The sequence below is a fragment of the Macrotis lagotis genome, chromosome X, assembly GCF_037893015.1.
Source record: "Macrotis lagotis isolate mMagLag1 chromosome X, bilby.v1.9.chrom.fasta, whole genome shotgun sequence".
In the NCBI taxonomy this organism is placed as follows: domain Eukaryota; kingdom Metazoa; phylum Chordata; class Mammalia; order Peramelemorphia; family Peramelidae; genus Macrotis; species Macrotis lagotis.
In genome coordinates this window covers 14,357,105-14,429,193 of record NC_133666.1, presented here as the reverse complement: position 1 = coordinate 14,429,193, position 72,089 = coordinate 14,357,105, and the positions used below count along the sequence as shown (strand labels likewise).

The window sequence follows — 72,089 nt, the reverse complement described above, 5'->3', positions numbered from 1 at the left end:
GGGATTAGAGAAGAGAAATTGTTTCAATTTTCAAAAAAAGGAAAAGGGGATGGAATCTGCAAAGGATAGTATAGAGAACTTCAGGTTTGATTTCTGGGAACAATTTTTGGTTATAATTGTAGAGACTAGGATTTTCAGGAGCCAGTATAAACAAAGCAGATTTACTGCTGACAGTTGTGCATAATAATGACAGCTTTGTGAGTGAAGTGGAAGAGGAATACTGACCTTGACTGCTCCGACTACTTTGCCTTAAATTCATTGTCAGCTAATCCCAAATCATGTAAATATATAAGGCTGTTTGAGCTCTAAATTAGATAATTAACTGCAAAAATACTTCTGAAAGCCATACAGAGAGAGAAACCTAATCCTACCTGGGGACCCTCTGTTTATATTTCTTCTGGGAAGGGGAGATGAGTGTGACTAGACTGTGACTCAAGATCTCTCAACCTTCCTTTATCATGGAGAGATTGGAGCCATCAGATCCTAGTCTGCTGTAGCTGAGATGGCTTAGCAGGCTATGAAGAAATGAACAGAAACAAGGTAGGAGCAGCGAGTTACAGTAGAAAATTGTATTGTGAGTCCCAGTGGAACAATATGTCAAGTGCAGCCTAATGAGAGCAGTTGAACACCATCATTAGAAGCATCACTGGAGGTATGAATTGCCCTTCCACAACTGTCCCCCTATGAGTTCTTCTTGTGTGATTACTATGGATATTTATTTTTCATCCCATGCCCCTTGATGGGGGTCTATTTGTGGGAAAGTGTGTTCTGTGCATCTTATGGAGGAATGTTCTATTGCATCTTACTCTACAACTTCATTAAATGCCTTTGCCTTGAAAAATTTCTGTTCTTTGATTGACTACAACAAAATAGGGGCTGCTGAGTCTTCATTTGGGTGTCCTTGGACCCAAAGAGTATCTCAAAAGTGTGGTAGATATTCTGAGAACCTAATTGGAAGAAGTGGTGCCACAGACGTGACGTTTTCAAAGAGAACATCTAGAAAAGGAATGATGAACCAAAAAAGAAAAAATAGCATGACTTCATCAACAATAGGATAAGACAAACTAATTTTATTTCCAATTGACAGGGTTGCAAAAGTGATCTAGCAGGCAAATGTAGTAGTTATAGTTTACATAAACTTCTGCAAAATATTTATTAATTATTTCAATGCTCTTTTTTGTGAAAATGGTATGAAGTTGTGACTCAGATGATAGTGAAATTAGACTTGAATTGACCCAATTATTCGAATAAGGGTTCCATGTCAACTGAGAAGGAAATCTCTGGTGTAGTGCTCTAAAGATCTGCCCTTGACCTGTTGCTGCTTAACAGTTCTGTGGTGATCCTAACTAGGAGGATGATAATGTGTTCAGTTGCTGAATGAAACCAAATGGGGTGGCTAGGTGGTGCAGTGGATAGAGCACTGACACTGGAGTCAGGAGTACTGGAATTCAAATCTGGTCTCAGATACTTAATAATTACCTAGCTGTGTGGCCTTGGGAAAACCACTTAACCCCATTGGCCTTACAAAAAAAAAACTCAAAAAAAAAAAAAAAGAAACCATATGAAATGCCATGTGAAAAGCTCTTTCTACTGCTTTCATTACTGAACTGAGGTGAAAGCTCTTGAAGTAAGTATTATATGTAGAAAGACATGAACTGGGGACTAGAATTATCCATCAGAAGCTCAGTATCTTCCAAAAGTGAACAGATGATCAATGCTCATTTTACAAATGCTGACTTGATGATATCCTTAAGAATTCCAAAATAAATTGTACTGGAACTGGAACATTGGCATGGGAAAAATACTATTGCCTCCATCTACTAGTCATACTATAGATCCATTAAAATTCAAGAACAGTGTTTTTAATAGCATCAAGTGTTTCTAATTTTTGTTGTGCTGCATGGATGGAAAAGCTTAGGGGGAGAAATGAAAGCTATGTAGGAACAGCATTAAGAATATATATAATCCTCACAGTCCCGTCTCTTCCTAGTGATACAGGGAATAATGAATTTAAGAGATCTGTAATTTTAAACAAATGTTGTAATCTTTTATACTGTTAAATTTTGCAAAAATGTAAATAGTTATCTTCTCCTGGCATGTAAATGGACTCCTATCGTTTCATTTTTAAATGTAAAATTTATACCATTTCCTCATTCCTAACCCCCAAACTTCCTGGTTTCAGTCACGTGGGGAGGATTTCCCCTTTGCCCTCAGTATCCAGAGAATGGGAAAGACTATAAAAACCTGGCCTAAACTGCCCTTGTGGCAGTGGTCTTTGTCTCTGTCTCTGTCTCTGTCTCTGTCTCTGTCTCTGTCTCTGTCTCTCTCTCTCTCACACACACACACACACACACACACACACACACTTTGCCTAGCCTTTTGTTATAAAGTACAATATTAATATTTGTGTAATCCCTGTGTAAAAGGGGGTCTTTGACACTTTTCTGGGTCCCGAAAAACTCCTCAGTAATACAAATTTGGCTAGGCACCATTGGGTCTGGGAACATTCCGACAGGACCCAAATGGTTGACCCTGGGGGTCATGAGATTTACCATAAATTTATCTGAGATTCACAAAATGCTATGGTTAACCCAATATTTTTGTTGTATCTGAAAAATTCCTGCTTCCTCCCCCTTCCCTAGATGCAGCTGGAACTGTGAGATAGTAAACTTCACTTGACTCCCTATGTCACAGGAAACATTTTTTTAAGGTTTTCCTGATTCTCTCTTTAAGATACTTATTTTGAGTTTTACAATTTTTCCCCTAATCTTTTTTCCCTCCCCCCCCACCCAGAAGGCAGTCTGTTAGTCTTTACATTGTTTCCATGGTATACATTGGTCTAAGTTGAATGTGATGAAAGAAAAATCATATCCTTAAGGAAGAAAAATAAAGTATAAAAGATAGCAGAATTACATAGTAAGATAAGGTCCCCCCCCCTAAATTGAAGGTAATAGACTTTGGTCTTTGTTCAAACTCCACAATTCTTTCTCTGGATACAGATGGTATTCTCCATAACAGATACCCCAAAATTGTGCTTGGTTGTTGCACTAATGGTATGAGCAAGTCTATTAAGGTTAATCATTGCCCCTATGTTGCTGTTAGGATGTACAATGTTTTTCTGGTTCTGCTCATCTCACTCAGCATCAGTTCATGCAAATCCTCAGTGTGAGGAATGAAGGACGTTGTTGGTCTTCACAGGGTTTGGAGGGGTGTCCTTTTGAAATCCATTCCAAAGGGGGAATAGCCCCAGTCAATCAAAAAAAAAAACTGGGAGAGTTCTTCCTATTCCCATTCCAAAAATGATAAACTAGATTAGAATAACGTAGTCTTGACCTTCTCCTTTGCACATGCTCAAAGAGATCTATCTGTTCTTGCTCATTAGTATAATGAGCAGGGTGGGGAAACATAGGAACCAATGTATCAATTGGATTTGTGATCTCAGCCAATGATTGGCATGAATGGGGCAGGAACAAAGTCTTTCAAAGTGCATGAAAGAGCTCGTATGTTGGGATTTCCCTTCCCCTGTCTTCCCACCATGAGAGAGTTATGCCATTTTGTTGAGATATCTTAATAAAAACCATTTTAATCACTCTGGACTAAGTATTCTTGAGCCATTGATGACACTCAGGAAACAAGGAAATATGCGTAACTGCTATCTCTGCTTCTGTACCCTGCTTGCTCACAATACTTGACCCCCCCAAAATACTCTAAAAACCTTATCCTTTGAACACTTGGTGCTGTATGATTTGAGGCAAATGTAGCTCCACACAGTCAGGTAATAAACTCTACTCCCCAAATTCATATCTTGATCTCTGTCCTGCTTTTGGGGGTACAACAATTATTCACTGCTGTCCTCCAAAGTGCCTGTTGCTTCTCTGGGAGGAACAAAGTTTTAATCCATATACTTTGCAGTCATCTATAATAAATCCTGAGCAGTTTTAATATTCCAAGGATGGATATGAATTTATTCCCTTTCACTAACTCTCAATCTTTATTTGGCAACCCCAAACTCATCTGCAACACTTGAATTGTTCTAGAGATGTATTCGTGGAGCCTGCAGCAGAAGAGTTCACATCCCAATATTTTTCTTGAGTTACAAAAGACAGGAATTCTATGAATTGTTCTGAAGAACACAATGGAGTAAGGCAGAATTTCAGTCTCTGTCTTGTGACTCCAATTCCACTTGTCTCTCCACTATGCCAGCTTACTAGCCGCAGGACAGCTGGTGCTGGAGACAATAAAACTCCAAATCTGAAAGGGTGTTAGAAAAAAAAATTTAAGTCACTTGGTAGAGGAGACTGAACCAGAAAGGGGTGGTTCCCTTTTGTCCAGGCTCTGGAAGGTTTATATTCTATAGGACTGAGACCAGTGTACTCACAGGTAAACAAAGGAAATAGTCTTGCTTGGTTGCCTGAATGCTCCCTAGTCTCTCCCCAGCTGGTCTGATCTTTGTCTCCTAGTGCCTGGAGAAAAGAGAATGAGACCTGCCACTTCCCCAGACCGAGTTCTTTCTCTTCTGCCCTGGGGTGGGGGGTTGTGAGCAATCCAAATCCTATTCAAGGACTGATGCTTTTCCTAGGCTTCAACAGCTTTTGTTCTCTTCCCTTTTGAGGAGCCCAGGATACCCCTCCCTCTCCTTCCTCCTTCCTATTCATTGCTCTCCCCCTCCCAGGTTCCCTCTCAATAATTACAAACTGATTTCTGCTGCTGCCCTACGTCCACCCCCAGCCCCAGTGGGCTGACCTCAGGGACCTGGGGTTCTGGTCATCCCCAGACTGTCTTCCAGGCAGAAAATGCCCTTCGACCCCCTCCTCTCTCCCTTCTGGGTGATGGGGGCTGAGAGAAGTGAATGGGGAGCTTGCCCATTGTTCTGGGCCTGAAGTCACAGATCCCCCTCCTCTGCCTCCTCCCACCTCTCAGGGAGGGAACCTGCACAGCCCTGCAGTGATGTCATAGTACCCGCCCCCTCCCACCCTTTATTAGTTTAAGTCTCCTTTGTCTGTAAAAGAGGTTGTAGGAGGCTGGAGAACAAGTGGAGGTTTGTAAGCCCCTCACCCACTTCCCTTCTCCTCCCTCTGCACATCTCCCCTTGTTACCCCCATCTTCACCTCATCTTCCAGAAGGGCTGACTCTGAGGCTCCTGCTAGTACCTAAATGACTGTGAGGGAGGTAAGTGGCCCTTCCTTTCCTCTTGCCTTAGTCTTCCCCTTTCTTCCCCTTATCTTCTATTCCCTCCCTGCCTCCAACCTTTTATTGAAGCCCCCAGCCCTCCAGTAACCCCCCCCCCCCAATTGATTTTTCTTAGTTCTCAGGGCAATGTGTGTGCAAGGGTGGGTGGAAGGTATCAGTACCTTTGTTTATGTGTATATTTTGTTTGTAGGTATAGCTATCAGAGTGTGAGTGTGTCTATTCAGGGCTAAATCTGTGTGTCCCTGGTCCTGGAGCTTTCTGCCTGCCCAGGCCTTTGTCCAGAGGTCTGAGACTTGAGCTGGGGTGGGGTGCCTAGGATTCCAACTACAACAAGCCATTGTTAGGTACACGCCCTCCCTCCCCTTCTCATGTGGATATTTCCATCCTTTCTTCCTTCCATCTTTGGCTTGGTTTTAGGGCTGAGGAGAGAGGAGACAATTTAGAAATTTCTGCCCTCTTCTCTTGTTTGGTGTCCTTTAATTAATGGATGTATGTTTCTGTTGTGGTTTTAACACTGGGGAAAGGGACATTTTCATGTAATGTGGATCAGAAAGAGGGGAACTTCCTTGAACCTGCCAATCTCTATGATTTACAAATAGAAATAACAGGGTTATTTTAATGTGCAGCTCTCTCATTAGGAGGCATTTGGAACATTTTGTCATAGGACTATGATTGACAGCTTTCATTTCTTCTTTGGAAAGCTTTCTCTCCCTTTGATCATCTATTGGAGAATGACTTTTAATTTTAGGAAGTGGAATCACCTTTTTTATCTTGCAGATGCAATAGTCCTTTAGAGAAAATTAGTGTAAAAATGTTTTTCTCATTTGTTGCCCTTCTTATTTTAACTGCATTTGATCTCTTTATACAAAAATACTTCAACTGAATAGAAACAGAATTATCCATTTTATTTCCTGTGATTCTCACTTACATTTGTTCTGTCATAACCTCTTCCTCACCATAGATATGTATAGCGATTTACTCCTTGCTCTTTTATAGGCTATTGATTCCACTTTTTACACATAAATTGGCTGACAAATGTAAGGAACAATCTTTTTTTTTTTTTTGTTTTGATTTGAAGCTTTGAGCATTTTCCTCTCCCAGATTAATTTTTTCCTAAGTAAAAGAGGCCATTCTTTGTTTCATTTCTTTCTTGTCTCGCCTTAATCACTGAATGAACCAATGCTCAATCACACTGAGACCTATTAAAGACCTTAGTTTAAAAAGACCACGTTTTCTCACTACATCCAGGGTCAACTCCGGTTATCTTGATCCACATATGACCATTGGACACAGATGGCTTTGAGAAGAAGGTGAGACTGGGGACTTTGCCCTCCCTCTCGGAAGTCCAGTTTACTTGCCTGTCATGGTATCACCTCCCCGATCTCATGGTTCTCCTGGAGAAGGAAGGACAAAGAACTCTTTGTCTTTTGGTGGGTGGTGTGAGGTATTGATGTTCTGTCAAATGAATGGCAAAGGGCTTCTCTTTTTTGTTATCAAATTGTGTCATCCCATTGCACCACCCCAATTGTCTTTAGATTTGTTAAATGTGATTTTTGTTTTTTTGTTTCTGTATATTCTGATAAATAAATAAATAAATATATATATATATATATATGTATATATATATATATATATATATATGGAGAGAGAGAGAGAGAGAGAGAGAGAGAGAGAGAGAGAGAGAGCATACTTACTCTTTTACATTGATCACATTTTCAATTTTTAACACCTTTCAATTTTTTTGGAGCTGCTAGGTATCTCACTCTGCCTGAAGTCAGGAAGACACATCAAGATGTGTCTTCCCGACTTCAAAACTGGCCTCCATTACTCAATAGCTGTTTGACTTGGGCAAGTCACTTAATCCTGTTTGCCTCAGTTCCTCATTTATCAAATGAGCTGCAGAAGGAAATGGCAAACAGTTCCAATATCTTTGCCAAGAAAACTCCAAAAGGGGTCAGGAAAAGTAAGATGGGAATAAACAGCAATTATTTTCATAATCACTGATTTATTCTCTTTCTTTCCTCTTTTCTTTCCTCCATTACTATCCTCAAGATTCTTGACCTCTTTTTAAAAATGTTAATCGATGTTTTCTGTTTTTTACATCTCTAGGGTATCCCATGTGTCTTTCCCTCTCGCAAACTTCAAAAGGCATGTCATGCGACAAATAGTATTTTTGTTTTAGGGAGGAAACAAAAGGCAAGCACAAATGATGGCTGTATTTGGGAAAAGGTGTGCATGTGTAACGCCTGCAGACTTCTCATCTCCTGGAGAAGGTAGGGTGATGGTACCTTCTCATGTATCCTTTTTTGATGCCACTTGATCTTAACCATTTTGTTACAGATGCTTTCAATTTTTTGATGTGTTATTCCTCTTTTTAAATTACTGTGGTTACCATGGATATATGCCATTTTCTTGGCTGTGCATAATTCATTTATCGGTCCATAAAATCTTTTCTTACTTCTCTGAACTCATCACATCTATCTTTTTTTTTACTAGCATTTATTCATTGTTAAAATTTTAAATGAATTGTTCAAATCACACAGATTCCACGTTTTCTTTTTCCTTCAAATAAACATTTGTAGTTTCCTTTCAAGGGATAAGAGAAGATATTTAAATAACTATTTAAAATGTCTCAACTTTTCTTGATGATATTTAATTATGACATAACCCAGAAAGTCTAGGAACATATGCAGCTCCATCTACTGAGAAACAAATATTTATCTGATGAGAATTCCAAACAAAATCAGCAAAATTCATCTTATTTTCTCCCAAAACTTATTAATTTACAAATGTTCATTCTCTTATCTCAAAACAAAGTTGAAAGCATACAATTATTTCTCTCTCTTTTTTTAGGTTTTTGTAAGGCAAATGGGGTTAAGCGGCTTGCCCAAGGCCACAGCTAGGTAATTATTAAGTGTCTGAGACCCTATTGGAACCAGGTACTCCTGACTCCGCCCCTAGCATACAATTATTTCAACTAATTTTCACTTTGCTCATGACAATCATCCAACATATCATGTCCCCTGAAAGGATATTTACAACAATAAGTCAAAATAGCACTGAAATAAGTAGCTACAAAGAATGAATACTGGCATTTTTAACTTGCTTGCTTTTAAATAAAATAGGAATTCAAAAGAAAGTTAAGTACAATATCTCCATTAAGTAAATTCACATGATAGAAGATGTCTCTCTCAGGGAAGGACTTTTGGATTCACTAAGATATTAATTCAATACCCTTTGATCCATACATGGACAATAATGAGTATGTTTATAGTCTACCTGTTAATAAGTTTGGGCAATAGAAGTCATAAAGCAATCCACTATTACAAATAAAATCTCTTAGGAATGGTCTGTATTTTGAGATCAGTAGGTTTATTCATATTCCTTCTAAATGCCTTTGAGGAATAAGTTGTCTTCTATAAAAAATTTGTGTAAAATATCCCATAGTTTCAAAGAAGTTTTCTTTATTGTAATACCTGTAAATAAGCTTGCTTATTTTCTAAATCATCGTGTCACCATTTATTTTACATAGTCTATTGTATCGATTTTGACAAGAAATCAATCATTACACCCATAAAATATCATTTTTTCAGTGCTGACTTGTACAATGCATTTACCCATCATTGTAAGATAAAATTTCAATGTTAATTCTTACTACAATAATTACAAGTTATTAAACCTGATTTAAAGAACAAAATGAACCTAGTTCATTTTGAATTCTAGCATAGAATTTCATTTTTCTGGCATACTGGGTTTTTTTTCTTGCCATGATTACTTAAAAAAACTCATAACAACATTATAAAGTTAAGGGTAAATTTCAGAAAATCTGAAATGGGCACCAATGAATCTTTCATTAGTTTCTCAATTCTTTCATTTTAATGAAACTGATTAACTTAATGAAGCATCCACAGTTGGCTTAAGGATATATTTTATATCAGGAAACCCAAATTATTACATGAAAAAATTAATGAGAGCACTTCTGATTTCTGGCTTAAAAAAAGCTCAAATTTTCCATTGTTTTGGCTTGCAGCAACAGAGTGATTTTCCACTCCTTTTAATCCATTCACACACACATTCCCATTCCCCCAATTGCCAATATTAAAGTAAAATGTCATATGTGTTTATAAAACAGATATGTGTGCTGACCCTGGACAGTTTCTTAAGGAAATGATGACTGTCCTTTGTTCTCAAAGAAGACCATGACATCAGAGAGATGATGCCATGACAGTGAATTGGATTTTAGTGACAGGAGACTGTGCTAAGTCACCAACCTTACCTTCTCCTCTGGAGCCATCTCGGTCCAGTAGTCAGATATGGATCAGGGCTACTGGAAATGGCCCTAAATTCAAGGCAATCTGGGTTAAGTAACTTGCCCAGGGTCGCACAGCTAGTAAGTGCCAAATACTTGAGCCAGATTCGAATTCAGTTCTTCCTGACTCCAGTGCTGGTGCTCTATCCACTGCACCACCTAGCTGTGCCTTTTAAGGGAAAAATATGACTTCAGTTAAGGTGCAGATAACTGCTTCATGAGCTCCTAGGTTATGAACCCAATGACATGAGAAGGAATGCAGAGAATGTTGATAAGAGATAGGCCCTATGGTGTCCTCTGCAAATCCTGTGGTATCCATAGACATAGTGCATCTGTAAATGTCCTCAACATCATAACACTTTTTAGAATCTAGGAAAGCAGTCCCTAATTGCATTCAACAAGAGATTATATCAAATGGTAAAGTTATTGTCTGTACTATTGTTCCAGCAATACCACCTCAAAGCAAGTTTATATGTCTTTAGGAACTTAGACATTAGAGGTGTCTGATGAAGACCTTCCAAGCAAGTAGGAATATGGGAGAGACCAACACTCTTTAAAGTATCAAAAGGAAAAAAATGAAACTCCTGCATAGGAGCATTCCTACACTGGTAGTCATTGCTTCTCTGTAACATTCTTGAAAACAACTTTCCTTTTCATCAATTCTTTTGAATGCACCAATAGTTCCTGTGTTTGTGTGAATTCTAACCATGTCAAATGGGTAAGTACAGGTGATACTGCCATACCTGCCATGGAGCCACATTAGCTGGTGTCTGAGTCCAGAAATATCAAGTTTTGTGGTAATTAACTTCTTATAACGGTCAAAAGATATAAACTGAGTCGCACTATATGGAAATATTCTAATCATCAACCCAAGATTGTTTTTATTCCTTTCAGAGAAAAGCACACAAGGCAGAAAACTGTCCTAAATGTTTGTAATGATGAATAAGTGTTGATAATAATAATATCTTCTCTTGATCCAAAGGTACAATGGTGGCTTGGGTACAATATCTGCAATGCATCCTGCCACAAAGGAGTGCAGCCAGTTGGAGCCCCTTGGATTCTGACACTGCCTGTGCTGGGCTGCCGCCTTCTGATCCTTCAACCTCAGGGTTTGCCAATTCCACCATCTCTGCCATGAGGCTGCCTGGGCTAGGGTGTAGGATGCAATTAGAGACCTGGACCCTCCAGTGTTCAACTCATGAGACGATGAATTCAGGGTGGTCAATTTGCTACAAGATAGGCCCAGAACTCATCATCTGAGCTTCCATAATAATTGATGGGGCAGCAACACACATCATTTCTTACAGCACAGTAGTAGTAGTAGTATTCCTTGACAGTCATATACCATGCCCTTGTTTAGCCATTGACTGGTGGACAGGCAGATCCTTTGTTTCCAATTCATAGCTGTCATAAAAAAATGCCATTATAAATATTTAGGAAAATGGGACTTTTTTCCTAATGATGGCTTTCGTGGGATGTAATAGAGTCTTTGTTTTAAAAGCTTGGGAAACATTTGTTACTTTCTTTGCATTAAGTCCAAATTATTTTTTTCAGAATAGGTGTGTCATTTCATAACTCTTTCAACAATATATAAGTATTTAGATAGTATGGGGATGAAATGTCTTTAAATGTATGGTAGAATTCACTTTATTTTTTTAAAATTAATTTGTTTATTTTATTTTCCTTGGTTACATGTAAAAACATTTGAACATACTTTTAAAATTTTGAATTCCAAATTCTTTCAGTTTCTCATTGAAAAAACAAGCAATTTGATGTAGGTTATAAATGTGTAGTCATGCAAAACATTTTCAAACTAGTAATGTTATGAAAGAAAACATAAGACCTCCCTCCCACAAAAAAAAAGAAACCTCAAGAAAAGTAAAGTGAAAAAAGTAAACTGTATTCAGATAGCATCAGTTCTCCATCTGGGAATGGATAGTATTTTTCATTATAAGTTCTTCACAGTTGCTTGGGACACAGTACTGTTGCGAAAAGCTAAGTCATTCACAGTTGATCATCCTACAATATTGCTCTTACCTTTTTAAACAGTACATTCCACTTGGCATCGTCTCACGTAAGTTTTTCCAGGTTTTTCTGAAAGCATTCAGCTCTATATTTCTTATAGCAGAATAGCATTCCATCATAATCACATACCATCATTTGTTCAATCATCAACTGATGGGCTATCCACTCATTTTCCAATTTCTTGCCCCCAGAAAAGAACTGGTATAAATATTCTTTACATATAGTCCCTTTTCCTTTTTGTTTTTCATCTCTTTTGGAATCCAGACTTAGTAGTGAAATTTCTGGGTCAAAGGGTTTTATACTCCTGTGGGCATAGTTCCAAATTTCTCTACAGAATTATTGAATCAGTTGACTGCTCCACCAACAATACATTAATGCATTATTTTCCCTACATCTTCTCCAATATTTATCACTTTTCTTTTTTGTCCTGATACTCAACCTAATAATACTACAGAATTGTTTTAATTTGCATTTATCCAATTTATAATTAGGATATTTTTTAATATGGCTATAGATAGCATTGACAACCTCATCTGAAAACTGTTCATATATTTTGATCATTTATCATTTGGGAATGGCTCTTATTTTTATAAATTTCACTCATTTTTCTATGTTTAAAATATGAAACCTTTAGGATATGAGAAACTTCTTTCAAATTTTTTTTTCACAGTTGCAATTTCTTATTGTATTTCCCCTCTATCCTGTTCCTTCTGCCCCCATTTATTCTATTGTTCTCTCCTTTCACTCTGCCCCTCCTCAAAAGTGCTTTGCTTCTGACAAATCCCTCCCTCAATTTGCCTCCCTTCCATCATCCCCCCACCTTTGTGTTATCCCATTCCCCTCCTACTTTCTTATAGAGTAAGATAGATTTCTACACCAAATGAGTGGCTAGGTTACTCCCTCTCTGAGGCAATTCTGATGAGAGTCAGATTCGTTAACTGCCCCCACCACTTCCCTCTTTTACTTTTATGTGAGAATTTATCCCATTCTACCTCCCCCTTTACTTTCTCCCTGTACATTTCTCTTTCACCCTTTAATTTTGTGTCTTTTTAGATGTCATCACTTTATGTTCAACTCACACCTGTGTCTTCTTTCTAAGAGTCCTGATAATGGGACAGTTCATATGAGTTATCTGTATCATCTTTCCATGTAGGAATATAAGTAGTTCAATATCATTAAGTCTTTTATAATTTCCCTTTCCTATTTCCCTTTTTACGCTTCCCTTGAGTCTTATTTGAGGATCAAATTTTCAGTTCTGCTCTGGTGTTTTCATTAGGAAAGCTTGAAAGTCCCCCCTTTCATTGAATGTACATCTTTTCTCCTGAAGGAGTATGATCAATTTTGCTGGGTAATTAATTCTCAATGTAATTCAAGCCCTTTTGTCCTTTTGAATATCATATTCCAAGTCCCCTGGTTCTTTAATGTAGAGGCTGCTGAATCTTGTGTTATTCTGATTGTGACTCCATGATACTCGAATTATTTCTTTCTGACTGCTTGCAATATGGCAAAAGAACTTGGGTTGCAAGACTTTCAGTGACATAGAATTCACTTTCAAAACCATCTGGTCCTGGGGATTTATTCCTCAGGAACTCATTTATGCCTTGTTCAATTTCTTTTGTTAAGTTAAAATTATTTAAGTCTTCTGTTGTCTTCTGATAATATGTGCAGTTTATATATTTGTAAGTACTCATAAATTTCATATAGATTGCCAGTTTTCCTGGATTCTGAGAGAGCAAAATAACTTATTCATTCCTTTAATTTCATCTTCATTGGTTATGCCTTCACCCTTTCATTTCTGAGATAGATAATTTTGTTTTCTTTTTTTTTGTTAACCCAATTAACTAATGGTCTATCTATTTTGTTAGTATTTCCATAAAAGCAGCAATAACTTTTGTTACATTTTTGAAAAAATTTTACCAATCTCATCTTTGATTTCGAATTTCTATCACATTCGTACACGAATCCAATACTCTTAGCCAGCAACAAACAGTTTTGAAGACTGTCATTTTGTAATATAGTTTTAGATCTGGTACAGCTAGGCCACCCTCCTTTGCATTTTTTCCATTAAATCCCTCAATATTTTTGACCTTTTATTCCTCCAAATGCATTGTGTTACTATTTCTTCTAAGTCTGATAATTTTTGATAGTTTTAATTTGGTGGGGGGGGGTACAGCTAGGTGGTACAGTGAATAGAACACTGACCCTGGAGCCAGGAGGACCTGAGTTCAAATCTAGTCTCAGACACTTAATCATTACCTAGCTGTGTGGCCTTAGGAAAATCAGTTAACCCCATTGCCTTGCAAAAATTTAAAAAAAGATAGTTTGATTGGTATGGCATTGAATAAGTGATCTAATTTAGATATAATTGTCATTTTTCTTATATTAATTCAACATATCTATGAGCAATTGATGTTTTCCCAACTAATTATACTGGCTTTATTTGTGTGGGAAGTGTTTTGTACTTGTGTTCATACAGTTTCTGGGTTTGCCTTGGGAGGCAGATGCCCAAGTACATTATGCTGTCTATAGTTACTTTTTTATTTTAGGTTTTTGCAAGGCAATGGGGCTAAGTGTCTTGCCCGAGGCCACACAGCTAGTTAATGATTAAGTGTCTGAGGCCAGATTTGAACTCAGGTCCTCCTGACTCCAGGGCCTGTGCTCTATCCATTGCACTACCAAGCCACCCCTCTATAGTTACTTTCAGTGGAATTTCTTTTTCTATCTTTTTTCTGGTTATTGATATTTTATTTTATTTTTACAATTACATGTTATGAAAGGTTTTCAACATTCATCCACTTGCATATTTTTTAAGTTAGACAATTTTTTCTACCCTCCCTTCCCACCTCCTTCCTATTGGCGGTGAACAGTCTAGTGAACTATATAAATGTACATTTGTGTTTAACATGTTTATATATTAATCATTTCCTGTATGAGAAATTAGGACTAAGGGAAAAGAAAGAAAACCATGGAATAGGTAGAAAAATAAGAGAAATTATTAAAAAGGGAACATTGTTCATTTAGATTCTGTAGTTTGCTTTCTTTTTCTTTGTCTGGATGTGGATGGCTTTGTCCATAACGGGTCTCCCAGGGTTGTCCTTGCTCTCTGAACTGCTGAGAGGAGCTACATCTATCAAAGTTGATCAACTCACAATGTTATTTAATGTGTATAATGTTCTCTTGGTTCTGTTTCCTTCACTCAGCATTGGTTTGTGTAATTCTTTCCATGCTTCTCTAGAATGAAAATATTTATGGTTTCTTATAGAACAATAGTACCCCATAATATTCATATACCATAACTTTTTTAGCCATTCCTCAATCAATGTACATTGCCTCAACTTCCAATTCTTTGCCACTACAAAACAAGCTGCTGTGAATATTTTGTACTATGTGAACTGTTCCCATTTTTGTGATTTCTTCTAGATATAGACCTAGTATTGGTATTGTTGCATCAAATGATATGATCAGTTTTATTGCTCTTTAGGCAATAGGTTCAGATTACTCTCCAAAATGGTTGGATCGGTTCACAACTCCAATAGTGCATTAATGTCCCTATCCTCCCACAACCTCTCCAGTATCGATCCTTTTCCCTTTTTGTCTTCTTAGCCAATCTTATAGGTATGAGGTGGTACCTCAAAGTTGTTTCAATTTGCGTCTCTCTAATCAGTAATGATCTGAAGCATTTTTCATATGATCATATATAGCTTTAATTTATTCATTTGAAAACTTCATGTTCTTTCACCATTTATTAATTGGAGAATGACTTGTAACTTCATAAATTTGATTCAGTTCTCTCTATATTTTAGAAATGAGACCTTTATCAGAACTCCTTGTCATGAAAAATATTTCCCAACTTTCTGATTTCTTTCTACTCTTGGCAACATCGATTTTGTTAGTATAAAATCTTTTTTAATTTAATATAGTCAAAATCATCCATTTTGCCATTTTTAATATATTCAGTTTCTTGTTCGGTCATAAATTTCTCCCCTTTACATTGATACGACAGAATATTTCATCATCTTTTAATTAGTCTCTGTATCTCCCTTTATGTCTAAATCCTGTAGCCATTTTGACCTTATTTTGTGATAGGCTGTGAGAGGTGGGTCTAAATGTCCAATTTTTGCCATATTCTTTTCCAGCTTTCCCAATAGTTTTGATCAAATAGTGAGTTATCCCAGAACCTAAGGGTTTGTCAAACAATAGTTATATAGTCATTTGCAGCTGTTTCTTTTTTTTAAATAAAAATTTTGTTTTCCAATTGTGTACAATGGTAGTTTCTACCTATCATTTTTTTGGTAGTATTTTGAATTTTAAAAATTTCCCCCCACCCTCCCTTCCCTCCTTCCTCCCCCCTAGAACTAGTGTTTCTTTTATTCCTAATCCATTGGTCCATTACTCTATTTCTTAACCAATGCTGCTTTGATAACTGCTGCTTTATAGTACAGTTTTAGATCTGGTACAACTAGGCTGCCACCCCTTACATTTGTTTTCATCAGTTCTCTTGATCTTTTGTTGCTCCAGATGACTTTTGTTACTATTTTTTCTAGTATGTTAATATAGTTATTTGATAGTTTAGTTTGATTGATGTAGTGCTAAATAAATAATTTAATTTGGGCAGAATTGTCATTTTTGTTATATTAACTCTCTATTAACTCATCCTAGCCATGGGCAATTGATATTTTTTCCAGTTGTGTTCATATAGTTTCTGGATTTGTCTTGGGAGGGAGATTCCCAAGTATTGTGTTGTCTTCAGTTACTTTAAATGGAATTTCTGCTTCTATGTCTTGACCTTGGGGCTTGATGTTCATATAAAAGAATGCTGATGATTTATGTGGGTTTGTTTTAAACCTGTTACTTTATGGAAGATTTTTGATGATTTGCTATGGTTCTCTAAGTATGCCATCAAATCATCTACAAAGACTGAAAGTTTTGCTTCCTCATTGCCAAATCCAATTCCTTCAAATTCTTTTCTTCTCTTACTGCTAAAGCTAACATTTCTAATACAATATAGTCTAAGAATAATAATGATGATAAGGGAAATCTTGTTTCACTCCTGATCTTATTGCAAATGTTCCTGGTTTATCCCCATTACATAAGATGTTTATACATTGTTTTAGATAATTATTACTTATTATATTAAGGAAAACTCCATTTATTCCCATATCTCTAGTGTTTTAATAGCAATGGATGTTGCATCTATGGATTCTTTTAATCAGCCCCCTCCTTTCACATTTTCTTACTCTTTCCTCTACTTTTTCCTCTATAGGATAAGAAAGATTTCTATGCTCAACTGAATGTACATTATTTCCACTTTGAGTCAAATCTGATAAGAGCAAGTTAAAAGCAATGCTCAGTGCCCCCCCCCACTACTTTGGCACCTTTCAACATGATATAATTTACCTGATTCTCCCTCTCCTTTCCTTCTCCAAGTTCAGTCCTCTTTCTCATCCCAGAACTTTTTATATCATCCCATCAAAGTCAATTCAAACCCAAACCCTTTAGCTATGTATAGTCCTTCTACTTACCCTAATAGAGATACAGTTCTTAAAACTTACAAGTATCATCTTCCTATACAGGGATTTAGTAGGTTGAACTTTCTTTTTACTAATTTATTTAATGATTTCTTTCTTTTTTTTTGCTTCAGTTTCATCCATATGCTCATGTATACCTCTCAGAATGTCATATTCCAAGCCCTCTTATCCTTTACTGTAGCATCTGCCAAAACCTGTGTTATTCTGACTGAGACCTCTTGAACTCTGAATCATTTTGTTTTTGTTTTTCGGTTTTTGTTTTTTGACTGCTTGCGGTATTTTTTCTTGTTCTGAGGATTCTGGAATTTGACTATTATATTTCTAGGAGTTTTCATTTTGAGATCATTCAGGAGGTAATCAGTGGATTCTTTCAGTATCTATTTTTCACTTTGATTCCAGGATATCAGGGCAGATTTCCTTGATAGTTTTGTAAAAGAGGGTGTCCAGGCACTTTTTTTTTTATACATGACTTTAGTTACTCTAACAATTCTGAAATTATCTCTCTGGGGTTATTTTCCAGGTCAGCTGTCTATTTTTTTTTCCAGTTGAGTATTGTATTTGAATTTTCTTCTTTTCATTTCTCTGACTTTGACTTATGCTTGCTGTCTCCAAGTCAGCTTGCATTCCTTAAATTCTAGTTTTTTAAAGAATTATTTTCTTCAGTTAACATTCTTATTTCCTTTTCCATTTCCATTTCTTTTTTTCTAAGGTTTTTAAGGCTTTTTTTTTGCAAGGCAAATGGGGTTAAGTGGCTTGCCCAAGGCCACACAGCTAGGTAATTATTAACTTTCTGAGGTCGGATTTGAACCCAGGTACTCCTGACTCCAGGGCCAGTGCTTTATCCACTGCGCCACCTAGCCGCCCCTCCATTTCTTGTTAAAGATTTGTTTTCTTCAATTGGTTTGTATACCCCTTTTCACCTTTTTTGGCTTCCTTTACTAATCTGTTGACTCTTGTTTTTCATGATTCTCTTGTATAACTCTTATTTCTTCAAATTTTTATTCTGCCGCTCTTATATGATTTTTAAAAATCTCTTTTGAGCTCTTCTAGGAGATTTCTTTGGTACCTGAGAACAATTCATATTTCTCTTTGAGGCTTTACACGGTATTGCTGCCTTTCCTGAATCTGTATTTTCATCTTCATGTCACCACGGTAGTTTTCTAAGGTTGTGGGTTTTTCTTTTTCCTTGTTGATTTGCCAGGTTATGTTGTGATTTTCAAAGTTGAGCTCTTCTCTTAGAGTACAGAGTCACTCTCCCAAGTTTTTTGCATCAAGGATCAAGGGCCTGGCCTCTGACTTATTACTCTGGGGCCTCAGGGTCTAACCACTTGCCCTCTGTGCCCAACCCTCCAGGGTCTCCCATGGTTTGCTAATAAACTCTGTGTATGTCTGTGTGTTTGTGTGTGTGTGTGTGTTATGTTAGGAAAAGTGTGAGTTTAATTTTCATATGTCCTGAAGTCCTGTAAAGGGTATCTTAGCGTCTCATAGGCTGAGCTGTAGCTCTATCTCTAGTACATAGGATCAGGAAAACCTAGTTCAGATGCTGCCTCTAACACATACAAGTTTGCAAACCATGGACAATTCTCTTCACCTCTCGCCACCTTTTTGGTTCCAGTCTGGGCTAATTAAATGTGATGCTGAAAGTGTTTTGCTGAGGCTATCCTGTCTATTTCAGTAAAGACAAAGACCATGCGAGTCATGTCATTTGTTATGATATTATGAAAAGGCATTCAATTTCAAAGAAAGAAGCAGACTATAGCAGCATCAATAATATATTTCTGTATTAGCATTACCGAAGCTAGTTGTATTGAAGAAGGAAATTTAATTGTGAGACCAGCCTTATAGTGGCAACAGGAGCCCTGCATCCCCCTTGGGCTAGGTCAGATACTATATAGAAAGAGAACAATGAAGGCTAAAAGCCAGGGTGATGAAGTACAAGTTTCTCCATGGGGTAGCTGACGCTTCAATTTCCGTTCTCTGTAGGATTGCAGGTCCCACTCGCAGACCTTTGCACCCATTGTGCATATTTGGGGAGCTCTTAACTAGTGGGATACGTTTTTTTAATCAGGGTGGATGGTGAATTTAGAAGGGGCTTAGCCCTTGGAGAACTTCAGTGCACTGAGAACTAGCTTTTTTCTGATCCTTCCCTGGCCTCCAGACAGCCTCCTGAACAGCGGCTTGGTCACATCTTCTGGAATTTCTGAATCCTTTCACCTAAATGATTCAGTGCTTTGAGTATCTGGCTTGCAATTAGCAAGATCAGAATTCAAATAGAGCCTCAGGCACTGTATATACCCTTGGACAAGGACAGATCAGAGGGTTCCAAGTCAGGCACTCTTTCCTCTTTCTGCCTGACAGCCCATCAGGATGTGTCTGCAATCTTCTTGAGTTGTCCGGGGCATTAAAAGGCTAGGTGACTTGAGTGTGGCCAAGCTGGTCCAAAGAAAGACTTGAACTTAGCCTTCCTGACCCTGAAGCTAATTCTCTATCAGTATACCTCAGGGAATACTTCTTTTCCACCCAGACACAGATTTATCACCTATTCCGTAAGCCTTTCTTTATCCCACCTGCTAGTGACCCTCCCTCTAGTCTGAGAGTGATCTCAGACTTCCTTTATTTGTATTTATTTATAGTTATGCTCTATATACTTTTATTTATCTCCTCTAATTAGAATGTGCACTTCCAGTGGTTAGGAACTGTGTCACCAATAATGTTAGCATCTCCAGAATCTAGCACAATATGCATCATGCAGGAGTTACTTAAGAAAAGTCTATTAATTTTCTCATTTGGTCACTTACATTTCTGTGTGGCAGCACACAGGAGGAGCCTAATCTTTAACTACCAAATGAACAAATTGTTGTTGGTCTAAGTTAGAGATATTAATCATATAATTATATCTCTTACTTATATTTTTCATCTGGAATTTTCATCAGTTATCACTATTTTATTTATAATAGCTAATTCATGTATCCATTTATACTTTAATTTGAAACATGTTGTGAGGTGTTGCTCTTGTTCAAATTTCTGGCAAACTAATTTGCACTTATGCCATCTGTTTTTTATCAGCTGTTATCAATTCTCATGTAAGTAGACCATTGGTCAGACCTCTAAGTAAACTCATTTTGAATGTAATCTGAAACTGCCCACAAATTTAGAAGGGCAGAAGGAAGCCACAATTTGTGAACAGAGGCATTTAGGAGAAGGTTCAAGCTCTTCTAGGAGGTTTCTTTGGTGCCTCAGAACAATTCATATTTCTTTTTGAGGCTTTGCACCTAGAACAGGGAAGCATTGGGGTCAGCCACATCCAACCTGGGAAGAACCAAGAAGAGCATTCATTGGACACTTAATGTGAAGACAGAATACAGTCACAGAGATCAGAAGAGAGGCCACACATGGACCAAGGAAAGATACACATTATACAAGTATGGATGGACAGAAGACAGACACACAGATGCCAGACACATCACTAAGTGGGCAGAATTACCAAAAGTCCTGTCGATCAGCACTAGAGGTCTCAAACTAAGTCCTGAACCTGAGGTTGCAGAGGTGGGAGAACTCACTCTGCACATCCTGCTTTCTTTCTTCCTTCTCACCTCTCCATTTATATCTTTTAGATTCTTAACCATATTTAAAGATGTTGATTTTTTCTATTTTTTTGCATCACAGTATCTCATTTATCCCTCCCTCTCCCTCTTCTCCTCCCTGAGAGCCATACCATGTGACAAATGGTATTTTTTGTTTTAGGAAAGAAAAAAAGTCAACACACGTATATAGTACACAGAGGAAAAGTTACTTGGGGCAGGAGATACTCTCTGAGAACATTCCAGTTACTACAGGCTTACTCTCTGTGGAAGTACATCTACTGTCAGAAGATTCAGAAGAAAAGATAATTGTGGCAGGAGACACTATCTGGGAACACTCAGTTACTACAAATTTGCTTTCTGTGGAAGCACTTCTATCTTCAGAAAACTCAGTGGACAAGATACTTATGAATGGAGACACATGCTCTGAGAACATTGCAATTACTGCAGACTTCCTCTCTGTGAAACCACAATTACTCTCAGAATACTCAGCAAAGATACTTATGAGTGGAGACACATCCTCTGAGAACATTCCAGTTACTGCAGGCTTGCTTTCTGTGGAAGCACATCTAGCCTCAGAATTCTCAGAGGACAAAAGACATATGGGTGGAGATACTTTCTTGGAACATACTGGTTTAAGAAATAAACTGGGAAGTCATCTAGGCAAAGAAATCAACTTTTAAAAGAAAGAAAGATGGAGTCTATAGTCTGCTCAGTGCAGTCTGAGACCTCAGCTTTGTTTCTCTTAATAGAGGCTGGTTTATTTGCCAACAAAGGCTTTAGTTTATTTTCTTTTTTTTCCTGAAGTAGATTGAAGTTTATTGGAGAAACTTGAATGTATAGTAGAACAATCATTTTTTCCTTTCAAATTACATTTTGAAATTGGAGAGAAATTTAGTAGCTCTCCTACATCCCTGTCTTTTGACTTTTATTTTCAGCTGGTTGGTTGAAGATTGGATAAATCCTGCAGTATTATATCTTTAAGCCAGAAAAGGAGGCTTTATTTTAGGTTATTTTTTTTCCTAACAATTTTCCTTGTTTAGCTCATTTTTAGACTTTCAAGGTAGTTTAGTGGCTGAATATGTGACCTCTTCCTGTTTGTGGTTATAACATCTGTGATCATCTAAAAGCATGACAAGCATTAGAAAAGACCCAACAGATCACATGGCCTACAGACTGGAAGAGGAAGCAACACACTGAACTTGCACATGGATCTGTACTGTAGCATTATTTTTTTAAGAAATGATGGTCAGATGAACAAAAGGTTCATACATCTAATCAAGGAGCTCAAACAGTCCAGGCTCCTGTACCTAGTTCAACCTGATCCTCAAAACCCTTAGTATCTCACCATCACATCTTGGTTCTATTCCCCAAAAGCCCATTTAAAAAGAAAAAACAAAAACAAAAACAAAAGTGGCATTACTGCTCTCCTACTGGCATTGTGCAGGATTCTTAGACCATTGACTAAATTTGGTAAATTATAATGGCAGAAGTCTTAGAAGACCTGAGTTTTTGTTTGCAATTTTATTCCCGTCAACTACCAGCTCAAAGCACCATGTACTCTACTCAATTATCTCATCTTGTTTCTGATTTTCGGTCAATCAAATTTTAAGCATGTTTTGTTTAAAAAAAAATCTTGGACTATTTATTTTAGCACATGTATAGATTACCAAAAGAAGAGAAAAGTGAGTTATGTTTTTTTTTTTTAATTTGGAGCTTTTTCTTTGTTTTGTTTTTTAAGTGCTCTCTATGCCTGAGGTGGTTTTGTAGAATGCATATTCTTCTTTCCAGGCCCTGGCCAACACATTCAACATTTCCCTTAGTAAAAATGCAGTCTTTTGTAAGTGCTTCTGGCTTGGGGTACCTACATCTAATGTTTAACTTGTTGACAATTTACTGGATACAATTTTAGTCTACCAAATATACCACCGACTTATTTTCACGTGCACCGGATAAGGATCAATGTCTTTCTTTTTCTCTTTTCAAGTTGGTAAGGTGAGAACATAAAGCTTAATTTCCTGGTTTCTTTCTTATTCCAGTTACTACATGTTTGCTTTTTGTGGAAACACATTTAGCCTCAGAACATTCAGTGGACAAGATATTTGTGGCTGGAGACGCATATTCTAAAAACATTCCAGTTGCTACAGTCTTGCTCTCTACAGAATCTCATCAAGGGAAAAATGAATATTTAGTGGAATAGAATCCTTTGAAGCATTCCTGATGAAAAGATAAGAGTTGAAGAGAAAGAATGACTTTCAAATATGTGACTCAAAATAAGCATTACAAGGTAAATATGAAAAAGTAATTCTAAGCAACTCAATAAGGTTAAACTGTATTTTTCTATTAAAAAAGATATGAATATCTTCCAAGGATCTTATCATCCACAAAGGTGGAAGGATTTTACATTTAAAGAGGGTTTGGGAGTGAACCAATTAAGTAGGGATGAGGTTAATAACTGGTTAGGCGCAAGAAATATGAATGCCCTAGGAGAAGGTAGAAGGAAGAGAAAAATGGGGAAATGATATCACATAAAATTGGCATGCAAGAAAGAACTTTTACAGTGGAACAGAAAATGGGGGGGCAATTTTGGAACCTCATTCACATCTAAATTGGTTCAAAAATGGAAGATATTTATTTATTTATTCAGTTGGTCATAAAAATTATGTAATCCTCCAGGTAACTAGGAGAAAGGGATAGAGAAAGAAGTAGTGATAAAAGGGTGGGTCAATAAAAGAAGATAGTGGTCATATGCAAAAGAGACAGTAGAGGAGGGAGAGGATAAGAGAGAGAGAGAGAGAGAGAGAGAGAGAGAGAGAGAGAGAGAGAGAGAGAGAGAGAGAATGAGAAAGCTAAGAAAATAGGATGGAAGGAAAAGCATAGTTAATAATCATAAGTGTGTGGATGAGATGAATTCACTCATAAAATAGAAGCACACAGCAAAATGGATTAAAAACTGGAATCCAACATTAACTTTTTATTTTGTTCTCTGTTTTATAAGAAATATATTTGATACCAATAAAGAAAAGCAGAATTAAAATAAGGAGCTAGAGCAGATAGGGACAACAATGATGATTTCATCTTGTTCAAAGGAACCATAGACAATGAAGTAATATCAATAATAAAAAGATATGTGGGAAATGGCATAGCATTCAATTTCTTAAAGGAAATTTTAAATGAATTACAGAAATAGTTTAACTATTGTAGTGGGGATTCTTAACCCTTCCCCTCTTAAGAGCTCTAGAACTCTAACCATAAAATAAATAAGCAAGAATTCAGGAAGATGAATGAAATCTTAGAAACCTCTGGAGAAATCTGAATGGGAATAGAAAGGAATATAGACAGATCTATATTTAATATCTATGTATATAATGTTATGAAATTGAACTTTATGTAAGTAATTCTGAAAGAAATCTACATTTCAAAAAAAACCCACCTATGTCAACTTGGCCATATAGTACTTGGGATCTCTTTCTACTGCTGTCCTTTGTATTGATGCTTTGTGACTTCTGTGACCCCATTCCCCAGAACACCTTTTTAAAAATTCTCCAAGTGAAAGCAGAAGAGATCTGCAGAGAGACAGCCACCACCACTGCTTGATCAGGACCTGGCTTGAGACCTCCAGTGCTGAGAAAGAAGGGACCTTGGTTTCAATCTACTCACTTACCATATGTCTGTCCCTGGGTCCTATTGCTTCGCGTGTCCTCCCCTGAATGTTTCCTTGTAAACATTCCAGGTGTAAAAAGTTTTTAGCACATTCTTCCTTTCAGTTTCAGACAGCCCCCCATGTGGTTGGCCCACCCTGGCAAGCATGTGCTCCTCCTCCTGCTCTTGCTTCTCTGTACCCAGTCCCTTTGAATTATGTGCTGACTTTTCTTTCACCTGGGTGCAGCACCCTTCCTGCTTTCTCTTGTCCTTTGCCATCTCCATACATATATTCAAATTCTGTGATATTTTATTTGTGTAAGAGTCTGAAGAACAATACACGTATTTAAAATGACAACTGCCTATATACCTTTTTTCACCTGAACAAGTTGTGGTATATGATATGAGAGAGAAATAATCATTTCTCTCACCATCAGTTAAATTCCTATAAATTTGACTCAGTTTTGTATGTATTTGAGAAATAAGTTCTTTATCAAAGACGATTGATATATGATTTGTTTCCTAGCTTTCTCTTTTCCTTCTTATTTTGGTTGCATTGGTTTGTTTGTGCAAATTAAAAAAAAAAGTTCATGTAATCAAAATTATGATTTATTTCATAATGTACTTTGTCTCTTCTCGAGTACAATTTAATGACCTCAAAATTATCTATTTTGCATTTCATAATGTTCTCTATCTCTTATTTGGTCATAAATTCTTCTCTACATAGATCTGAAACATAAACTGTTCCTTGCTCTTCTGTGATGGGCTTATGGTTTCACCCTTCATGTCTAAATCACGTACCCATTTCAACCTTATCTTAGTTTAGGGTGTAAGATATTAGTCTGACTAGACTAGTTTCTGCCAATTTTCCCCCAGCACTTTTTGTCAATAGTGATTTCTTTCTCAGAAACTGGAATCCTTTGTTTTATGAAACAGTAGATTAGTATAGTTATTTACTATTGTATTTTGTGAATCTAAGCTCTTCCACTCATTCCCAACTCTATTTCTTAGCCAGTATAAAATAGTTTTGATAATTGCTGCTTTACAATATAGTTCTAGATATGGTATGGCTAGATCACCTTCTTTTACATCTTTTCCACTAATTCCCTTTGATAGTCTTGATCTTTTGTTCTTCCAGACAAACTTTTATTTTGTTCTAGCTCTATAAAATAGTTCTACAAAAGTTTGGTTGTTATAGTGCTGAACAAGTAATTTAAGTAGACTTGTCATTATTATATTACCTCAAACTATCTAAGGGCAACTGATATTTTTCCAGCTGTTTAGAACTAACTTTATTTGTGTTAAAATATTTTGTAATTGTGTACATATAGTTTCTGGGTTTGTCTTGGCAGGTAGACTCCCACATATTTGATTTTATCTGAAGTTATTTTGAATGCAATTTCTCTTTCTATTTCTTGCTTCTGGGCTTTGTTGGTAATATAATAGAAATGCTGTTGATTTGTATGGGCTTGTTTTATATCCTATAACTTTGATGAAGTTGAGGTTTCAATGAGATTTTTAATTAATTCTTTAGGATTCTCTGAGTATTCCATCATATCATCTGCAAAGAGAGATAGTTTTATTTCCTTATTGCCTATCTAATTTACTATTTATTTGGGAGATTTAATTTGTTCTTTTTTTAAGCGGTTTTACTTGCATTCCCAATTCATGGATATCCTCAGTTTCTGTTTTATTCATACATATATTTATAATATAATATTATATATATAAGAAAACATAATAACATTATAAAATTTTCTTTAAGAACTGTTTTCACTGCAACCCATAAGTTTTGGTTTGTCATTTCATTATTGTCATTCTCTTAGATGAAATTGATTGTTTCTTGTATTTGTTGTTTGACCCACTCATTTTTAGGATTAGGTTATTTTGTTTCTAATTAATTTCTGGTCTAAGCCCTTTAATACATGTGCTTTTTATTGCATCATGATCTAAAGATGCATTTAATATTTATGCCTTTTTACATTTGGTTTTCATGCCCTATACATGCTCAATTTTTGTGTAGGTGTCATGTACAACTTAGAAAATAGTATATTCTTTTCTATCTTCATTCACTTTCTTTCAGAGATCTATCATATCTAACCTTTCCAGGTTTCTGTTCGCCTCCTTCACTTCTGTCTTCTTAATTTTGTCATTAGATTTATCTAATTCAGAGAGAGGGAACTTGAGGTCCCCATAATAGCATAGTTTTACTGTTCATGACTTCCTATAGCTCAATTAGCTTATCCTCTAAGAATTTATATGCTTTTCCACTTGTACTTTTGATTTGACTGAAATCAGGATTGCTACTCCAGCTTTTCTTTTTCAACCAAGGCATAATATATTCTCCAGCCTTTTACCTTTATTCTCTACTTCAAATATATTTCTTTTAAGCTATATATTGCAATATTCTGGTTTTTAATCTTGTAGAGAGCCAGCCCCAGGGAGTGATATTCACATATCTTTGGTGATCTTCTTCAACAAAGGTATGTATGGATTATTGCTCATTGTATGGATCCATTGGCTCACCAGTGAACCCTGACCTAGGATCATCTGTGGCTCCAGGATGATGTAAAAGGTTTCATTGATAGAGAAGCATGCATTTTTCTAAGAACAAATATTGTAAATTTACCGAGGAACTTGTAAAACTGGGTCTCCTTTAACCAGTCATTCCTGAGATAAGTTTTTGCTATAAAAAGTCTGAGTTTCCAACAATAAAGTTTGTAGATTTTCACTTCCCAACCTTTCTTGATTGGATATGTTTGTCTACCCGACCTGATTCTTGGAAATTCATGTCCAGACCCACACCAGAGCTATTGCGGGTGATATAATCTACTCTCTGTCTGCTTTCATATTACAGGAGAGTTCTTCCCATTCAAATTCACACTTATGACTAACTGTGTAATTCCCTCTAAATTTTCCCATTTATACTTTTCTCTCTTCTTTAAACCCTATCCCTTATCACCAGTAGTTTTTTAACCTGATCACCACTTGCCTCAATTTGTCCTTCGCTTCTCTCATCCTATCCTTTTTGTTTCCCATTTCACCTCCTACTTTTATCTTCTCTTCTGGACTCACATCAATCACTATCTCCTTCCTTTTGTTTTTGTTTATCTTCTCCTTATTACCTATAGGGTAAGATTAATATCTATATCCAACTGAATATATATATGTTATTTCCTTCTTGAGCCAAATCCAATGAGAGTAAGATTCAATTCTCACTCTCTTCCTTCTGCCCTTCTCATATAGAAGGTTCTTCGCACCTCTTCACACAAAGTAAATTACTGTGTTATGCCTACTACCCGTTTCTTTTTATCCCAGTATAATTCTTTTTTTCAAGCCTTAATTTTTTTAATGTCATCGCATCATAATCAACTTATATCCACACCCTCTAAGTATACTCCTTCCAATTGTTTTATTAAAAGTACAGTTCTCTAGAATTACAAGTATTATCTTCCCATGAAGGGATATAAATGGTTTAGTATTCTTGACTAACATTTTTTCTTCCTTTTGTTTACCTTTTTCACATATCTCTTGAGTCTTGTATTTGAATATTTAATTTTCTGTTTAGTTCTGGTCTTTTTATTACGAAAATTTAAAAGTTTCCTATTTCCTTGAATGTCCATCTTTACCCATAAAAGAATACATTGAATTTTGCAGGGTAGTTGATTTTTGGTTGTAATTCAAGCTCTTTTGCTCTCCAGAATATCATATTCCAGATCCTCTGATTCTTTAATATTGAAACTGCTAAGTCCTGTGTAATCTTGATTGTGCCTCCTTGGTATTTAAATTGTTTCTTTTTTGTTTACCTGTGATATTTTCTCCTTGAGCTGATAATTCTGAAATGTGGCTACAATATTCCTTGGAGTTTGTATTTTAGGATCTCTTTCAGGAGGTGATTGATTTTCAATGACAATGAGAGGGTAAAATCTCATTCTAGGATAATAGGACAATTTTCCTTGATTATTTCCTGAAAGGTATTGTCCAGGCTCTTTTTATGATTATGTCTTTCAGTTACATCAATAATTTGCAAATTGTCTTTCCTGGATCTATTTTCTAGGTTGGTCATTTTACATTTTCTTGTTTGTTTTTATATTTTCTTCTATTTTTCTAGTCTTCTAATTTTTTTTTGATGGATTCTTGATGTAGCAGTTTCCACTTCTCCAATTCTTATTTTTAAGGTTTTATTTTCTTCAGTTAGCTTTTGTATCTCTTTTTCCCTTTGGTCAATTCTACCTTTAATGGAGTTACTTTTTTTCATTTCATCAATTTTAGTTTTGAAGATATTATTTTCTTCAGTCAGATTTTTGTTGTCTTTCCAACTTTTCATATTTCTCATGCATGACACTCATTTCTTTTCCCAATTTTTCTTCTTTGGTTTTTAAAATAATTTTTGAACTCTTCTAAGAAAAACGCTTTGGACTTGAGACCAACTCATAATCCTCTTTGAGACTTGCATGTAAGCATTTGAAACTGCTTTCCTTTTCTGAGATGGTGTTTTATCTTCCCTTTCATCTTAGTAGTTTCCTATGGTTAGAAATTTAAATTTTTTTTTGCTCATTTTAGTCCTAGAGAATGGGGGAGGGGAATCAGCACAGTCCTAAGCTTCTGATGTTAGGGTCAGGAGTCTGGTCTCTGGGTTTCCATACTCCTGTGTCAGGTGCTCGTAGCTTGCTCCCTATGTTATGGTAGCCCAACCCAGTACCACCTGTTACCTTCTGTGTTGGTCCTGGGGCCCTTACTTCTAGCCTACTGAAGTGTGACTCAGGGACCATAGTCTCCTTTGTGGGCAGAAGCCCTCCTGATTTTTCTGAGGGTTCCCTGCCAGGTTGGGAAGAATGATGCTGTGGAAATAGTAGACAGGGAGCAAATGATTAAATTTTGTTCATTTTTATGCTGACCTTGTGAATGCTGAGAAATTACATTATAGAAAAACTATCTTGTAACATGCCTGGAATGAAGTTTGCTACCATTTCTAAGAAAGTTCATCTACCTGCTGGACCTTGGATTGAAAACAATTTTCTTACCCTGTGTCTTGCCAACTAGTGAGGACACCTGCTCCTGCTGCTGGGAGTATTCTGCAAGAACAGGTAGGTAGAAACTAGAGCCCAACGAAGAATATCAAAATAACAGACTGTTCTCCAAAATGAACTAATTATCTTTGAGCATCCTGACATAATTGCTATCCCCATCCCTTTTACCATGTACATCTTTTTGCCTGGCTTTCATACTGCCTAGAAAGACAGTTCATGTGACCATCTTTCTTCTATTTTTCATGTGCTCCTCAATGTCTTGGAAGGTGCTCCCCCTACTTCTTTTCTCCCATGCTAGTGGTGCACCTTCTTTTCACTACCTTCTTTTTGTTTTTTCTCATCTAGAGAATGAGAGATTCAGACTTCCCTGGTAATAAGTGGCTAGGTACCATCAGGTTAAGATTACCTGGAAATTGCTTCCTTTAAAGGAGAAAGTCTTTTCTCTTATTCTTTGCTCTAATATGGACCAGGCTAAGCTCTGGTCCTTTATTGGGGATTCCCTCCTTTCCTTCTCACTGCAGAGGGAAAGTTGCTATCACAAAGTAGTTCAGCTTCTGTATGATCTAAGGCCCATCCCAACCTAAGAGCTTTGCCATTGAAAAGTTTTAGGGGTTTTACCTTTAGAATATAATTGTCCTTAACCCTTTCCTGGCTGGTAAAAATGGAAAAAAAGTAAATTAGAAAGGTCAGTGAAGTCATAATTAATGTAAATGTAATTTTTGAATTGGGATGTGTATTGGAAATCTTACTTTAATTGTGAGACTCCTATACATTTTATCATAGATTTCTGTATTTGAATCTTTTTTTAGGGTTTTACAAGGCAATGGGGTTAAGTGACTTGCCCAAAGCCACACAGCTAGGTAATTATTAAATGTCTGAGGCTGGATTTGAATTCAGGTACTACTGACTCCAGGGCTGGTGCTCTATCTACTGTGCAACCTAGCCACCCCTGAACCTTTTTTTAATATATTATTTTTAATTTTTATTTAAGGCAATGGGGTTAAGTGACTTGCCCAAGGCCACACAGCTAGGCAATTTTTAACTCTCTGAGACCGCATTTGAACTCAGGTTTCCTGACTCCAGGGCTGGTGCTCTATCCCCACTGTGCTACATAGCTGCCCCTCTGTATTTGAATCTTGATGTCTTGCTCCTCAACAATTAGAAATAACTTGAAAATACTTTGTTGCTAGTTTTGTAAGTTTTTTTGAGCTATTAAAGATTTTTGTAAGGGTTAAAATAATGAAAGGTATAAAAAATAGCTTTAAAGCATGTCAAGAAACATGAGAAGATTTGATTTTGTGTAAGTAGAAAGATTGGTTATGCAAGTTTTGTAATTTGATTTGAAAGTCAATGTCAAAAAACAGTAGGAAGCTATGAGTCAAATGATAAGTTATGAATTCCTTCTGGGACTGTGGAACCCAGATTTGGATTGAATTAAAATGTATTTATAAGAGGGATATTGGTAAAATCCAATATCACACTGCTGCTTTTGCAATCTCTGGCAGTTAACTGACTGGAAATAATGAACATAATAAAATTAAATATTTGAAATAAATGACATCTATGTAAAATATAATACTATAGCATTAAAAACATAAATTGTGATTTTTATGTAATGCCATTTGAAACATAGATCCAGGCAAAACTGAATTCGTTTTGATCACATTTTATGTGAAATGTTTCTCTCCTAATTTGATGGTTAAGATAAGTCAGAATTTATTGTACTATTTGGCAATAAGACAGATGAAAATTACATAGATTTATTTATTTACTGAGTGACTTGAAGCAAGTTTACTCCATACAATTGTAAAGTACCAAGCACATTGTCTGGCATAGGGAAAACACTACCAATACTAACTGTTATTATTTCCTTAATTAATACCTGATAATTTTATATGAAATCTTTAAAATGTGAACAGAGTATTATAAGGCAGTAATGACAAGAAGCCTAATTTTCTGTGCAAATCCTTTTGAACTTGCACATAACTGAGTCAACCTGTCAGTAATGAGTTTAAATTTCAAATAGAGAATAATGTTATATTATGGTAAACTTTTGATCAAATTATTTTGGATGATATCAGCTATTGGCTGAAAGAAAATAAAGGTGGTAGAAGAAGTTATTTTGACATCTGCTTATGTTATTTTATCAGCCCTACTAACCCTGTTATATTCTGTTTTGTTACTGCCATTTAGAGAACTGGATTTTTCCAACTTTGCCTAAAGTTAAGAGGGAACTGCATCTACAACTATCTGGTGTAAGTTATTTGAAGTTATTGTCACAAGGTTGAAACCTAAAATTCGTTATTGATTATGGTGTAGGGACAAAGAAGGGCACACCACAGTGGACAGGCAGGGACAGCAAACCCAGTTCCCTTCTCTGGGGTCCCTGTCAATACCCCTTATTTTGTAAACTTGCCAGGTTCCTGAACACCATCTATGTGGGCAAGGTTGATGGGTTTTAAGTCATAAAAATCCTAAAGAATGAATTTGGCTGGGTGTAGAGCTGCAAGTTCATGTGTAATATATAGAAATGATTTTTTAATGATTTGGTTTTTATATTAAGACAGATTTAAATTTGTAAGGAAAAACATGATGAATTTTAAATGAAGTCTATTCTTGTTGGAGTTAGTAAATTTTTATTGATTATTGTAATTCCATGAGAAGAAAAAAAACTGTATCGAGCCTTAAGCTGTGATTGATGAAATTTGTCATTTGGGGTAAAAGCTCTTTGAACTATAACTGATGTTGTTTTGAGGTTTGAATTCAAGGCTGATGGATCATTAAGTCAGCAATCAACCATTCAAGAGATATTCCACAAGCTACTCAGAGGAATGCGGTCCTGAACTGTTACTGGTGAAGTTCTGTTTCTGGGAAATGTCAAAAAAGGATGACTGACATCAAACCAAAGTAAGTCCTTTCTGACTCAGTTTCCCTGTTATACACTTTTGAAAAGAAATATTTCGTACCTGTTTATTCTTGAGTCTGACTATGAGGTGGAAGAGTTACATCATTGTTAGTTGTCAGCTGTGACTCTTACCTGTAGTCAAACAGAGCTAAGGATGTTTAATCCTGCTATATATACATTGAGTCATCGAGGACTAGTTTATTGTTGGTATAAAGATATTCTACTTTTTTTCTAGTTTTATTAAATCTCCACGATCAGAGCAAGTATGCCCTGGTAGTACTCAGTGTTCTGCTACATGCTGAAAAGACCAGTATTGCTTGCATTGGGGAAATGTGACAAGATATATGCTGGATTCGACAACCAAATGACTCCAGTCTTTGCCAGGGCCATGGAGTACTATTTCATTATCTGTATTCTCTGCATTATTGTTCTTCCTTTTTTGTTATTGATATGTATATTAACAACTTTTATCAAGTTGGACTCTATACTGAATGTATCAGTAAAAAAAAACCCAAAACTATAGGGATGCAGGAGATGCTTGAGAATCTTCTCTCCCCTGGATCCTCCCCTAGGTGGGCTCCTACCATTTCTCCTTGCTCTTGCCTTATCTTACCTACTCCTCTAATCATATTTCATTTGATCTTGTCTGATCCCTGTCTGTTTAACTTTCTTTTGAATTTATCTCCTCCAGGTTACATGCCTTACATCTCCAACTAGTAATTGGATTTCTCTACTGTCCTCTACATAGTCCTGAACATCAACAATCCCTGGACATTGTTTAGCCAACTAACATCTATCTTACCAAGTAAATCCATAAACCATAAGAATTAAAGGAGAGTCCCTTTTTGAGACAATATTTCTAATCACATGAATTATCAGCTTAAAGTTAGATGGTATCTTTATATATACTACAAATCATATAACTAGTATAACTTTGCTTAAAACCACATAGCTAATGCATTTCCTGATGTATATAGTTTAACAGATTCTAGAAAGAACATATTTCACTTAAAATGACACCAAAATAGTTTCACTTATACCTGGATCTGTTTTCCAAATGTTATCATTTTGAATCTCAATTTCGAATTTCAATTTTTTTGTATTGTATTTTATACAAGGACTATTTATTCTAAGCATTTCATATTATAGAATTCACTAGTTTTAGCTAATCTTGCCAAAAAATTTAAAAGTGAGCATAAACTACTCCAGTAATCACACTTAGAAACACCTGATTTAAAAACATTTAGGGAGAAGCTAGGTGGCACAGTGGATAAAGCACTGTCCCTGGAGTCAGGAGAACCTGAGTTCAAATCCAGCCTCAGACACTTGGCAAGTCACTTAACCCCACTGCCTTGTAAAAACAAAAATAAATAAATTGAAAAAATTGAAAATAGTAAGCTTTGGTCCGCATTCAAACTCTATAGTCTGCATGGTATTTTTCACCACAATTCCTTTAGAATTATCTTTTATTATTGTACTGCTGAGATGAACAAGTCGATCATAGTTGATCATCACACAGTGTTGTTGTTGGTGTGTACAATGTTCTTCTGATTCTGCTCCCTTTTCTCAGCATCAGTTCGTGCAACTTTTTCAAGGCTTTTCTGAAGTCTGTCCCTTATCCACAACATTCATATATCACAATTTGTTCAGCCACTCCCCGGTTGATGGGCATCCCCTCTATTTCCAATTCTTTGGCACTATGAAAATAGCTGCTATAAATATTTTTGTACATATTTTTGTACAAGTGGTTTGGGACACAAATCCTTTTAAAAAATCCATTTGAGGTTTCTTTTTTTTAGTAATTGTAAAACGTTTTAAGAGCCTGTTGAAGCCCAGGAATGAGTTTCTGGGTTCTCCCAAGATCTGTTATGTTATCTACAGAAATCAACTCAGAGCAGTTTTCAAATTAAATCATATTTAATCTCTTTTCTATTTATTCTTTACTTCAGAATCTGGAGGAAATTAATACTTAATCATTCATAACATGCATTTTAAACATAAATTGCTTAAATTTTTTAACATTATTGCTTTTTAAGGCCACTATAGAGAAACCTTGAACAAAGTGTTCATTACAGAACAAAATTTTTTTTAACAGTTTTAAACACATTGCTCTGATTGAAGTGAACAATTTCTAGGGAACAGAATACCATCGCAGAGCAGAGATTTTTAAAATATTGTGAAGAAATCTTTTCCCTAATAGTTCATAGGTGGTTTTTAGGGATAAGGAAAAGTTATCCACTACCTGGTGCTTCTCTGAGTTAAAACTTATTTCCACACTCAGCTTCAGTTAGTTAGTATTTGTTAAATTGATAATTTATCAATAAGAAAGATGAGTTATTCAACTTTTAAATTAGTGAAGTCTGGGACAAAATTTGTTTTTGAAATTCACAACCCTTAACCCATCTTTGTGCATTATTGCTCTTTAGGGAGAGCCCTTACCCCCATTTCCCTTTTGATTTTTAAGGTCCCTTTGTTTCCTTTCACAGAGGAAACACTTTTGAAATGCCCAAGGTTGTTTAGATGTAATCTGCAACATAGCCTGTATAATGACTTCTCTATTGACCTGCATAATGTTAACCAATATTCACGACTCCACAAGAAAGGGCAGTAATTGGATTTATTACATGAGAAAGGCACATGCATGTGTTAACTCCTTACACAAAGTATAAAGAAGATCACAATACAACCCCCAATTTGAATATCTATGAGTTACAAAAGGAGGAAATCTCTCAAATGAGAGGACAGTGCAGTAGGGGAGAGAAAAAGAACAAAGGGAGGAGAAAGGGATGTAAATAGGATGGCAAAGGTAGCATTCTTTTCCCTGGGGAACTGCTAGACTATAAGTTAGGATGATCTGATTATTTCCAAGGGTCTGCAGTGTTTAAAAAGTTCAAGAGACATAATTTCTGGGTCATTTTTTTGGTAATTAGTCATTTTATTATTATTGTTAGCATTTTAATAAAAGAGGTCATTGGCACTCTGGAATGCCAAAGACCTTCATAGATTACCAAAGACCCTCATGGTGGTAGGATCAGACCTTGGAAAAGTGAGTTTTCCAAAGGATGGCCATTAAATGATTGCAATATTGCAATAAGGGATTAAACCTATTTTTTGATTATGTCATTTACTTCTAACTTACTCTCAGTCTTGGGCAATCTAATCAAAACATTTACCCCCACCCACTTTATTTACCCCCACTTTTTTCTAAGCCTTTTAGATTTAGCAGTATCACTCTTTACCTTTCTGCGACCCATGATTAACACTTAAATGCACAAAAGTACAAAACAGTAAGAAAGAATATGTCACTATACTTGCAAGCATTTCAGGATATGTGGAGATTCTGCACTGTCCTGAGCTACCCAGAGACTGCTGTATCGACCTCTGTTTCATCCTGAGAGAGCAATGCCATGTCGTAAGCAAGCTATGAATGATGAAGCATTTTCTCCAGTAGGGCAGTGTTGTGACTCATACAAGTTCTAGCAAGCATGATGAGTCTAGAGCAAGTGTTGAACTTTTTTTCCATCAAAATATGCGTGAGTACCAGGTTTGACAAGTTATGAAACCGATGAGTACCTAATTACTTTCCTTTACTCAAGAAAATTCTTTTACATAAAACTTTATTTATTTTTTTATTTTTAAAGGCAATTGGGGTTGAGTGACTTACCCAAGGCCACACAGCTAGGCAATTATTAAATGTCTAAGGTTGGATTTGAACTCAGGTCCTCCTCACTCCAGGGCCAGTGCTCTGTCCACTATGCCACCTAGCTGCCCCCTTTTACCTAAACTTAATCTGACAGAGATCTACTATCTAATATGTCTCCCCATAGACCTGAAAATTAAGGATCCATAAATTTAGTTTATTCTCTCACAGCAATCCTTGGATTTCCTTTTTGAAACCCTAGTCTTGCAAACCACTTTGAAAGTACATTGAATACTATAACACAGTTTGGGGTTTGTAAGCAGATGCCACAAGATAACTGAGTTTTGCAGGTGACCCCCAATAATTTTAGTGTGCACAAATTATCAGTTTATCTCATAGCCTGATTTTTTCTTCTGAAAACTGTCTCTTCATATCCTTTGATTATTGATTGGGGATGATGCTTTTTTTTATATTCCCTATATATTTAAGAAATGAGGCCTTTATCAGAGAAACTTTCTATAAATTTTCTCCCACTTTCCTGTTCTAATTTTGGTTTGGGGTGAAAAATTTTAGTTTAATGTAATCAAAGTTAGGGACAGCTAGGTGACACAGTAGATAGAACACCAATCCTGGAAACAGGAGAACCTGAGTTCAAATGTAGCCTCAAATACTTAATAATTACCTAACTCTGTGACCTTGGGCAAGTCACTTAACCCCGTTGCCTTGCAAAATCCCCCCAAAATACCTAATCAAAGTTATCCATTTTACCTACTGTGATCCTCCCAAATGATCATTTGGTCATAAACTCTTACCTTATCCATAGGTCTGACAGGTAGGTTTTTTTAATTGCTCCTTTAATTTGCATATGACACTATCCTTTATGTTTAAATTATATACCGTGTTGATATTATCTAGGAAGATCTTTGCCTAGTTTCTGCCAGACTTCTACCAGCATTTTTGTCAAATAGTCAGTTCTTATCTCACAAGCTTGGATCTTTCTGTTTGTCAAACAATAGGTTATCATCGTCATTTCGTTCTCTAATATCACATACCTACTTTTCCACCAATCAGCCGCTCTATTTCTTATATGGTGCCAGACTGTTTTATTCATTCCCATGTTGTAGTATAGGTTGATATCTGGTACTGGTAGCCTACCTAGCTTACTTTTTTCCATCGATTCCCTTAATTAGATCTTTTGGCATTTTTGTTTTTCCAGATGACTTTTGTTATTATTTTGCTACCTCTATAAAATAATTCTTGGTTAGTTTGATTGGTAGGGCACTGAATAAGTAAATTAATTTCAGTAGAATTGTCATGTTTATTATACTGGTAGAGCCTAATCATCAACAATTTATTTTTCCTCCAGTTGTTTAGATCAATATTATTTGTGTGAGGTATTCTGTTTTGGGTTGTATCTTAGAGGGTAAACTTCCAAGCTTTCACACTGTCTTCAATTATTTTAAATGGAATTTCTCTTTCCATCCCTTTTATTGGTAGTAAAAGGAAATGATGATTAATGTGATTTGTTACTCGTTTATATGTGATTGGAAGCTGGGCATTGGGTGACTGACTGCCTTGGCATGTTTCCTTTCTTAGATTTTTCTCTCAGATCTCAGGTGTACTCAGGGAACCACACAAAAAGAGCCCATTTGGGGTAGGGCTAACCCCCAATGAGAGTCAATGGCCAGTGACATCAGTGTCCACCTTTGTGAAGCAGGAGTCCCCCTCCCAGCAACCAGGTCTTACACTCCAGTTGATGACGCCCCTTCCCTCCCATCCAACTATGGCTTGGGTCAGCTTCCCTGTCCTGTCCCTTCCCCATGCGGTACCTGGGGTTCACTTAGCCTGCTCTACCACACCTATAAGTAACCCCAGCTGCAAACCAGATTATGATTGTTTCCATTTCTAGAGTCACGCTCTGATGGAAGGAGGCCCACAGGAACCATGAGGGATGCGCAAAGCCCTCAATTTTCTCTGCCTTCAGAAATCCCTTTGTCAAACTTAGAAAAATCTATTGCCTTAGTATATTCTTATCTGTGAACGATCAGATATTTTCTCTTTATATTCACATAAATGAGTATTCTTATTTTCTATTAGTTCTCTTTATGAGTACTCATTCATTTCCTTTCTACTCATCTAGAAAGAACTAATTCATTTCCACATGTGATTGGGGAAGGTAGGTGGTAAGGCAGTGAACAGAGCACTGGACTTGGAATAAGGAAGACTTCTCTTCCTGAGTTTAAATCCATCCTCAGATATTTACTAGCCATATTACCCTGGACAAGTCACTTTACTCTGTTTGCCTCAGTTCCTCATCTGTAAAATGAGCTGGAGAAGGAAATGGCAAAACACATCAATATCTTTGTCAAGAAAACCCCAAATGGGACAAGACTGAACAACAAGAATAATATATGGCTCAAATAAGCTTAATGAGGGAATAAATGAATACTTATTAATATGTAGATAATCTATAACATACATAAATATAGAGTATACATACATTTATAAAAGTGACCCCATTCTTTCTACATTTATATAGAAAAGAGTCTTCTTGTAATCTCTCTATAGTTATTTGTATGATGGTTAAATTCCATCTCATAAATATTTATATTAATCTATATATTAATTATGTAACTCATAGGCAATTTACTGATGAGCAAAATGTTGAAAAGTTATATGATGTAGTTTTATCCGTATAATCTATTTTACTGTAATGATGTCAAAGCCTGGAGTTAATGATTGATTGCTCTATAGAGGGAATGAGGGAAAATATCTGAAGTTATAACACTCCAGGTTTCCTGAAATTTTTAAGCATTGTGATGGAACTTAGAGCAGAAATGCAATAAAAAATTATTTTTAATCAAAACAAAAGAATGAATTATATGCCCAATTAAGGGTATTAATAGAACAGCCACATACCCTTAACATTTTTACAGATAGTAAGTGTAGTTATCATGTGGTCAGATATATGGAAACAGCTTTTATTAAACATAGCATTTATGAAGAACTATATCAACTATTTAAAGTTTTACAAGAAGTTATAAGCAATAGGTATAATTTTTTTATTGAATACATACATTTCCACACTTGATCGCCTGGTCCTTTATATGAAGGCAATCATAGGGCTGATCAATTAACTCTTCCACTTCTTATAAACTTAGTAGAATAGCAAGATAGGCAGTGTCCCAAAAAATTTCACTAAAATGCCTCTTTATTAAGGAAAGAATTTAAAATCACCAGAGAGCAAGTAAGGAATATAGTAATATCCTGTCAACTATGCGCTCCATATTTACCTATGCCTCCAAATTATTCTAAGAATCCTAGAAGCCAGGTTGCTAATAAATTGTGGCAGATGTGACTCATTACACATCTTTTGGAAAAATGAAATTCATTCATGTTACTGTAGATACATTTGGTTCATGTGCAGTGGCAACAACACAGTTCAGAGGCCACACAAGGTGTGATTGCTCATTTATTCCAAAATCCACAAAAACAGATAATGGGCCTGGATATACTTCTATGGCATTTAAACAATTCTGCCGATATTACAATATAAAATATATTACAGCTATCACCTATAACCCCACTGGTCAAGCTTTAGTAGAAAGAAAACATAAAGATCTTCAGAGATTTCTGAAAGTGCAAAAGAAGGGGGGAAATATATATAGGGACAAAGGGGAAACAAGGAAGGAGAGTAATTCTAGCCTTATATACCATGAATTTCTTAACATTGAATGATAAACAATTAACACCTGCAAAAAATATTTTTTTAAGGATATGCAACATGAAGAGAAGGGCATGGTTATGTGGAAGGATCCTAAGGCATCAACAATGAAAATGACTGGATCCATTATTAACTTGGGGTCGAAGGTATGCTTCTGTTTTGTCCACAAATGGAGAAACTGTCTGGGTACCAGAAAGTAACATCAGACTGTGCAGACCAGATGAATCAAGTAATACGGAAAATGAATAATTTACACTTAAGAAATCGAGAAGGAAAAGATGAGAGGAGAACATGTAATGGACTTAAGGGACAATTTATGATGCCTACATTACTCATGAACAATTTGGGAACTGTAAAATTGAATATTGGACTTACATTCAAAATCCTCCATGGGTCACTACTCTACAGTGGGGAGAGAGTATGTTGAAATTGTTTTAATTGGGGAAGCTGCAGATTATTTGGGATGTAACAAAACTTCCTACTGGAGATATCAAAGAAGAGATGCTGAGAAGAAAATTTAGGCATAATTTTTCTGGTTTAAGTACTGTGATACCCATATGTTTTTGTAAAATGTGTATTGTGTTAAGTAAAACTGTGTTAAGTAACATTCAACTAATCCAAATATTTATAACAGGGGAGCTTTTAGGACTTTAGAAGAATTTATGGTCATTCTATTTTGCTACAAGTGTGGAATTCTCCTGATAGAGTTGTTCCATGGGGTATTCCAGGCTATAGTAAACCAATTATATACCCAGAAATAAGGTTAGCTAATTCAGATATATGGAAGGCTATGGCAGCTATAGATAAGATAAAGTATATACAGTGGAATAAGATATTGGACAAAATATTTTATGTAGAAAAGAAATTGTCTGTGACTGCATGGAAGGGACCAGATATTGCCTTCATGATAGGATCTTTCAATGATGTCAGTATTATCAGAGAAAGGGGGATATAATGTTAACTGTTACAATTGTACTATTTGAGCATGTATAATAAGGAAGTGGAAGAAGATGATGTTGTTTTCATGATAAGACAAGCAAAATTTGCTATAATACCCACCAAGGTAGAATCCTGGTATATGTCTACTGCTGATGAGTTCGTAGAAAAAAAATTAAAGAGAATTAGGCAGAAGAGATGTGTTAATTGCATTGTGTTAGGAATATTAAGTATCGTAGCAGTCACTTGGGTGACTATTTCTGTATAAGTATGGAATGAGGAAAAAATCGAAGCTAAATAAATTCTAGAATTATCAGAAAATGCTCAGGAAAGAAGTAATGAAGATCTTTATCATTTGATTAATGCATTACAAACGGCTAATGAACACAAGGGGCAATTGCAATGTGATTATAGATTTTCTGCTATTTGTGTTACTCCTTTAAAATATGATACTTCACTTATTCCATAGGATAATAAAAAAGGTTATTTCAATGGAATATGGTATAATGATTCTTTAACTATTCTTTAACTAATCAGTTGCATAAAATTGTTAATGATATTGTATTGGCACCTAGAATGGAAATGGCAGGTATTGATAATTTAGCTTTTTTAATAGGTTTCATCCTTTTCATTTTATAAACTTATTAGTGAGTATGCTTCCTGGTATCTTTGCATTATTACTGATATTGTACATTATGTCCATTTGTCTTAAACATCTTTTGTCACTGGAACAAAACATAGATGTCCTAACACTCCACCTTAAAGCTTCAGCATGCCTAAGAAGGGGAAATCTATAGAGGGCCAGCCCTGGGAATGATATTCACACATCGTTGGTGACGTTTTCCATCAAAGATATCGATGGATTTTTGCTCGTTGTATGGATCTGTTGGTTCACCAGTGAACCCTGACCTGGGATAATCGGTGGCTCCGGAGGTGGTTGAAAAAGGTTTTTCTGATAGAGAAATATGCAGATTTCTAAGAACAAATATTGTAAATTTACCCAGGAAATTGTAAAACTGGATATCCTTTAACCAGTCATTCCTGAGATAAGTTTTTGCTACAAAAAATCTGAGTTTCCCAAAATAAAGTTGGTAGATTTTCACTTCACAACATTTTGTGTTTGGGTATGTTTTTCTACCTGACCTGACTCTGGGAAATTCATGTCCAGACCCACACTAGAGCTATTTTAGGCTATAAATAGATACTTGTACCTCTTATTGAATTGAGATTTACCCCCATTCAGTCTCCTTCACCCTCCCATGTGTTTACTGTGTCCTTTTTAAAGGAAGTATTACTTTTTTATTAAAGATTTTATTTTTTATTTTATTATTTTAATTTAATTTAATTTATTTATTATTATTTTATTGATTATGATTATTTTATTTATTTATTATTATTTTGAGTTTTACATTTTCCCCCCTAATCTTACTTCCCTCCCTACCCCCCATAGAAAGCAATTTGTCAGTCTTTACATTGTTTCCATGTTATACAATGATCCAAAATGAGTGTGATGAGAAAGAAATCATATCCTTAAGGAAGAAACATAAAGTATAATAGATAGCAAGATTGGACAATAAGATACCATTTTTTTCCTAAATTAAGGGAAATAGTCCTTTGACTTTTTTTTCAAAGTCCACAGTTCTTTATCTGGATACAGATGGTATTCTCCATTGCAAGCAGCCCAAAATTGTCCCTGATCGTTGCACTGATAGAATGAGCAAGTCCATCAAGTTTGATCACTGCCCCCATGTTACTGTTAGGGTGAACAGTGTTTTTCTGGTTCTGCTCAGCTCAATGAGCATCAGTTCATACAAATCCCTCCAGGTTTCCCTCAATTCCCATCCTCCTGGAACATAATAGTGTTCCACGACATACATATACCATAGTTGCTAAGCCATTCCCCAACTGAAGTGCATTTACTTGATTTCCAATTCTTTGCCACTGCGAACAGGGCTTCTAAGAATGTTTTTGTACAAATGATGTTTTTACCCTTTTTTCATCATCTCTTCAGGCTATAGATTCTGTAGCGGTATTGCTGAATCAAAGGGTATGTACATTTTTGTTGCCCTTTGGGCATAGTTCCAAATTTCTCTCCAGAAAGGTTGGATGAGTTCACAGCTCCACCAACAATGTAATAGTGTCCCAGATTTCCCACAAAGCTTCCTACAATGATCAGTGTCTTGCTAGTCATATATAGAAAAGTTGAGGATTTGTGAGCATTTCTTTTATATCCTGCAACTTTGCTAAAATTGCTAATTGTTTCCAATAGTTTTTTTGGATGATTTCTTGGGATTCTCATCATGTCATCTGCAAGGAGTGAGAGTTTTCTCTCTTCCTTACCAATTCTAATTTCTTCAATTTCTTTTTCTTCTCCAATTGCTGAAGCTCACATTTCTAATATGATATTGAATAGTACTGGTGAAAATGGATATTCTTGTTTCATGCCTGATCTTATTGGGAATCCTTCTAGCCTATCCCCATTGCATATAATGCTTGCTGATGTTTCAGATAGATACTGCACTGCTTTTTATTCTGAGCAAGAGTCCATTTATTCCTACACTCTCTAGTGTTTTTAGTAAGAATGGGTGCTGTATTTTGTCAAAAGCTTTTTCAGCATCTATTGATATGATCATATAATTTCTGATAGGTTTGTTGTTGATATAATTGAGTATACTAACAGTTTTCCTAACATTGAACCAACCCTGCATCCCTGGGTTGAATCCAACTTGGTCAAAATGTATTATCCCAGTACTAACTTGTAATCATTTTGCTAAGATTTTATTTAAGATTTTTGCATCTATATTCATCAGGGAGATTGTTATATAATTTTATTTTTCTGTTTTAACTCTTCCTGGTTTAGGTAACAGCACCATATTGGTTTCATAGAAAAAGTTAGACAGAGTTACAGCTTCTATTTTTCCAAAGAGTTTATATAGAATTGGAAGTAATAGTTCCTTAAATGTTTGGTAGAATTCACTTGTGAATCCATCAGGCTCTGGAGATTTTTTCTTAAGGAGTTCTCTGATGGTTTGTTGAATTTCTTTTACTGAGATAGAGTTGTTGAGGTATTTAATCTCCTCTTCATTTAACCTGGGCAACTTATGTTTTTTTAAATATTCATCCATTTCACTTAGATTGTCAAATTTATTGGCATAGAGTTGGGCAAAATAATTTCAAATTATTACTTTAATTTCTTCCTCATTGTTGATGAGTTCACCTTTTTCATTTATGATACTAAAAATTTGGTTTTCTTCCTTACTTTAATGAAATTGACCAGAGGTTTATCAATTTTGTTGACTTTTTCACAAAACCAACTTTTGCTTTTATGTATTAATTCAATAGTTTTTTTTTGCTGTCAATTTTTTAATTTCTCCTTTAATATTTAGAATTTCTACTTTGGTATTTAATTGGGTATTTTTAATTTGTTTGTTCTCTAAATTTTTAGTTGCATATTTAGTTCATTGATTTCCTCTTTCTCTAATTTATTGATGTAAGCATTTAAAGATATAATATATCCCCTGACAGTCACTTGGAGTGAATCCTATATGTTGTTTCATTATTGTCATTATCTAGGATAAAATAATTAATTTTTCTATAATTTGTTTTTTGGTCCACTAATTGTTTAAAATGAGGTTATTCACCTTCCAATTGGTTCTGGGTCTATATCTCCCTGGCCCAATATTGCCTGTGCCTTTTGTTGCATTGTGATATGAGAATGATGTGTTCACTATTTCTGCCTTTCTTCAGTTGATCATTAGGTTTTTAAGTCCTAGTACATCGTCAATTTTTGTATAAGTGCCATGTACTGCAGAGAAAGAAGTATATTCTTTTCTATCCCCATTCAGTTTCCTCCATAAGTCTATCATAGCTAGTTTTTCTAACAATCTATTGAATTTTAATCTTAATCGATTTAATCTTAACTTCTTTCTTGTTTATTTTATGATTTTATTTATGTAGGTCTGAGAGCGGGAGGTTGAGGTCTCCCACTAGTAGAGTTTTACTGTCTATTTCTTCTTGTAGTTCTTTCAGATTCTCCTCTAGGAATTTGGATGCTGTACAATTGGGTACATATATATTCAGTGTTGAAATCACTTTATTGTCTATGGTACCTTTTTGGAGGATATCATTTCCTTCATTATCTCTTTTAAAGCTATCTATTTTTGCAGATGCTTTATCTGATATAAGGATTGTTACCTCTGCTTTTTTCACTTCAACTGAAGCAAAATATATTTTTCTCCAACCTTTTCCCTTTACTCTACATGGATCTCTGCTTCAAATGAGTTTCATGTAAGCATCATATTGTAGGATTCTAGTTTTTAATCCACTCTGCTATTTGCTTATGTTTTAAGGGAGAGTTCATCCCATTCACATTCAAAGTTATAATTAATTATTCTTTTTGCCCTACATACTATCTTCCCTCTGTTTGTATTTTTCCCCCTTTTCTCCCACTTTTATCTCTTTTACCCAGTATTTTGTTTCTGAATACCAACCCCTTCAGTGTGTTTGCCCTCCTATATCCACCCCTCCCCTTTCTTTTCCCTTTCCCTTTTCTCCTTTTCTCTTCCCTTCCTTTTGTTAGTTCCCTTTTTTCTCCCCTACCTTTCTCCATCCCCCCTACTGTTTTCCCCTTTTAATACTTGAGAGGTTAGATGTTTTTAAGTTAACTGATCATGTGTGTAAGTCGTCTTTAAGTCAAGTCTGTTGAGAAGAAGATTCAGGTGTTTCTCATCTCCTCCCTTCTTCCCCTGTATTACTGTAGGTATTTTGTACCTCTTAGTGTAATGAGAGTTACCCCATTCAATCCCCTCCCTCTTCCCATCTCCTTCCTGTCCTCCTTTTTAAGGAGGTAGTGTTTTTAAATCATTCTGAGTTACAGAAAATTCTGAGTATCCATCACTTCTAGCTAAGCACAGTCTATCTAATAGATTTACAATTCTTGAGAGTTATTAGAGTCTTTCTCCCAAGTGGGGTTATAGCTGGTTTCATCCCATTGGATAACATTCTCATGGATAAGTCATGAGTGTCCATCACTTTTGGCTAGGTATATTCTCTCTGTTAGAGCTACAATTCTCAAGAGTTATGAGAATCTTTTTTCCCATACTGCGATATAGCCAGTTTCAACTTATTGGATAGCAGTTTTTTTCTTTAGCCCCCCCTTTTTTAACCTTTTCATGTGTGTCTTGAAACTCCTATTTGATGTCCAAAGTTTCCTTTTAGCTCTCGTCTTTTCATCAAGAATTTTTGGAATTCTTCCATTTCATTAAATGACCATCTTTTTTTCCCCTGAAAAAGAAGGCTCAGATTTGTGGGATATTGGATTCTTGGCTGCATTCTAAACTCCCTTGCTTTTTGGAATATCTAATTCCAGGCCCTTTGATCCCTTAATGTTGATGCAGTCAGTTCCTGCCATAATCCTTATTGTGGCTCCTTGGCATATAAATTGTTTCTTTCTGGCTGCTTGCAGGATTTTCTGTTTTATCTGATAGTTCTGGAATTTGGCCACAACATTGCTTGGTGCTTTCATTTTAGGATCTCTTTCTGGAGGGGATCAATGTATTCTTTCACTAAATACCTTGCCCTCTGGTTCCATTATATTAGGGCAATTTTCCATCACTAGATCCTGTAATATTAAATCCAGGCTTTTTTTCTCTTCAATGTTTCAGCAAGTCCAGTAATTCTCAGGTTGTCCCTATTTGGTCTATTCTTGAGGTCAATGGTTTTGCTGATGTGGTATTTTACATTTTCTTCTATTATTTCTATTTTTTATTTTGTTTGACAGGTTCTTGCTGTCTCATGAAGTCATTAGTTTCCACAGACTCCATTTTTTTTTTTTAGAGAGGAGTTTTCTTCATTTACCCTTTGCAACTCCTTTTCCAACTGGTCAATTCTACTTTTGAAAGAGCTTTCCATTTGACCAATTGAGGTTTTGAGAGAATTATATTCTTTTTGCATTTGTCCAATTGAGGATCTGAGAGAATTATTCTCATTTTTTATTTGTCCAATTGTATTTTCCAATGATTTGTTTTCTTGTTGCAAGGTGTTAATTGACTTTCCTAAATTTTCCAATTGATTTTTAGGGTTTTTTTTGGTAAGGCAATGGGGTTAAGTGGCTTGCCCAAGGCCACATGACTAGGTAATTATTAAGTGTCTGAGGCGGGATTTGAACTCAGGTACTCCTGATTCCAGGGCTGGTGCTCTATTCACTACACCACCTATCTGCCCCCTCCAATTGATTTTTAAACTCCTTTCTTATTTCTTATTTCTTCAAGGATGTATTTCTGTGCTCGAGACCAGATCACATTCTCCTCAGAGGTTCTAGGTCTCTCTGAGTTAGGATCTTTTCTTCCATGAATTTTCCTATGGATCCACCTTTCTGCTGACGTTTCTTCATTTTGCTAAAACTTTGAGTTGGGGAGGGGCTGGTTCACAGAGGTTTGGTGTTGGGATCCCTACAGGCTTTACTCACTGTAGTGTCTCCATCTGGCCAGTAGGAGTTCTAGAGGATTTGCCCACTGAGTGCAATTTCTCCATCTGGCCAGTAGGAGGTGCTGGTTGCTTTCTCTGGAGTGTCTGTGTCCTTGATTGAGGCCTTCTCCCTTAGCCTGCAGGGAGTGATTGAAGCGGTTAAATACATTTTGTCTTCAATCAATGGTGGGCTCTAACCTGGGGTGAGGTCATCCCTCTCCCTATTGTCAGCTGGGCTGGTTCTTCTGCTCACATACCTGTGCCTGCTGCAGAAGTAGTCTGTAATTGTGTTTGTTCTGGGAAAAGGCCTCAGCTGCTCTGAGTCCATGACTCCAGACCAGAGGAGCCCATTGATGATGTCCGCAGCTCTCCTGCACCGACACTATTCCCCAAGCCCTGTTGGCAAGCTCCAGAAGTTCAGTGCCAACACCAATGCCTCTGCTCCCTAGTTGCCCCAAGCCCCCAACAGTTGACCAGGCTCTAGCCCTGCTGATCAAGCACGTCTGGCTCTTGGGCCTTCAGGCTCATGGGTCTCCAACCCTGCCAATAATCAGGCTGATCTATGGCTGATCTGCCCTCTGCCCCCAGATTCACCCAGGACTGCAGAAAACAAATCCTGAGGTATATGTTCTCTCTCCTGGATTTTTTTCCTGGGTTTTATGGATTCTGATTTCTTTTAAGAGATTTGTTTGATATGGGGAAAGATCGGGAGACTTTAGAACTGTATCTGTCTTTCTGCCATTTTGGCTGGATGTCAAGGAGATAGGTATTATTTTTACATAATTCTATCTGAGTCTCACAAAAGTCAGGCCTCTCCATCACTTCTGGCTAAGTATATTCTCTCTAATAGAATTACGGTTATCAAGAGTTATTAACGTCTTTCTCTTGGGTAGGGATAAAGTTAGTTTCATCTTATTGGATAGCAGGGGTTTTTTTTTAGCCACCCCCTTTAAATCATTTCATTTGTCTCTTGCATGCCCTGTTTGAAGTCCAAATTTTCTATTAAGTTCTGGTCTTTTCATCAGGAAAATTTGGAAGTCTCACATTTCATTAAATGTCCATCTTTTACCCTGGAAGAGAAGACTGAGTTTTGCCAGATAATGAATTCTTGCCTGCATTTCAAGTTCCCTTGCTTTTTGGAATATTGCATTCCAGCCCCTTCAATCCCTTAATTTTTTCGTTACTTGTACTTAATGAGTTTATTTATTTTGAGTTTTACAATTTTTCCCCTAATCTTACTTCCCTTCCCCCCACCCCCTACAAAAGGAAATTTGCTAATCTTTATGTTGTTTCCATGGTATACATTGTCAATCCCTTAATGTTGATGCAGCCAGGTCCTGTGTAATCTTTACTGTGGCCCCTTGATATCTAAATTGTTTCTTTTTGGCTGCTTGCAGGATCTGCTCTTTTATTTGATAGTTCTGGAATTTGGGGACAATATTCCTTGGTGTTGTCAATTTGGGATCCCTTTCAGGAGGAGATCAATCTATTCTTTCAATAACTATTTTGTACTCTGGTTCCATGATAGCAGAGAAGTTTTCCATCATTGAATCCTGTAATGTTAAGTCCAGGCTTTTTTGATCTTCAACATTTTCAGGAGGACCAATAATTCTTAGGTTATCTCTTCCTGATCTAGTCTCAAGGTCAGTAGTATTTCCAATGAGGTATTTTACATTTTCTTCTATGTTTTTGATTTTTTGGTTTTGTTTGACAGATTTTTGTTGTCTCATGAAGTCATTGGTTTCCTCAGACTTCATTCGCTTTTTTACAGAAGAATTTTCTTCATTCAACTTTTGCAACTCATTTTTCAATTGGTCATTTTTGAAAGAGTTTTACATTTGACCAGCTGAGGTTTTTTTTTTAGGTTTTTGCCAGGCAAACGGGGTTAAGTGGCTTTCCCAAGGCCACACAGCTAGGTAATTATTAAGTGCCTGAGACTGGGTTTGAACCCAGGTACTCCTGACTACAGAGCCGGTGCTTTATCCACTATGCCACCTAGCTGCCCATGAGATTTTGAGATAATTCTTTTCCTTAGCATTTGTCCATTTGTATTTTCCAAGGATTTGGTTTCTTGTTGCAAGGTGTTAATCTTGGTTTCTTGTACCAAATTTTCCAAATGATTTTTAAACACCTTCCTGATTTCTTCAAGGAAGTTTTTTTTTTTTCTGGAGACCAAATCATATTCTCCTCAGAGGTTCTAAGTCTCTCTGAGTTAGTGTCTTTACATTTTAGATAATTTTCTATGGACCCCCCCCCCTTTCACTGGCCTTTTTTCATTTTTCTATTATCTTGTATTGGGGGGGGGGGGGAGGCTGGTTCATTGAGGTTTGGTTTTGGGATCCCTAGAGGCTTTACTCACTGGGTTTAGTAACTCCACATGGGCCAACCAGTAGGGGAGGCTAGAGGCTTTGCTCACTGAGTATAATAACTCCAAGTGGGCCAGCCAGTAGGGTTGCTAGAAACTGGAACTCACCCTCCAACCCTGCAATTAAGCCCCTGACTGTCCATCCCACAGCCAATGCCTCTGCTCCCCAGTTGGCTCTCAGTGCATGGCTCCCACAGTCAAAGCCTCGAGACTGATGTTAGCTTAGTTCGGCTCTCACCCGGCCCCTGCTGGCTCTGTGTTCTTTATGCCTAGCTTCCCCATGATCCCTGAAGACAAACCTTGAGTTAGGTGTTCTTCTCTCAGCTTCTCTGTTTTTTTTTCAGATCGGATTTCTATTAAGAGGTTTGTTTCATCTTATAAATGAGGGAAGATAAGGAGACCTTAGCACAGAGCTTGTCTTCTCTTTGTCATCTTGGCTGGAAATCCAGGACCAATTTTCAGTTAAGGCATATGAGTTGCTTGAGATGCACAGTTGTGAGAAAATCCTTTGTGTCAGTCTTTGAATTTTATTGGGTTTCTGGTCATCATATTTGAGGTCCGTGATTAAGTGTTTCAAAGCAGCAGCAAGATGTAAGTGTATTTGCCAGCCATACTGGTCTATGTTCAAATAACACAATAAGGTTTTCTACTAATTCCCACAATTGAATAAACTTATCAGAAGTCAGAATTTAGATTAGACCCATAATTGATTAGAAATGGAATTAAGCTAAGTCCAGAATTCAATCACAAGATAAGAGTCAGTGTGGTTCCCTCAGTTCCCTCAGAAAGAATGTAATTCATATGTATAAATATAAAAAAATCAGTGCTCATATATGTGAATATCTAGAGTTATAAGGATAATTATGTACATGAATACTAAGAGAATTTATGAGTACTCACAAAGGAATAGCAAGAAAGTATATAGGAATGTTCATCCATATAAATCTAGAGAGAAAATAACAGTTCTAAATATAGATATTGATAGAGGGAAAGCATATGTGAGCACTCATATCTGTCAATATACACACAGAACATATAAATATTCATCTTTGAGGAAATTTCTATATCGTTTTCTATGAAATTTTAGGAGTTAATGTTCTTAAATTGCTTTACTGAAAGATTTCTACTTCTTATGTCAATCCATGTTTCTTAAGGCAATTTTGAGACTCCCTTTCATTCCCTCAACTACAATAAATAATTTAAAGCAGTGAAATAATCTGGAGGAGGAAATGGCAAATCACTCCAGTATATTTGCCAAGAAAACTCTAAATGGGGTCATAGAGTCCAACACAACTGAACAATAAAAAAAAAATCACTGAAAATTCGTTAGAAAACGGTTATATTAGGTGTCTATATTTTGTGTGTGTGTCTGTGTTTATGTTAGAATATGTCAGGTTGGAGAGCTTTTTCATGAAGACCACATATTTTCATCTCATGTTTTATCTTTATGCTCTTACAAATAGTACTTATATACTTTGATGTACTTAGGTACTTATTATCCCTATATAACATTCTTCATGAGGACTCACCCATTTATTATTTGTATATCATATATATGTATATGTATATATATTTAGAAAATGCACATCCTCCAGATATTTAATGGACATCTATAATATAAAGAGGATAAATGAATATTTTGGTATAGGAATATTTATAGAATATAGGAATGTTCATAAATATAAAGATAGAGAATATATTCATACATTAATATATATTTTCTAAATATACATGAGAACTCATTATCTCTATATCAGTATTTCTGTTCTTATATATTTTCAGTATTTATATTTCTGAATATAAATCCATATGTGACCAAAAATAAAATTCAATTTTGTGATGCTTGGCCTGACCAAACCCTTCCCCTTTTATTATATTAGTAGCCTTATAGAGTAGCAAGAACAGAAAATAAGATTGCAAAGGGAAACCTGGAGGTCATGAACTATTCCCATGCTCAAAAGGGCATACATAATTGACCATTTCTATTCTAGACTGACCTAAAGTCACCTCCACATCATATGTCTGAATCTGGGAACACTTTTCACCCAGGTCTTCCTGTCAAGGACCTTTGGGACCTATGACATATAAATCTCAGATAATTTGCAGACATTTAAGTGAGACCAGGAGATCACCACTGAGAAATTATCATTTTGGATGTTGAGGATGTGGAAACTTTAAACTGTCTCCTGACAGCTTTGAAGAGAGTTGGAGATGTCACTGAACTAATCCCAAGGTGACAATTGTTTTTTTTTTAACTTTATCTTTATTTTTAAAATATTTTATTTTTTCCAATTATATGAAATAGTAGTTTCTATCTATCATTTGTTTGTTTTGAATTTTACAATTTTCCCCTACCCTCCCATTTCTCCCTACAACATCCCCACAGAAGGCAGTCTGATAATTTTTACATTGTTTCCATGCTATTCATTGATCAAAATTGAATGTGTTGAGAGAAAAAAACATACCCTTGAGGAAAAAATAAAATATTAGAGATAGAAAAATTACATAGTACACAAGGCAAATATTACTTTTTTAAATTGAAGGTAGTTGCCTTTGGTCTTTGTTTTAACTTCACAGTTCTTTCTATGGTTAGAGATGGTATTCTCCATTGCAGATACTCTATCGTTGTCCCTGATAGTTTGATCATTACCTCCATGTTGGTGTTAGGTGTACAATGTTCTGGTTCTGCTCATCTCACTCAGCATCAGTTCATGCAAGTCTTTCTAGGCTTCTCTGAATTCCCACCACTCCTGATTTCTAATAGAACAATAGTGTTCCATAAGATACATATACTAATGGGCAGCTAGGTGGCACATTGGATAGAGCACTGGCCCTGGAGTCAGGAGTACATGAGTTGAAATCCTGCCTCAAGCACTTAATAATTACCTAGCTGTGTGGCCTTGGGCAAGCCACTTAACCCCATTGCCTTGCAAAAACTGAAAAAAAAAGATACATATAGTGTAATTTGTTCAGCCATTCCCCAATTAATGGACATTCACTCAATTTCCAATTCTTTGCTACCACAAACAGAGCTGTTATGAATATTGTTGTACAAGTGATGTTTTATTCATTTTCATGATCTCTTCAGGATATATACCCAGTGGAGGTATTGCTGGATCAAAGGGTATGCACATTTTTATTGCCCTTTGGGCATAATTCCAGATTGCTCTCCAGAAAGGTCGGATCATTTTACAGCACCACAAATGATGCATTAGTGTCCCAGATTTCCCACATCCCTTCCAACATTGATCATTGTCCTTTCTGGTCATATTGGTCAGTCTCATAGGTGTGAGATGGCATCTGAAAGGTGTAAGGTGGTACCTCAGAGATGTTTTAATTTGCATTACTCTAATCAGTAATGATTTGGAGCAGTTTTTCATATGTCATTGATAGCTTTGATTTCTTCATTGGTAAATTGCCTTTGCATATTCTTTGACCATTTGTCAATAGGGGAATGGCTTGCTTTTTTTTAATAAATTTGGCTCAGTTCTCTATATATTTTAGAAATGAGTCCTTTATCAGAAATACTAGGTGTAAAAATTGTTTCCCAATTTACTATATTTCTTTTGATGTTGGTTACAATTGTTTTATTTGTGCAAAAGTTTTTTTTAATTTAATGTAATAAAAATTATCTAGTTTTTTTTAGGTTTTTGCAAGGCAAATGGCGTTAAGTGGCTTGCCCAGGGCCACACAGCTAGGTAATTATAAAGTGTCTGAGACCAGATTTGAACCCACGTACTCCTGACTCCAAGGCCGGTGCTTTATCCACTACGCCACCTAGCTGCCCTCTAGTTTGTTTTTAATGATGTCCTCCATCTCTTCCTTGTTCATAAACTGCTTCCCTTTCCATATATCTGACAGGTAAACTAATTCCTTGATCTCCTAGTTTGCTTATAATATTGTCTTTTATATCTAAATCCAGCACCCATTTTGATCTTATCTTAGTATAGGGTGTCAGATGTTGGTCTAATCCAAGTTTCTGACATACCGTCTTCCAATTTTCCTAACAGATTTTATCGAAGAGAGAATTCTTACCCCAGAAGCTGGACTCTTTGGGCTGATCAAACAGCACATTACTATAATCATTTCCTGCTGTACCTTTTCTACCTAGTCTTTTCCACTGACCCATCCCTCTTTCTTAGCCTATACCAGAGAGTTTTGATGACTGATGCTTTATAGTAAAATTTTAGATCTGGTAAAGCTAAGCTACCTTCTTATGCACATTTTTCATTAAATTCCTTAATATTCTTGACTTTTTGTTTCTCCATATGAATTTAGTTACAATTTTTTTCTAGTTCATTAAAGCAAGTTTTTGAAAGTTTGACTGGTAATATACTAAATGGGTAGTTTAATTTAGTAGAATTGTCATATTTATTATATTAGCTCAGCCTATCCGTGAGCAGTTGCTATTTATAGTTATTTAAATCTAAATTTATTCATGTGATAAGCATTTTGTAATTGTTTTCATGGAGGTTCTGAGTCTTCCTTGGCAGGTAGACTCCCAAGTATTTTGTATTGTGTGAAATGACTTTAAATGGGATTTCTCTTTCTAGTTCTTGCTGCTGCATCTTGCTAGTCATATATAGAAATGCTGAGGATTTGTATCCTGTAACTTTGCTAAAATTTCTATGTTTCTAGTAGGTTTTTAGATGATTTTTTTAGGATTCTCTAGGTATACAACATGTCATCTACAAAGAGTGAGAGTTTTGTTTCTTACTTCACAATTCTAATTCCTTCAATTCTTTCTTTGTTTTGACTATTCATGGTTTAAGCATCAGTACCATATTGGTGCCATAGAATGAGTTAGGCAGAGTTTCTTGTTCACCTGTTTTTCCAAAGAGTTCATACAGAATTGGATCCAATTGTTCCTTAAATATTTGATAGAATTCACTTGTGAATCCATCTGACCCTGGAGATTTTTTTCTTAGGGAGTTTGATGACAGCTCATTGAATAGGGTTATTTAGATATTTAATTTCCTCTTCATGTAACCTGGAAACATATTTTTGTAAATAATCACTCATTTCACTTAGGTTATCAAATTTATTGGTATACAGTTGGGCAAAATAATTGTGAATTATTACCTTAATTTCTTCCTCATTGGTGGTGATTTTACCTTTTTTCATTTATGATACTAGCAATTTGCTTTTCTTCTTTTTTTATTCAAATTCACCAGAGGTTTATCAATTTTATTATTTTTTCATAAAACCAACTCTTGGTTTTATTTATTAGTTCAAAAGTTTTCTTGCTTTTGTATTTTTTAATTTGTCCTTTAATTGTTAGGGTTTCTAATTTGATATTTAATTGAGTGGTTTTAATTTGTTTTTTCTCTAATTTTTTTAGTTGCATGATTTGTTCATTGATTTCTTCTTTGTCTATTTTATTCATGTAAACAGTTAAAGATATAATATATCCCTTAATAACAGCCTGGGCTGTATCCCATAAGTTGTGGTCTACCATTATCTAGGATGAAATCATTAATTCTATCTATAATTTGTTGTTTGATCCAGTCATTCTTTAAAATGAGATTATTTAGTTTCCAATTAATTTTAGGTCTGTCTCCATGGCCTGTTATTGCACATGGGTTTTATTGCATTATGATCTGAGAAAGAAAGTATTCACTATTTCTGCCTTTCTGCATTTGATAAGATCAAAATGGGTGCTGGATTTAGACATAAAAGACAATATTATAAGCAAACTAGGAGACCAAGGAATAGTTTACCTGTCAAATCTATGGAAAAGAAAGCAGTTTATGACCAAGGAAGAGATGGAAAACATCATTAAAAACAAACTATTGTGTTTTCCACAATGGCCATTCCCATCCATTGGTCCTCCAACAGAACATGAATGTGTCTTTCATCCTTCATCATGATTTCTTCAATAATCCCTATTTTCATTTTTTTATTATATTTGCCAATTTGGTGTATAAGAGGAGGGATCTTAGAATTGCTTTCTCAGTTGTCTATTAAATAATTATTTGGAACTTTTTTTGTATGACTATGACTTAGCTTGGATTTCTTCCATTCAAAAATACCGCTTCATATCCTTAGATGATTTAATGTCTGATATTTGTAAAATCTGAATCTGTTCCTTATGCATTCTGAAATTGGGAACTTTATCAGAAAAGTTTAGTGCAATTTTTTAACTTCTTAAATTTCCTTCTAATCTTAGATTTGTTGAATTTGAAGTTTTTAAAAAAAATTTATACAATCAAAAGTACCCATTTTATCTTCTGGTATCATTCTGCTTTGGTCATTACTTTTTTTCTTCCATACATATCGTTTTTTAATGTTTTCCTAACATGTTAATCATGATATTTTTTATCTAGGTCAAATACCAATTTGGTACTTATCTTGATACAAAGTCCATAGTATTGATCTAAATTTAATTTCTTCCTTACTACTATCTAAATTTCTTAGCAGTTTTTGTCAAATATTTGTTTTTCCCAATATTTGACATGTTTGTGTTAGTCAGATGATGAAGTACTAGCTATATTGTGTATCTCACTTGTACCATGATGATTATAGATATTTTAGCCAGGGGCAAATAATTTAGAGAAATATTGCTTTTTTAATTTAAAATTTGACATTGAAAGGCCCTCTTAATACTCACATTTTTCATTTTTGAACCAAAATTCTTAATCTGTTTTACGTGAATTTTACTATTTTTCTGTTTCCAGAAATTAGTACTTTGCTAGATATATTGAGATGACATTGAGTAAATAAATTAAGGTAATATTGTCATTTAAGAAATTATTAACTTATGCTATCTGAGAGCAGTAAATATCATATCCGTTTTATTTAGATCTGTATTTTTGTAGAAAGCTTCATTATACTTGTACTTATATAGTATTTCTTTGATTCTTAGTAGGTATATTCCCTAGTATATGCTATAATGTCAAGTAAAATTTATCTTTCTATATCTTTCAGTTACATTTTTGTTATTATCTATACATACTAATGATTTATATGGTGACACACAGAGCAACTAGATAGCACAGTGGATAGATGGGTAGGACTAGGGACAGGAATTCATGCTCATAAATTCACATATGTATTCAGACACTTAATAGCTGCAAAATTAACTGATGAAGGAAATGGCCAACCATTCCAGTATCTTTGCCTACAAAACCCCAAATGGAATTATGGAGACTTGGACACGACTGAAAACATGACTAAACAACAATTTTATATCTTGCAAGGTTTTTTTATTTTTTGAAATTATCTTTCTCAATTAAATTTTAATTGATTTTCTAGGGGTCTGTAAGTACAAAATTCCATAATCTTTTAAATAGAACATTTTACTTTTTCTTTATGTATGCTTTCTCCCTTATTTTCTTTTTCTCCTTTGATTGCTACAGTCATATCTTTCACTAACCATGTCAAATAGAAATAGTAAAAACGGATATCCTTGGCTCACTCAGGGTTTATTGGAAAGTATTCTAGTTCATCTCCCTTACATTTCATACTAGCTCTTTACACTACATACATACTATTATCATTCATCATTTATTTTTATTTTTATTTTTTATTTATTTTATTTATTTTTAGATTTTTGCAAGGCAAACGGGGTTAAGTGGCTTGCCCAAGGCCACACAGCTAGGTAATTATTAAGTGTCTTAGACCGGATTTGAACCCAGGTACACCTGACTCCAGGGCCAGTGCTTTATCCACTTCACCACCTAGCTGCCCCCATTCATCATTTATTCCTCAGTTTTTTTAGTATTTTTAACAGAAAGAAATGTTATATTTGTAAATAAGTTTTTTCTGAATATACCAAATTTAAATAAAACAATTATTTATAAATACATACTTACATAATAATTACATAAAATGTTTATGTAAGAATATCAGTATGTAAACCAAATTGGAGCAAATTAGAGACAATATTTTGGAAGCTTCATTGGAAAAAAATAATTTAAAAATGCATATTAAAGGAATTATATCTTTAAGTGGTAATAAAAGAACATTAATGTTAGATTAGTACAACTTTTGACTTTATGATTAGCATCTGCAATATATATTTCATCAATTAAAATATTATAAATGAACATTATCATGCTTTCATTTTTACATGATACTTTATAAGTAGTATCATATTTGATCTTCATAGCATTCCTGTCACAAATCGGGCTGAAAACTGGGAAATAATTTTCAGGGCTAGGAGTTAGAAGTTGAATTTTACTACAGGTCTTTCTTTTTCCATATTTATTTGTTTGTGGGTTCATTTTGCAGGTCTTTCTTTAATTCAGCTACTTTCCTTTTATGTACATTATGAAGTAATACTCTAAAATCTCATTTAATGAAATCCATATGCAGCCGTTTTCCCATTTTCACTCTTGCTTTCCCAGATGTTAAGTATCCATAATAGTGTGGTAAGAGGAATGCTAAGAACTAAGTGTAAGGAATGTTGGATTTATTTTTTTCTCCTCTATACCAAATGGAAAGTAAATTTCTTGAAGGCAGGGACTAACATTTTTTCATATATTTTAAAGTTATATTCCCATCAATAGAACAATGTAGTAGTAACCAATAAACAAGTATTATCTTTTTAATTTATTCAGGCATTGATTCCAGTTCCAAATTTTTCTCAGTAATATTGAACCTCTTTGGGCCATTAGTAACATAAGTAACATAAGCAGTGTGGTAGATGTAGAAAGAATCCTGGCTATGAATTCAGAAGATCTTGGTTCAATTGATACCACTGATATCTACTGCTTGGTTTATCATGGGCAAGTCACTTACCTTTGCTGGTCCTCAATTTCCTCAACTATAAAATGTGGGGGTTAGAATGATAGTTTTGAGGGGCAGCTAGGTGGCGCAGTGGATAGAACACTGGCCCTGGAGTCCGGAGTGCCTGAGTTCAAATCTAAGCTCAGACACTTAATGTAATTATCTAGCTGTGTGGCCTTGGGCAAGCCACTTAACCCCGTTGCCTAGCAAAAAACAAAAACAAAACTAGAATGATGGTTTTGAGGCCCCTTCTATGTCTAGATCTATAATTCTATGACCTGTTATTCAGCCAAGGGTGCCAAGGCAGAGAGTACACAACCAATCATTGGAACACAATAATACCTCCATCTGTTCAATTGATTTTTATCTGATACAAAGAGAAAAATGAAGTTAGTGGGACTCTCAAATGAATGCAAATTATTCTATTTCACAGTAGTGCTGTGAAGTTTACTGCTTAGATGAGAGTCAAAGTTCTTAAAGGCACTAATATACTTCAGAATACTACCCTGCGAGTGAAACATAGTGAATAATAATGATAATTAGCATAAATCCTATGCTGTGAGTTTAGGACTAAACTCTTCATAGATCTTATGGGTGAAACACATTGAAACACATTTCATTAGCAGTTATACAGAACCAAGCTGGAGTAAAACACAGTTTACCACGAAAACCCTGAATAATAATAATAACAAAAAACCTGGTATTTAGATTGTGCTTTAAAAGTTGCAAAATGTTTTACATATATTAACTTACTTGATCTGCATAACAACCAGAGATGTGAATGCTGGTATTATTCTCACTTTAGAGATAAGAGAAACAGACAAAAATCAATCACACAGTTAGAAGTATCTGAAGCTTCTTGATGCCAGGGCCAAAATTTGAATCACTGTGCCATCTAGTTGCCTACTAGTAGGTCATAGAATGGCATAACTCCCATTATATAGATATAAAAACTGAGGTCCAGGGAAATAAATGTACTTTCCTAGTATTACACATTAGCAAATATTTGGCCTTTTAATTCAATCCAGGTCTGAAGCCAACGTTTGCTCCTTTCTTCCACATCCCCTTTACAATCTAGGAATTCATGAATTTGGCTTCCATCATTTCCTGTTCATACCCTACCTCCTTCCAAGCAACTTTCAAGAAAACTAGGTTGGTTATCAAGCTGTGAGGTAGAACATTGAGGATATGATAAAAGTGTTTTGTCAGTCCTTCAACTGGAAAATGAAAATTCGCATAGATCAGAATATTCTCTTATGAAATACTTGGAAGTCAAATTTACTCAGTTTCTATAATACATGCCTTGTGAACCTTTGGAAAAATCAGGAAAATGCCATTTGCCTTTGCACAGTTCTCAGCTCTGATAAACCTCACCTTGTTCTGGTAGAAAAACCATGACCTTTCAATACCCCTTGAGATAATATAAAATAGAATATCAACCCTTAAGGTGCTATAAAATAGAATATCAACTGGAGATTTATCTATCTATCTCTGTATCTCTGTATACATATATATATATATATATATATACACACACACACACTTTAATAATATTGCAATTCAATCCATTTCTTCTGTGATCCTATATAATTTACCTTATTCCTTTAAAGAGAAGATTCCATGTGCTTCATAAGACTAAATTACATACACACACATCGACATATAAAATCTTTAAGAATCTTGTTCTAAAACTACAAATCATAGAAAAAAATGTTAATCTTGATCTGTGAAGACAATTCTCATACTGAGAGAAAAAATGAAAGCAAAACAAAATGACAAATCATGATGTCTGGTTTATTTTTTTAAGCAAGGAAAATAACCCTTTGGTTTAATTTCAGAAAACTCCCTAAACTTTCAATTAAACTTCTTGCCATCATGTTCTGAGTAAGAGCTGCAAGAATCAGTGAATTAAAATATTAAAATACAACAACTACATGAGCTCAAGAGTTAATGTATCTCTTTTTAAAATAATTATTTAAGACAATGGTGTTAAGTGACTTGCCGAAGGTTACACAGCTAGGTAATTATTAAGTGTCTGAACCTGAATTTGAACTCAAGTCCTCCTGACTCCAGGGCCAGTGCTCTATCCACTGAGCCACTTAGCTGCCCCCAAGAGACAATGTATCTCATTGGATGGCTTACTGGATTTGGAAACCAGAAGATTTGTGTTAAATCTCACCTCTAATACTCATTAGTATAATACGAATAGTACTTGTCTTATAGGCTTATATCATAAATAAAATAAGACATCTCAGTATCTATATGATTTGCATCACTGAATAAGGCTCCTAAATCAATGCATTAATATACATTACAGTGTGTGTATAATATTTGCATATATGCATATATATGAAATATATTTGAATTTATATTTATATATTCAAATATATTCAAATGAATCTATCAATTTGATGTTTCAGCATATGTGCTTATTTTAAAATATAAAAATATATGTATATATTCATATATATGAATTTATTACATAAAGTGGACATATTTGTATTATATACAAGTGGACATATTTATAGATATAAACTTGCTCCTTTCTTTGACATTCCCTATTAAAATCTAGGAATTCATGAGCTTGACTTCCATTATTTCCTGTTTATATCCTGGCTCCTTCCAAGAAACAACTGGTTGGTCATCAAGCTCTGAGGAAGAATATTGGGCACAGAAAAAAAAGTGTTTTGACAATCCTTCAACTAGAAAATGAAAATCTGCATAGGTCAGAATATTCTCTTATGAAATGCTTGAAACAGTCTCTCTCTCTCTTTCTCTTTCCATATATATAATACACATGCACATATTCATACATGAATATATGTTACTATGCATTCACATATGTCTTGATCGGTAATTTCATTTTCTTTCACATTTCAGAAAGCAAATTCTACTCATGCATATCTAGTAGTCTTGAAAAATTTCCTATAATACTAAGATATTAGGGGACTTGTCCAATTTTGTATGGTCAGTATATTTCAGAGATTAATATTGTACCATTCTACCCATGTCTTGCTGACATCAAAATTTATCCTCTGTCTACTCTATTAAGAATATCAGCTATTGGTAAAATGTACCAGAGGTTCCAGTGATATTTTTTGCAAACCAAGCTGATGTGTATCAGAATGAACCTTCAGAAAAATAGCAATTCCTATTTGAGGATCTCTTAGTGGTAAGTATTGAACAAAATAATTATTTAGCTATTAGAAAGGGATAGTTTAAATTATTGAAATTATATTTAAAATTCTATCTCCTTTTTAAGTATGGGATGACATTAGGATTCACTGTATTGCCCATCAGTCAGCAGAACATGTTAGCTGAGAAAGCATTGATGAAGGGTCAGTTTAGCATCAAAGCTTCGAAGATATCTTCTGAAGAGATTTAAAGATAATTTCTCTGGCTGCTGTCTTTGCTAGCGGTCCCCTTCATTCTTTTCCTTTAATTCTGGTTAATTAAACAAAACATTAGGGAATAACGAATCAAACAAAATGCACTTTAAAGGATTTACTAAGTGCCCCTCATTGTGCAAGTCATCAAGGATACAGAGGAAATAACTAAACTCCTTACACAGCTTGTTTTTTTTTTCTCATGGGGAAAAATATGGACACAAAGAAAGTATGTATGGGATATTGATAAAAATAAAGTCAAGATAAACTGAGGAACAGCTTAGTAATGGGTGTGGGGAATCAGTGAAGACTTCATGTAAAAAGGTGTACTGAGTCTCTATTTTGAAGGAAACTAGATATCTAAAGTAACATGAGGCAACTAAGTCACCCATTGTGGAGTTTTCTCCTTTTACAATGAGAGAAGTGGAAAGCAATCTCCAAGGTGTCTTTTGGATCTAAATCCTAAGAATACATCTTTATACGTTTTAATCCATTTAACTCAGTTCTCTATCCCCTCATCAATGGCTTCCCTCCCAAAGTTTTCATCTCTGTTCTAAATTTTCATTGTTTCAGCACTATTCAACCCCTCCCCAAGGAAAACCTTGCCTTGAATTTCAAAAGTAAAAATTGATGGCATTCATTAAGATCTCCTTTTTTCTCTTTTCCTCCTCATCTCACATCACTCATATTACTTTAATCATTATTACCCCCTTCATCCTTAGCTCAAATAATAACAAGGTATAACATCTCTTTTCAAAGACAGAACTTCTATATACCATTCCTTCCCATTTTTTCCTAGCACATTCTCCCTTTGTGATCTCACATCTTACATTAATCTTCTGTCTCTCCCTGTGTACTGTATGCTACCTTATTGCCTGTGCAAATATTCATGTCTCCCTATCCTCAAAAAGCCCCTGACTTGATCTGCCAATTATCATTATCATGCAAAATCTTCCCCTTTCATGGCTAAAGGCAATGAGAGGGTATCTACAACTGGTTCTTCCTCTTTATTCTCACTTTTTTAAACTATATGAGTCTTACTTGTGCTATCATTGAACTGATAAGAATTTTTCCAAAGTAAGCAATACTAAAAATAAATGAACTTTCCTCAATCCTCATCCTCGAGTCATACTCTGTAGCCTTTGATACTGTTGATTACCTTCTTGATGATTTCTTCTCTTTAGATTTTCATGACACTGCTTTCAGACTTCTTTGCTTTTAGTCTTCTTTCCATTTCACTCTCAGTAACAATGGTTTTGTCATAAAACTCTGTCCTAGGCCTTCCTCACTCTTTTGTTATTTTGCTTAATGATCTCAACAACTCCCATGAATTTAATTGCCATCTTCCTGTATATTTTTCAGATCCATTTTTCCAATCTTAATCTCTTCAGGTCTTCAGTATCATATCTCTTTCTCTGCATTTTAACATATTATCCCCTCATGCATCTTAAATTAAACACACCACAAATGGAGCTTACTTTATTTTAGTCATATTCTCCTCTTTTCCAAATATTCTAAATATGGTAAGGGTCACCATTATCACCGACTTAGACATCTTGGCTCATAAGTACATTACCATTCTCGACACCTTATTCTTTCTCACTCAGTATAGTCAGATATTTATCAGATTTGACCAATTCAGTCTTTGCAAGTTCTCACATACACACTCTTCTCACTTCTGACCCTGCTCCCTCCTTGCTTGGGGCCTCCAACATCTCATGCCTAGAAACTCTGCAGTGGACAACTGGTTGAGTTCCATGCCGCAAGTCTCTAGTCCATTGTACACTCACCTATCAAAGATAGCTTCCTAAATACCGTGTAACCCCAATTCCTATTCAAGAAATTCTACTTGTTCCCATTGTCATATCAGATCAAATATAAAATCAATTTAAAGACATTTATATCCTGATTCCTTTCTATATTTCCAGAATTTTTAATACTCCATGCCACTATGACCTAGTTGTACTGTGTTCCTGAAATAAGGCATGCCTTGCTATTGATTTGGGCATTTCAGAACATCTACAAAACATTCTTTAAACTTCTGAATCCTATGTTTGAAAGACTTTGAAAACCTGCAGGATATCTCAAGGGGGAGACCAAGATGGTAAAGGGCTATGAGTTCATGCTACATGATGAAAAATAGAAGGAAATGGAAGAAGACGATAAACCATTTATTAAACACATACTGTAACTAATTAAACATTGTACTAATCACGTTGTAAATATCTCATTGGATTTGAAAGAAATGGGGATGGATAAAAATCAGGAACAATAGGAGTAAGGCATGTGTGGAGTAGTGTTTTGGGTAGTGGGATATAAAATATATCTTCAGGTATTTGAATAGCTATCTTATAGGAAGTTTAGATTTATTATGTTTGATCCCAGATGTTATAGTTAAGAATAATGGTTATAAGTATCAACAAAAAAAATGAATTGAAACTTAATGTATATTGGGGGGGAGGGCTTGGAACTGACCTAAGGTATGTTGTGTTGGGTAGATTGCGGCTATAGGAGGTCTGGGAGTATGACCAAGCAAGTAGGTGTAGGAGGGTATGTTTTATACTGGATGACTAATGTGGGAAGCTAGGGAAGTCCCAGACTTTGAGTCAGGAAGATCTGAGCTCAAATCTGGCATCAAAAATTTTCAATCTGCATAACTCTGAGCAAGTTGCTATATTGCTGTTTATCTCAGGCTTCTCACAATTAAATGGGGTTAATAATAATGCCTACATCTAGGGTTGGTGTAAGGTTGAAATGAGATAACAAATATAAAGTATTTAACACAAGGACTGGCACTTAGTAAATCATTTATAAGCAATTTTTCCTTCTTATTAAAATAATGGGAAAGGGGTTCACAAAAATAAAAATGGCAAGCAATGTAATAAATAGTTTGAATTTGAGCAAGGGGAAAGTTAAACTTATTTATACATTTATTTAGCATCTCATCAAATGCTTCATATCTTAGAAATGAAGCACTCTGCTCAATTAAAGCACAAAAACCATATTTGGGAAGTTATATATATATATATATATATATATATATATATATATATATATATATATATATGTATGAAGTAAAAGAAGGTCACAGAATCATCATCAAATGTGAGAACCGCAGAATTCTCAAGGGTCCTAGGATAACCCAAACAAGATTAAATTGCTCAAATACATACCCAACAAGTGATTGCCTAGTCTTTACATCTAGCTCTCCAAAAAGAGTCCTCAACAACTTTGGGAAAATTCCATTCCACTTGAGAAAGCTCAAGTTGTTAGGGCATTTTTATTTGTGGATGTTTTTTGTTTTTCTCTGACAAGCATAAATTGATTTCTGTACAATTGCTCCCACTCACTTTTCGATCCTATATTTCAAAGACTTTAATAACCTGAAGGGTATCTCAAGGGAGCGACCATGATAGTAAAGATCAATGAGTTCATGCTACATGAGGAAAGGGAAAGTTTAGTTCTCCCCTTCCTCATTTTAGTTCACATTCTGTCTTCTTAGTCCAGATAGAAAAAATCCTGATTGCTTCTCCATAAAAGCCCATAAATTACTTATATAGAATTATCCTTTCCTGATCATTTCTTCAATATTTTCTAACTAAACCTTTAACCAAATCTCACCTTATTAATTCAACTGATGAATATATACTGAAATCCTTTCACCATCCTGGTTACTCTACTCTTAACTCTAGAAGTTTCCCAGAATTGAACTCAGTACTATATTGGAATCTGTTAAGTGCACAGTGACAGTGATATTGTCACCTCCCTAACTCTCAAAATATGCCCTTCCTCACAAAGTCCAAGAAAATATAAATTTTTTGGCTGTGATGTTTGACCAGTGATTCCTTTTGAGTTTATTATCCACTAAAATCTTAGATCCTTTACAAAACTGTTCTCTACACATAATGCCTAGATCTTAAAATTATCTACAGTATATTAGAGTTACAAACACATTCTCATTGTAACCAAAAATGTGGCCTTGAAGACAATTGGGGATATTTATTATAGCTGCTTTGCAATTACATAGCAACCCTTGTAAGCTACATCACAGTCCTGTGACACATGAACTATAATAATTGTGCCAGACTTGTTTCTACAAACATGAATTCAAATTATGATTCTGACAATTAATGTCTAGCTGTATAACCTTGGAGAAATAATCTTACTTCTCTGTGTGACTCATTTTATTCACATTTAAAAGGGAAATCTGGTTTCTATGACCTCTAATGTTTTCTTCAGCTTTAAATGATTAACTATGGCACCTGTTTTCCAGATTTAAAAAAAATAGACTTCAACAGAGTTATAATATTTGTCCATGGTCAAATCAGGGCAGAAATTTGGATACCCATGGTGCTGATGCCAAGAGTTTCTTTCTATTCACTGTTATTTTCTGAAGCCTTGATCTCAGTATTTTCAGGGTTTTTTTGTTTGTTTTTTAGGTTTTTGTAAGGCAAATGGGGTTAAGTGGCTTTCCCAAGGCCACACAGCTAGGTAATTATTAAGTGTCTGAGACTGGATTTGAACCCAGGTACTCCTGACTCCAGGGCCGGTGCTTTATCCACTGCTCCACCTAGCTGCCCCAGATCTCAGTATTTTCCAAGAAATATTTTACCTAAAAGAAAAATGGGCCAGTTATGTGGAAAGAATAAAAAAAAATAACCAATGTCTAATCTATGAGTTCTCGTTGTATACCTTAGTATCTTTGAGAAAATGTGGAAGACTCTAATTTACCTTTCATGACAAAGCTGATGGGAGAGGTCAATCAGGTTTAGAAGGAATGAAATCATTCTGAAAATATTGACAGTATGACAGCACTGGTCCCTTAGGAGCATCTGACAGAAATGTTCTTGTAATGTATTTTTTGTTAATCCTGTGGTAACGTTCTCAAATATAGATTTCCTTTTTTTAAATTTTATAATTCAGTTTTCTAGATCATTTGAAGAATGGGTATTGTTTGCCTCAACAAAGAAATGAAGGTTAATTACATTACGCAGTAGAAAAGTGCTAGCACATTTGGAGGAAGCATCAGCTCATTTAGCAGTCTATAATCTATATCCTCTAAGATTCTCAAAGTCTTCCCATCAATGTCATTGACATTCAGACTGACCTATTCTTGTTGTACAAAATTTTTTAGGTGCTTTCCAACAACATTTATTAAAAAACATATGACAGTCTATAGAACTGTAGTCTCAAGAACTGTGGAATTCAGGATTCAGCTTAGCCTAGTATCTAATAGTCAGGTGCTCAGGTGAAAAATCATTGACTAGATATTGGGGAAGAGGGAAGAGCTGGTACTGCATCCAGTGTATTTTCCTTTTATGAAATCAAAATATACATTTGTGTTCTAGTTCCAGGCTAAAGTATGAAATTTGATTACACTCATAGAGTACCAATGAGAGTCATTATTTAGTTTTACATTTAATTTATTTATTTTCACATTACTACGATAGTCTTGTAAAAGTAAACATAATCCCCTTCCCCCCAACAAAGGAGAAAAATAAAGTGAGAGAACAAAAAGGTGTCCTTCAGCCTGTGTTCAGATGCCATCAGCTCTGTCTCTGGGATGAATCGCATTCTTTATCATAAGTCCATCAAAGAAGTTGCTTTAATATTTTTCCCCCAGTTACTATTGCTAGCGATTTCCCTCCATCCTATTCCTCTCCACCCCCATTTATTCTATTCTCCCTATCCTTGTAATAAAACAGTTGCACTCAGTTTTTAATTTGTTACCTTATATTTTTTATACTTTGATCGCTTTGGGAGTAAAGAGTAGAAATTGCTTACTGCTCTAAATAATTAATGCTATATTTTGCCATCATAGGCAATTCAATGAATATTTGGGGGGTTTGGGGGATAGTGTGTATTTTAGATGATATCTGAAGCTCCTTCAAGTTCTAAATCAATGATAATAAAAACTATGATATCCTCAATGCAGGAAACTTCTAGCAGGAAAATTATCTATTAATATAAATAACTATTTCATCTTTGAGATGTCTTAGGGAGTCAAACAAGGTACATCAAGGTCACTGGATTCCCCCAGAGTCTCATAACTACTACTAAGCAAGGAAGCTAGATGGCACAATGGAGAGAGCAATGGCCTTGGAATCAGGAGGACAGGAGTTCGAATCTGACCTCAGACACTTGACACTAGCTGTGTGACCTTGGGTAAGTCACTTCACTCTGATTGCCTCACATTCAGGGTCATTCCTATCATCTTAATTCATATCTGGTCATTGAACCCAGATGACTTGGGAGGAGAAAGTGAGACTGGGGACTTAGTATAGCACACTTTTACTTGAATGTGCTTGTCATGGCATTCTTCCCTGATGTCATATTCATTGAGAATGAAGGACAAACAGCAAGTGAGGCATTGCATTGGCACAATTCATAGAGTACTGAACCTAGAATCAGGACGATCAGAGTTCACATCCAGTTTCATATATTTACTAGCTCTGCTATCATTTGAAAATCATTCAGTTTTCTATTCTGTAAAATGTGGACAACAATGAAGCATCTACCTCCCCAGGTTGTTAGGATAAAATCAAATAATGTTTGGAAAGCACATTTTTAACTTTAAAACAAAACAATAACAGCAACAATGACTACTATTACTACTTTTACTACTACCACTAATAATCATAATAATTATTATTATTTTAATCTAAGGCTAGCCTTGAATCTAACCCTAAGTCCAATCTTCAACCCATAAATGACACTGCCTTAATTGATAAAGTTTAATTGTATTATTCAGAGAAGCATTTTACTTCACTAACAAAATGCAAATCTGTATTGCATTTATAGGGTGACAATGATGATGCCCTGTACTCTAACAAATGATTATCAGCAATTTTTGTCATTCATTAGTAATAGAAAAGAATGAATTAATTTCAGTAGTTCAAGTTAAATTCAAATTAATAATCCAGTAAATTGAATCTTCATATGATAAGTAATATATTTTATACATGGAAGCTGATTTTGATTTTGTTGTATTGAATTCTCCAGAACTTCCTCATGCATTTGATACTCAAAAATGATGCATCTTCCATGTTCATGAAAGAAACATTAAATATCCTTTTCTGTATGTGGTGACTTGAACAGCTATTTATTTATTTGAATCTATCTCACTCTTCTTTTCCTCCTTCCTGTCCTCCTTCCATTCCCCCCCAACACACACACACACACACACACACACACACACACACACACACACACACACACACACATACACACATTCCTCATTTCTTCCTCCCTTCCTTATATCCCTGTGAATTTTTAAATATGTATTGATGCATTTTATTTTGTTTTAAAAATGTCTGTTGTTTCTAGTAGTCATTTCCCAACATACTTAACCATTTATACTTAAATCCCCTTGATCACTCTCATACAAAAAAGGAAAAAAAAATTAAACAAAATCAGCTTAGGAAAGTGACCAAACCTAAATATATATACCTATGCACATATACACACATATACATCTGCATGTATACATGCTTGTAAAAGTGAAAAAGAAGAAAAAGAAATGATCCCTGCCCTCTAGGAGTTTACATTCTTCTATGTTTGAGGAAATCCAACTCACATGGACAAAAATGAATACAAATTATATGCAAAATAATTATGAGATATAATGGGTATTTAGTGAAAGAAATCAGGAATAACTTGGCAAAGACCTGGTGTGTAAGGTAGCACCAGATACCAGACTTGAAGAGAGTTAGGAATCCAAAGAGATAAGGATGAGGAAGGGAGAGCATTCCAGTCGTGGCAGCAATCTCTGCATGCCCTAATTGACTGTCTATGGCATTTCCTACATGGCAAACAGCAACTTTTCTGTTAGCTATTGATATCAACTCCTGCCCAACGCAGTCTTCTCTTCCCTTATGATTGACGGTGAATGCATATACTACTAAATTCATTGCAAAGTTTTCCTTTACAAAAGACTGAGAACTGTATTTTAACTCCAAAGAACATGACACTATATTGGATATAACTGAATCCCTCCATCCCCATTCTACTCCTGCTACTCCTGCCTTTTTCATATGTGACTTTCCCCATTAGTTAGTAAAGTCTTTGAGGGCAGGGACTGGATTCCTTTCTATTTTTTGTATTATGGCTCATACATAGAAGGTATTCATTAAATATTTTACATTATATTGTGAGTCAACCAGTTTTTTTCTGATATGTTTGACAAGGTAGGGAGAATAACATGAAGTCCTACAGAAAAATTTATACTAATTTTATATAACAAACCAACTCTAATGATTAAGTGAGTACTATGAACATTTTGTTAGGCACTGGAAAGTTTGGAATCAAATATGATGCATTCCCAACAGTCTCTCCTTTTGTCATTCACTTTTTATATACCAACACATGCATACATATATTTACAATCTATGTTTGTGTGTATACACAATAAATGTATGTATATAAAGGGACTTGTCTTCAGTCTTAAGGATGACTACATCATCAATCAGAGGAGACCATATGAGAGAGAGAGTATGAGAGAGACAGAGAGAGACAGAGACAGAGAGACAGACAGAGACAGAGACAGAGACAGAGAGACAGAGAGAGAGACCAAATGATTAAGAGATGGAGAATGGAGAAAGAAGAGAAGAGAAAATCAGTTCACCAAAACAAACCAACATAACCAGCCAGTATGGCAGAATAATAACCGCTATAGAATCCAAGTCTCTTAACTACAGAACAGAGAGGAAATAGGTTCAGCTTTTCTCCAGGTTCAAAATGACTAACATTAGATTCAGTTTATTTTCTCCTTTCTTCTTCCGTTATTCTTATAACTGTTAGCATTGTTTTCCCAGTTACATTTACTTTATTCTGATCAGTTCATAGGTCTTGTCATATATTTTGAATTTTTCAAAATAGGAATACCTAATATCCATATAATAATTTAAGATTTGCAAAGTAATTTGCATTTATTAACTAACTTCTTATTCATTATTTCTTAAAGCTAGGCTTCAGAAGACTGGGGATGGTGGATAGTTATAATGCAAAGATCTGATTAGATATTCTATTGTTATTTTATTGGTCATCATTAGTAATATTATTACATTTGATCAGCCCTCAAACTTTTTTTGCTTCTCTTGGGTTTGACTCTTACCAGCTCATAACTTTGTGCCATTCCTCTCTACTCCTTGCCTTATACTGTAATTCTGGACACTTTTCCCTCCAGGCCCTTTGTGAGTTGTTCTTCCTTTGTGAATAGTCGTCTCTGCTTCCAAAGCTTTGATCTAGGCCCCTTTGTGCTTCTTTATGCTCAGTTCTTCCATCTTTTACTCTTGTGGCATAATCAGCCAACTCTATGGACAGTACATAGGTGTCTTACCTCTTACTTCTCTCTTTTCCTCACCAATCATTGCCATAAATAAGCAGATAATATCAGTAAGTCCTCTGCTATGTGACCCTCAAATCACTTGTTCTCCTGCCTATCCAGATCCCATAGCTACCCTGCAGGGGACCATACTTAATAGAGAAGGAAAACGTCATGTATACCAAGTGCCTCCCTCAAAGCATATTAACTCAAACAGTATGATACCCTGAGAGAAATAGTGGAAATCACCTGTGTTATGCCAGCCAAAACATAACCACCAATTCAAACAACAACTCCCTTCAGACCTGTTGGTTACTATTCAGAAATCCCAGACTAAAATCTCTTAGTTCCTCTTAGACTACGGATGATGCTACCAACCTAGGCTGCAAAGTTATCTTCTTGAAAAGCAATCCCTAAGGAGATATGACCTGTCTGCCTCTTCTTTTAGTTCTAGAGATGTGGCTACTTAAAATCCTGAAAAAGATAGTGCTAATCACCAGTCTTTGACACTCTTGAACTTTCACATCATTAAAGCATATGGTTTTATTAGTGGAAATGAAATTGAAGACATATCATCTTCATTTGCTTTACTGCTGTATGTGCTAAGTCTTTCCATTTGACTTGTAGTTGAAAGCTCCTAGATATACCGTTTTCCTCATTAGAATTGAAACTCTTTAAGAGAAGAAACGGAATTATTTTTTTATTTTTTTATCCTCAGTATCTGAGGCAGCTAGGTGGTGCAGTGAAAAGAGCACTGGCCTTGAAGTCAGGAGGACAGGAGTTTGAATCCTGCCTCTGACACTTGCCACTTACTAGCTGTGTGACTTTGAGCAAGTCATTTAACCCTGATTACCTCATATCCAGGGCCATCTCCAGTTGTCCTGATTCATATCTGACCATTGTATCCAGAGGGCTCTGGAGGAGAAAATGAGGCACAGCAACCCCTCACTCAAATCCAATTCATGTATTTATCATGCATCCCCTCCCTGATGTCATGACCTTCTTCGAAAATGAAAGACAAACCATCCCCAGCACATAAAGCACTGATTATTTTATACAGTGAATGATTTTAAAATAATTTTCATTCATTTCCAGCAAATATGAGTTATGTTGGGGTCAGATTCTGGGAAGTGACTGGCTGGGGGTCAGAATATAAGGCAGTAGATGAACTAGGCTTTGAAACAAGATTGAGATTCTAAAGCAAGATTAGGGAACCTTTTTTCTGCCAAGGTCCTTTTGGATATTTATAACATAATTCGTGCACCATATAAAATTGTCACCTTAAAAATTTGTCTGGGGCGGCTAGGTGGT

At 35.5% G+C, this 72,089-nt stretch overlaps 2 long non-coding RNA genes across 2 annotated transcripts; both read left to right on the top strand.

The window, feature by feature from the left end:
• The first annotated feature begins 5,027 nt into the window (after window positions 1-5,027).
• Window positions 5,028-11,177, top strand: LOC141499866 (uncharacterized). Its single transcript, XR_012471778.1, has 3 exons — window positions 5,028-5,169; window positions 6,439-6,500; window positions 7,373-11,177. It is a non-coding gene; the product is annotated as an uncharacterized LOC141499866 (long non-coding RNA).
• A 17,429-nt stretch (window positions 11,178-28,606) lies between these two features.
• LOC141499695 (uncharacterized) lies at window positions 28,607-41,507 on the top strand. Its single transcript, XR_012471733.1, has 3 exons — window positions 28,607-29,362; window positions 31,499-32,212; window positions 39,625-41,507. It is a non-coding gene; the product is annotated as an uncharacterized LOC141499695 (long non-coding RNA).
• Window positions 41,508-72,089: the final 30,582 nt, after the last annotated feature.